The sequence below is a fragment of the Chiloscyllium plagiosum genome, unplaced genomic scaffold, assembly GCF_037043375.1.
Source record: "Chiloscyllium plagiosum isolate Xiang-an unplaced genomic scaffold, Cpla_swu_hap1 HiC_scaffold_11, whole genome shotgun sequence".
NCBI lineage: Eukaryota > Metazoa > Chordata > Chondrichthyes > Orectolobiformes > Hemiscylliidae > Chiloscyllium > Chiloscyllium plagiosum.
The window spans coordinates 3,220,223-3,292,311 of record NW_028270149.1 but is presented as its reverse complement, the minus strand read 5'-3'; the positions used below and the strand labels follow the sequence as shown (position 1 = coordinate 3,292,311).

The following is a 72,089-nucleotide window of genomic DNA, read 5'->3' as shown; positions in this document are numbered from 1 at the left end:
AGTGGAAGATGGAGTTTAATCTAGATAAATGTGACGTGCTGCATTTTGGGAAGGCAAATCTTAGCAGGACTTATACATTTAAGGTTACAGTCCTCAGGAGTGAACAAAGAGACCTTGGAGTGCAGGTTTATAGCTCCTTGAAAGTGGAGTCGCAGGTAGATAGGATAGTGAAGAAGGCGTTTGGTATGCTTTCCTTTATTGGTCAGAGTATTGAGTACAGGAGTTGGGAGATCATGTTGCGGCTGTACAGGACATTGGTTCGGCCCCTGTTGGAATATTGTGTGCAATTCTGGTCTCTTCCTATTGAAAGATGTTGTGAAACTTGAAAGGGTTCAGAAAAGATTCACAAGGATGTTGTCAGGAGTGGAGAAATAGAGCTACAGGGAGAGGTTGAATAAGCTCGGGCTGTTTTCCCTGGTGCATCAGAGGCTGAGGGGTGACCTTATAGAGGTTTATAAAATCATGAGGGGCATGGATAGGATAAATAGACAAAGTCTTTTCCCTGGGGAGTGGGAATCCACAACTAGAGGGCATAGGTTTAGGGTGAGAGGGGAAAGATAATAAAGACACCTAAGAGGCAACTTTTTCACTCGTAGTATGTGTATGGAATGAGATGCCTTCAGGTGGTCCATATACCTCCATTCCCTGCCTATTCATACATCTGTCAAGATGTCACTTAAACATTGTTATTGTATCTCCTGCTGCCACCTCCTCTGGCAGTGCATTCCAAGCACTTACCATCCTCTGTGTTAAGAACTTGCTTTTCATGCCACCTTTAAACATTCCCCTTTTTACCTTAAACCTATGTCATCACCTAGTATATGACGTCACTAGCTTGTGACCAAGACTCTGACTATCCATTCTATCCATGCCAAAAGCCATAGAGTCATACAGCATGGAAACAGATCTATCGGCCCAACCTGTCCACACTGACCATGTTTCCAAATTAACCTAGTCCTCCTTGCCTACATTTGGCCCATATCCATCTAAACCTAAGGCATCTGGATGGGTATATGAACAGGAAGGGTTTGGAGGGTTATGGGCCAGCTGCTAGCAGGTGGGACTAGATTGGGTTGGGATATTTGGTCGGCATGGACGGGTTTGACAGAAGGGTCTGTTTCTGTGCTGTATATCTTGATGACTCTATGACTCTATCCCAGATTATCCCAGTTATCCTTCTTAAACAAAGGAACAACATTGGCTATTCTCCAATCTTATGCAACCTCTCCTGTGACTAAAGAGGATATGAATATTTTGTAATAGGCCTCAACAATTTCTTCCTTTGCCTCCCTCAGCATTCTGGAATAGATCCCATTTAAAATTCTATTTGCATTAGCCAAAAGGTAATCAGAAAGTGCTAACGATCTGGAATGTACTGCCTGGGGGTACATTGGAGGCCATTCAATCTTGGTTATCACAAAGGTATTGGTGAAGCTCCAGACAAGAAAATATTTACAGAGCTTCAGAGAAAGGGTAGCAGAATAGAACTGGTTGAGTTTTTCTTGCAGAATGCCAGCACTGACACAATGGGCCAAATGGTCTCCTTTTCTGCTATGACCATTCTATGATTCATGATTAAATGTTTACAACTGTATGCAAATAAAGTACTTAACTTCGTGGTTATTTCATTGTAATGGTTTTCTGCTTCTGTGCTATAGTGAATCTTGTAAATAAATTAAAGTGTTAATTTTAACCTGAACATAAAATAGTGTTTTGCACCTTTCAGAAGTGACAGAAGGGCTCCATATACTTTCATTACACAATTTTGAAGGGTACGTTCCATAGTGTTTTAGTTTGTTCGCAATATGCTTATGGTCATCATTTCTGGATCATAGGAATTATGAGTCTGCTTAAGGAGATTTATCTTTGTTTAACAGCCTAAACCTATCTACCTCGACATCCTCTGCTGCCCTTTTAAAGACCATCCTTAAGGCTCACCACTCCACAAATGCTTTGGTTAATTCTCCTTCTTTGCTTGCTATGATTGCCATTGTAGAGGACCTCAGAGTTTTTTCTTTCCTCCCTGCTACAGGTGCTATGTAAATGCAGATATTTTTTATCATAAATAAATATATTGGATGAGACCAACTAAAATGTTTGTTGATTTTCACTAAATTGGTCATCTTGTCCAGATTATTGCTGGCAATCTGTGAGATAATAAGCAGCTTAACCCATTACAATCTCAAAACATTACCCACTGATCAAATTTGGAAGGAATGGAGTCTTGCAATTCAAAACCTTTAATTGAAATTGAAGTGGAATAATCAGAATTATATTGTGAGCTGAATGATATTATTGCTTCAATTCTCAGACTATATGAAAGAAGATTCCAATTGCATGCCTGACTGTATTTGTATTTTCACAATTTGCAATTCATTTTATTACATCCAATATATGTTCCTATATAATCAAGACACTGATTTTTCCAGTTATACTGCTCAACAAACACACAGAAACCGGCACCAGTCTGCTGTTTTGTCTTTCCTCCTCAGGATTTTGCTGTTTCATTTTCAGTAATGTCACAGTGTAATCAGATATTTTCTGCAAGGACTTCGGGGAAACAGTGAGCCAGAGTTCTTTCCCTTTCCTTTGCACTGTGGAGAATACTTAGCTTCTGAGGGCACAACAGAGAGAGATGAACAGAGGCCAATGGTGCTACATTTAAAAGTCTGTCATCGTTGTAAGTAGCTTTGGGGCATTCTAAGGTTGTGAAAGCTGCTGTGTTTTCTCTCTTGTTTTCACTCTGGTCGGTTGAGGGAGGTGAGGGGCTGCTGCTGGAGGAACCCTGAAAGGAACCCCATGAGACAATGGAGATGTAGCACCATCGGCCTCTGTTCATCTCTCTCTGTTGTGCCCTCAGAAGCTAAGCATTCTCCACAGTGCAAAGTTTAGTACCTATTGATTCCAGTTTGCAAGGGCTCCTTGATGCCACACTCAATCAAATATGCCCTTGATGTCAGGCGTTGTCATTATCACCTCACCTCTGGAATTCAGCTCTTTTGTCCATGTTTGAACCAAGGCTGTAATGGGGTTGGGAGTTGAGTGGCCCTGGCAGAACCCAAACTGGGCATCACTGAGCAGGTTATTGCTGAGCAGGTGCTGCTTGAAAGCACTGTTGATGACAGCTTCCATCACTTTACTGATGATCAAGAATAGACTGATGGGGCAATGGCTGGGTTAGATTTGTCCTGATTAGGCAATTTTCCAAATTGTCATACTGGAAAAGCTTGGCTAGAGGAGCAACAAATTCTGGAGCACAATTCTTCAGTACTATGACCAGAATGTTGTCAGGGCCCACAGCCTTTGTGGACCCAGAACCTCTGACCATTTCTTGATCTCATGTGGAGACCAGCTGAAGGTTGGTATCTGTAGTGCTGGGGACAACACGAGGAAGCCAGGGTGGATCATCCTCTTGGCACTTTTGGCTGAAGATTGCCATGAATTCTTCAGCCTTACAGTCATAGAGTCATAGAGATGTACAGCACAGAAATAGACCCTTCAGTGCAACCCATCTATACCAACCAGATATCCTAATCTAATCTAGTCCCATTTGCCAGCACTTGTCTCATAACCCTCTAAACCCTTTCTATTCATATACCCATCCAGATGCCTTTTAAATGCTGTAATTGTACCAGCCTCCTCCACTTCCCCTGGCAGCTCAATCCACACACGCTCCACACTTGGCATGAAAAAGTTGCCTCTTAGGACCCTTTTATATCTTTCCCCTCTCAACTATACCTGTGCCCTCTAGTTCGGGACTCCTCCACCCCAGGGAAAAGACCTTATCTATTTACCCTATCCATGCCCCTCATGATTTTATAAACCTCTAAAAGGTCACCCCTCAGCCTCCGACCATCCAGGGAAACAGCCCCAGCCTATTCAGCCTCTCCCTGTAGCTCAAACCCTCCAACCCTGGCAACATCCTTGTGAATCTTTCCAGAACCCTCTCAAGTTTCACAACATTCTTCCGATAACAGGAAGACCAGAATTGCATGCAATATTCTAAAGGTGGCCTAACCAATAACCTGTACAACTGCAACATGACCTCTCAACTCCTGTACTCAATGCTCTGACCAATAAACGAAAGCATACCAAATGCTTTCTTCACTGTCCTATCTACCTGCAACTCTATTTTCAAGAAGCTAAGAACCTGCACTCCAAGGTCTCTTTTACACTGATGTGTTGGACTCTTCCACCATTGAGGATGGGGATATTTGTGGAGCATCCTCCACCAGTGAGGTGTTTAATTGTTCACCACCACTCATGATTGGATGCAATAGGACTCTAGAGCTTCGATCTGCTCTGGTGTTGGTTGAATGATAATTATTATATGCATACAAATATTGGTTGAGGGATAAATATTAAGACCATGGAGCATAACCTATTTTATTTGGCCTCCCATGCCACAAATATGCTCAGAGGAGGCAAGTAAAGTCCTATCCCATGTTTTTAATCCCCCAATAACATTTCTCCCTGAGTTGCTAACAGCAATGTCCAGGAGATACATCTTTAATTCTGCTAGGTTCTAGGACAGTTCTGGAAGGTTAGCAACCCTAACTACCCTTTAAAATAGTGTAATGATTCATATATTTACCTGGTATCATGCTCCATAATTGCGATATTATACATATATGTCAACCCACAATGCCGCTGAAGAGGGAGTTCCAGTAGTTTGCTGGAAAAGCGCAGCAGGTCAGGCAGCATCCAAGGAGCAGGAGAATCCTAAAGAAGGGCTCATGCCTGAAACATCAATTCTCCTGCTCCTTGGATGCTGCCTGACCTGCTGTGCTTTTCCAGCAACACATTTTCAGCTCTGATCTCCAGCATCTGCAGTCCTCACTTTCTCCCAGTTCCAGTAGTTTGCCTCAACAACACTGAGGAATGCTGAGATATTTCCAAGTCAGAATGGTGGGTGGCTTTGGAAGGAACTTATAGATAGTGGTCTTCCTATGTATCCGTTGTCCTTGTCCTTCAAGATGCTAGTATTTGTCATTTTGGAAGTTACTGTTGATGGATCTTTGGTGCATTGCTGCCGTACATTTTGCTGGATATGTGTGGATGAGTCCTGTAGCAAATAACTCACCACTACACTCCCCAAAGCTTGTGACCATCTCAAAGGCACAATGTGCAAGGCACAAATATGATAGAATACTCCCTACTTGCCTGGATGGGTGCTACTCAAACAATACTCAAGGAGCTTGACAAAACACCTATCCACAAGCATCCACTCCCTCTACCATTGGTGCTCAGTAGCAACAGTGTGTACTAACTACAAGATGCACTGCAGAAATTCACCAAGGGTCTTAAGGCAGCTCCTTCCAAACCCACGAACCCTTCCAAATGGAAGGACAATTCTAACTGGGAAAACCACCACCTGCAAATTCCCCTCCAAGTCACCCATCATCCTGACTTAGAAATATATTGTTACTTTTATCAGGTTAATTTGATCTAAAGATGGGAACTCTCTTCCTAACAGCACTGTAGGTTTCCCTACAGCATAAGGATTGCAGCAGCTCAAAATGGCAGCTCACCACCACCTTCTACAGGGCATTTGAAAATGGGCAATAACAATTGGTCCAACCAGTGAAGCCCACATTCCTTCAATGAACAGAAGAAAAATAAACCGGACACTGTCTGAGTTTTAATGATCCCTCACTAATGGTTGGCAACTACTTACAACCTCTGTACCTCCTCCTATTGCAGGACTGCCTTGCTCTGAAACTGGGTCACAAACAGCAGAATCTGGCACTAGGCTGTGGATCAACCTGCAATAGATCCTTGTGGTATAAAGAAGACATTTTGTAATTGTTCTTGGTCCATCTGTAGCTGCATGAAACCCTAATTGAATAAACCAGGTGAAACCTCATGCTACAGGTTTGGGAGCCGGATAGCTTCAGCAGCAAGCAACCTTCCTCCCCTTAAACACAAACTGCTTTTTGATTTTTCTTGAAAACAGCTATTATTATCTCTGTAAGAACAGAAAATACAATGGGTTAAACATTTATCACCAATTGTGCAACTTAGCTAGATGAGTTGTTATTAATATAGAAAAGATAACTAGTTTAAAGAGAATTGGCTGGTGACTGCAAATTATATAACATACATTTGGGGAAAATTTTTGATAAAGGCAATTATACAATATGTGATGATGTATGCACAAGTATCACTTTAAATGTTAACAATTTCATCCGTTCAAAAACTATGTCTCTTTCAAAAAGAAGTCAATAAATTTGTTTCAATTTCATGTCATGAACATAAATTCAGCAAAGTGACATGAATGTGAAATACTTTGTTTTAATAAGGAATAACATATTTTGTCAGATACAGGTAATCTCAGAGTGCCATGTATAATCAGAATGACATAAATGAACACATTAACATGTATTGACTTCTTTGAGGTGGTGACCAAACAGGTGGATCAGGGTAAAGCTGTTATGTGGTGTAAAAACAATGACTGCAGATGCTGGAAACCAGATTCTGGATTAGTGGTGCTGGAAGAGCACAGCAGTTCAGGCAGCATCCATGGAACTTCGAAATTGACGTTTCGGGCAAAAGCCCTTCATCAGGAATAAAGGCAGTGAGCCTGAAGCGTGGAGAGATAAGCTAGAGGAAAGTGAGGGTGGGGAGAAAGTAGCATAGAGTACAATGGGTGAGTGGGGGAGGGGATGAAGGTGATAGGTCAGGGAGGAGAGGGTGGAATGGATAGGTGGAAAAGGAGATAGGCAGGTAGGACAAGTCCGGACAAGTCATGGGGACAGTGCTGAGCTGGAAGTTTAAAACTAGGGTGAGGTGGGGGAAGGGGAAATGAGGAAACTGTTGAAGTCCACATTGATGCCCTGGAGTTGAAGTGTTCCGAGGCGGAAGATAAGGCGTTCTTCCTCCAGGCGTCTAGTGGTAAGGGAGCGGCAGTGGAGGAGGCCCAGGACCTCCATATCCTCGGCAGAGCGGGAGGGGGAGTTGGAATGTTGGGCCACGGGGCTGTGTGGTTGATTGGTGCGGGTGTCCCGGAGATGTTCCCTAAAGCGCTCTGCTAGGAGGCGCCCAGTCTCCCCAATGTAGAGGAGACCGCATCGGGAGCAACAGATACAATAAATGATATTAGTGGATGTGCAAGTAAAATTTTGATGGATGTGGAAGGCTCCTTTAGGGCCTGGGATAGAGGTGAGGGAGGAAGTGTGGGCGCAGGTTTTACAGTTCCTGCGGTGGCAGGGGAAAGTGCCAGGATGGGAGGGTGGGTTGTATGGGGGCGTGGACCTGACCAGGTAGTCACGGAGGGAACGCTCTTTGCGGAAGGCAGAAAGGGGTGGGGAGGGAAATATATCCCTGGTGGTGGGGTCTGTTTGGAGGTGGCGGAAATGTCGGCGGATGATTTGGTTTATGCGAAGGTTGGTAGGGTGGAAGGTGAGCACCAGGTGCGTTCTGTCCTTGTTACGGTTGGAGGGGTGGGGTCTGAGGGCGGAGGTGCGGGATGTAGACGAGATGCGTTGGAGGGCATCTTTAACCACGTGGGAAGGGAATTTGCAGTCTCTAAAGAAGGAGGCCATCTGGTGTGTTCTGTGGTGGAACTGGTCCTCCTGGGAGCAGATCCGGCGGAGGCGGAGGAATTGGGAATACGGGATGGCATTTTTGCAAGAGGTAGGGTGGGAAGAGGTGTAATCCAGGTAGCTGTGGGAGTCGGTGGGTTTGTAAAAAATGTCAGTGTTAAGTCGGTTGTCATTAATGGAGATGGAGAGGTCCAGGAAGGGGAGGGAGGTGTCAGAGATGGTCCAGGTAAATTTAAGGTCAGGGTGGAATGTGTTGGTGAAGTTGATGAATTGCTCAACCTCCTCGTGGGAGCACGAGATGGCGCCAATGCAGTCATCAATGTAGCGGAGGAAGAGGTGTATGCAAATGTCAATAAGGCATTTGATAAGGGTCCCCATGGTAGGCTATTGCACAAAACACACAGGCTTGGAATTGAGATTGTTAAGAAGGCATACGGTGTGTTTGCTTTTTTTGGTAGAGGGATTGCGTTTCGGAGCCACAAGGTCATGCTGCAGCTGTACAAAACTCTGTGCAGCTGCACTTGGAGTTTGCATATAGTTCTTGTCACAGCATTATAGGAGGGATGTGGAAGCTTTGGAGAGGGTTCAGAGGAGATTTACTAGGATGTTGCCTGGTATGGAGGGAAGATTATGAGGAAAGATTTAGGGTCTTGAGGCCATTTTTGTTAGAGAGAAGAAGGTTGAGAGGTGACTTAGTTGAGACATACAAGATAATCAAAGGGTTAGATAGGGTAGACAGTGAGAGCCTTTTTCCTCGGATGGTGATGGCTCTAGATTGAGGGGGTGATAGATATAGGACAGATGTCAGAGGTAGTTTCTTTACTCAGAGTAGTAGGGGTGTGGAACGCACTGCCTGCAACAGTAGTAGACTTGCCAACTTTTAAGGGCATTTAAATGGTCATTGGATAGATATATGGACGAGAATGGAATAGTGTAAGTTAGATGGGCTTCAGACATGGTCAACATTGTTGGTGCAACATCGAGGGCCGAAAGGCCTGTACTGCGCTGTAATGTTCTATGTTCTAAATACCCAGTGATCTGTGCAAATAGGGTGACCCCTCTAGGCACAATGATATGTACAAACATAGTGAGATATAATCATAGAATGGTTATAGCATAGTAGGCTGCCATTCAGCCAGTCATGTCCCATCCGGCTTCCTGCAGGAGCAAATCAGATTGATCCATTTTATCCATCGCCCCTAGAAGCTGCCCTCAAGCCAAGAGGATGTTCCATTTAACACATAAATGAATAGTGTGTCAATGTTAGTGTCAACGCAATGCTAAGGTTGGAGACATATATCCCAACAACTGGTGGATGATATCAAACAGTGTAGTCCTTCACTTGTTCACATTAGGCAAAATACTGACTGTATCTAACTAGTCAGGCTTTGTAAACCTTACAGCACAATGTCTAACAGTTTAAAGTAAATGCTGAACAATTCTGCTGTGCTTAGAATTATGCAATCCAACTTAAGATCATCAATCATGTTTGCAGTGTGGCTCATTTACGTTTGTTCAAAGATACATATATTTTTGTACAGGGACCCGTTCACTGAGGACAACATAACATTGCACTTTCTTGCTGGATTTAAACAAAAGTGTGGATGCCATTAGTTTTCTGGTGCTATCTGCATAGCAACTGTTCAACCAATCAGAGTTGTTTTGCCGATTATTCAGTACCTTGTTTCTCATGCAGAATAAATTGCAGTTTCCTTTTAAATTTGGTATTCTTGCATCTGTCCTGAGGATTGCAAAATGAAAAGCTTCAACAATATGTCTCTTTTCTCAATAAGGCTTTTTTCTTTATTTTAATATAATTATCTAATAGCGTACATAAATCCATGACTGAACATATATATAATCACCACACTCTCAGACAGTGCAACTCCAATAACTCACTGCATTAAGGGATTTTTGTTTCTCTCTTGTCACCTCTGGTTCTTTTACTATCACCTTAAACCAATGTCTCAAGTTCTCAAGCATTCTGCCAACAGAAATAGTTCTCTTTAACTATTTTGAACACCTCCACCAATTTACCCACGAAATTGAAGTCCTTCATTCCTGGAACCATTTTTGAGAATCTTGCCTCTCTCAAGCTTCACATCCTCTCAGAAGCATGGTGCCCAGATTTGGACATAATTCCCCAAGTCAGGTCAAACCACATAATCATGACACCTTTATTCCTGTCTCTACACATATGTAAATATATATGTAAAAAGATCTTATATATGTAAAGATATACACATCGCAATATCTGCTTTTATAATGCATTCTGTCACCTTCAATGATTTGTATACAAAACTCCGAGGGTCCTCTCATCCTGCACCCTACTTAGAATTCTATGGTATATTTATTAGTGTCTATCATTTTAATTCTTCCAAAATGCATCACCACTCAATTCTCCGCATTGAACTTCATCTGCCGTCTTTCCATCAAATCCACCAACTTGTCAATATTCCTTTAGAGCTCTACACTGTCTTCTTCACAGTTTACAATGGTTCCAAGTTTTGTTTCATCTGCAAACTTCGAAATTATCCCCTTCATATCAAGATCTTTTTTTATTATAAATTAGAAAAATAAAGGGCCCAATATTGATGAGTGGAGAACATTATTAAACATTGCTTCTAGCTTGCAAAATATCCAGCAACTCCATTTCCTATTGCATAACCAATGTTGCTTTATCCCTATCCATGCTGCTTTATCTTTTCTTGCAAGTCTGCAGTTTCTATGCTGTATGACTCTCTTACTCTGACTTTTTATGACTCTTATATGTAGCTTTGTATCAAACACCACGTACACCATATCAACTGCATTACCCTTATCAATCCTTTGTGTTACCTATGCAAAGAACTCTTGCAAGTGAGTTAAACATGACTTTTCCTTCAGAATTCCATGTGGAGTCTCCCTAATTAACCTACATTAATTCATGTGACTTTTAATTATAATACAAAATATTGTTTCTAGGTATTTCCCCACTTTTATTTAACTTTATCCTAAATTATTGTTTATAAAAGCTTTCCCACCACCAAGGTTAGAATGACTGCCCTATAGTAGCTGGGCTTATCCTTATATTCATTAATGAACAAAAGTGTAGCATTTGTATTTCTCTAGTCGTTTGGCACCACCCTTGTGTCCAAGGAGAATTGGAAAGATTATGCTAATTCTTCTGCAATTATACACATTGTTGTATGCTCCCCTTTTTCTCCTTCTCTACCTCTTTGGACACCCAGAGAGGTCTGGAATCATTTGTTCCCTCACAGGAATGCACATCAACTATATATGAACCACCTCACATTAAAGTTCCTTTACAGTTTTCCTACTAACCTCTGAGTCCAACTTATCCAGTGCTGGTTCTATTCACACGTTTTGATGCTGTCCCTCACTTTCACATTGAAATGCTGATTGTCCTTTCCCATATTCAATCCCAATCTTATCGTACTATGCTGACCATCTCAGAAATGTTTTCTTGCTGGTATGATTGAATGTACAATCACGATGATATGAATAATTTTTGACATTTACGTATGATATGTACATAGTGAACTGTACAATCACAGTGACATGTACCGGTAACATGTATGGTCACAGTGACATGTGCATAGTCAGATGTATGATCACAGTGATGTGCCATCAGGATTACATGTACAATCACAGTGCTGTGTACAATTAGTGACATGCACAAACATCATGCTATGTATGTCATGATTTGGAGGTGCTGTGGTGTATAACATTAAAACTCGCACAACACCAGGTTATAGTTCAAAAGGTTGATTTGGAAGCACTAGCTTTCGGAGTGCCACTCCTTAACCATCTGATGAAGGAGCAGCACTCCGAAAGCTAGTGCTTCCAAAAAAAAACCTGTTGAAATATAACCCAGTGTTATGTGATTTTTAACTATGATATGTACGAATAGAGTAACATGTATGAATACAATGTTCTGTGCAACTATATCAAACCTGAAATTAAATTGTCAGATCCAATCACAGTGCCATCTATGTACAATAACATTTATGTACAGAGTGACAGCACAAAGTGGTAAATGTGAACATAATGACATTTGAAATTAATGATATGTATAATTGCAGTGACAATTGTAATCAAAGAGACATGAACTGTTGCTGTGGCACATACATTCACAGTGACATGTATGAATACAGTGTCATGTACAATAATGGTAAAATGTACAAAGACAGTGAAAGATCCAAACAATGTGGCATGTATAATTCTGATACACACATTGATATGTTCAAATACAGCAACATAGCAGAACATTGTGGCGTGTATAATCAGATTCATGTACAGTGACCTGCAAATTTTCTTTTTAATTCAGTTCTGTGATTTGGCCATCACAGGCAGCACCCTTTTGTGTTGTTCTAAGCAGCTTTCACTCCAATTTTCCTTCTGCCTGTGTGAGTGTCTGAGGTCAATGCATGCAACAACTTCCAGAACAGAGATTCTACATGGTGTTCCCATGCATCTGCTGCCCTCATCGTTGTAGACGGAAGTGGTTGTGGGTTTGGAAGTTGCTGTCTGAGGATCTTTGTGAGTTTCTGCAGTGCATCTTATAGATAGCACACACTGCTGCTACTGAGCATAGGTGGTGGAGGGAGTGGATGTGATGCCAATCAAGTGGATTGCTTGTTCTAGATGGTGTCAACTTCTTGAATGTTGTTGGAGCTGCCCCCATTCAGGCAAGTGGGGAGTATTCCATCACACTCCTGGCTTGTGCCTGTAGATGATGGACAGGCTTTGGGGTTGCCCGCCACAATATTCTTAGCTTCTGACCTGCTCTTATAGCCACTGTTGAAAAATGTGGTGCTGGAAAAACACAGCAGGCCAGGCAGCATCCGAGAAGCAGGAGAATCGACGTTTCGGACATTCCTGAAGAAGGGCTTATGCCCGGAACCTTGATTCTCCTGCTCCTCCTATGCTGCCTGACCTGCTGTGTTTTTCCAGCACCACATTTTTCAACTCTGGTACTCCAGCATCTGCAGTCCTCACTTTCTCCTTATAGCCACTGTGTTTGTATAGTTGGTCTACGGTAATCCCCAGGATGTGCACAGAAGAGATCCAGAGATGTTAATATCATTGAACACCAACGGGAGATGACTTGATTGTCTCTGCTTGGTAATAGCCATTGCACTGAATACAGCGGTCTGAGCAGATGGTGGTATGTGAGCTTACAGACTCTGTGACAGCTACAAGAGTGGCGACACATGGCGGTGCACTGAGAGTAGCGGTTACAGGATCCATGGCAAGCGGTGAGATGTACAACAAATCGGGTCGAGTGTACAAGCCCTTAGCGGGCAACATTCCGAGTACAGCTCGCCATTAAGCTGGCGTGTGCAATTCACTCTCCCTCAAACTGCTTCTTGAACGTTTTCATTGTATTGTAAATAAACAGGAGATACCTCCCTGTGCTGTTTGTTGTCCTGAAACTGCAGTAATAAGGCAATCCGTTCCTCAGCCATTTCCGATTGTAAAGAGTGTAACAAATTATATGACTTGGAGAAGCCGCTGTTGGACTGGGGTGGACAAAGTTAAAAATCACATAACCACAGGTTCTAGTCCAACCGGTTTATTTGAAAGCACCAAATGATAAAGGAGCGGCGCTCAGAAACAAATTATATCTTAGACCTTACAAAAAAAACCGCACTTAGACTTTACACAAACAACGCTTCCCCCATAAATGGTGAAGAGGATATTCATATTTTGAACCTCTCCGGCCACTGTTCCAGATCAAACCTGACATCCTCAGAAAGATTTGCTCCCAGATTGATGAGGGCAGTGCAATCGGCTGTGCTTTCCATTCCAAAGGGACAACAATGAATAAAAGAAACTGGAAGGAGTTTACAGGCCAAGCGCTCCCTGTCAGTTCAGGTGCTTTCTTTTATTAAAATCGGATTGGCTTTCCTGTGCTCTGAAAATGCTCCTCAGGGCTAAAGGGACTGGGGGAGAAAGCAGGAACAGAGGACTGAGCCCGATCATCAGATTGAACGGGGTAGCAGGCTCGATGGGCCGAACGGCCCACTCCTGCCCCAATCTTCCATGTTTCTCATTTACTGGAGTTTCACTGTAACTGACTGGAAAATCACCGCCGCTGGTTTTATTCTGGCCGTTTTTTTACTTTGCTCATTTATTGAAACTTCCCTCGTTAGAAACTTATCAAAATGGATAAGCAGCTCCCTGGGAATCTGTGCCGGGTGTCTCCGTGTTTATAGTGACTGTCAGTAAAGCGGAGCCCCATCCGAGCCGGGGATCCGGACTGGACACTGCAGGCAGGACACAATGATGACACTGCACTCTACCCGTCTGAGAACTCCACCGTTAAACACCCCAATCAAAGTCCCAACAATCATTAACCATTACCCAAGTCTAAATTATTTTAAAAAAAATTTAAAGTTGTTTTACATTGTGACGATTCGGAAATATCGCCAATTTGAGATGAAATAAAAAGCAGCTTGTTTTTAAATCCATTTTCAAATTGGCTTTGCTTTGTCTTTCCAAATCACGGTACAGGGAGCCGAATGAACGATTTTGTAACTTTTAATTAATTAATTAAGCTGCAAAAACAGATCTCTGTAACATTGCTACGAAATATGTTTCTTTAAAAAAACAAAGAAAGTGCAATTGTTTAATTGAATAAAGATAATAATTGACCGACCGTCGCTGTAGTTTTCTGCTTCCCGTTTTATTCCTGGTTGGAACTGTACTGCTGCTTCTTGAACATTGGCGGTTTGCAGGGTCGCCTCTCCGCTCGACATCATTGAAAGAAGCAGCGAACAGTGTGGAAAACGTAAACAGCGGGTGAACGCGGCGCTACTCAAGTTCAAAGCGATGCATGTATGGGCCTCGGCCTAAAACCGAGGCAACTCCAGCAGTTATTGCCTGACAAACACAGGCACAGATGCAGACACAGACACACACAGACACAGATACACACACACAGACACAGATACACACACAGATATACACACATAGATACACACACTCATACAAGTAAATGTTCACAATAAATAACTACGCAAATTCAAATAATCAGACTTAGTTAATGACGCGCACACTCAAATATTCACACTGGAATATTCACACTCAAATATTCTCACACTCAAATATTCACAGTCACCCACAATATTCGCGCACACTCAAATATTCGCACCTACACCGTTACTCACTCGGGCTGGAGGTCACATGCACGACCAGGACAGGGCACCCGCTCGGGAACTCGGACACAGCTGACGACACACGCTTTAATCGCCCTCAGCCTTGCTCAGAAACTCACACTCGAAGTAAACATTCCCACACCGCGACACTGACTGCCACTCGGACACAGTCACTCAGTATTTCTATCGCTGCTTGAAGCTGTCCGTCGCGTGTTAACCCGCCTGAAATTGCTCACAGCCGCTACTTGCAAAGTCTTAGTCTACTATTACAACTGCTTTTTCTAAAGAAAATATTTAAATCAATTAATTTTCGATCGATGAATCGCTACTTCACTCTGGAAAAATACAGTGATCCCGGCTCAATTTCTTTGTACAACAGTGAAATATTTGAATGAATTGGATCAACATGATAGCTCTTTATGTTGTACTTAAAGCAATTGTTTAACAAAGGCCCTGCTCGAAATGAGGCCTGCTCTTCTGTGAGTCATCGTGAATGGTGACTACATTCGTTATTATAAACAGGCTGATAGTTAAGTGTGTCGATAGTTAAGTGGATCAGCAGAGAATTCAATCCTTCTAAATTATGCAACGAATCTGTGTAATCTACTTCGTCAACATAATATTAAATGATTAAACAAGAAAAATTCAAAAGCAGGGTAATTACTGTGGATCCGTCCCGGATTCTGAGTACTTCTATTGAAATGTGAGGAAGGGGTTTGTAAAAGGTATGTTGCTGGTTGTTTCACAGGCCCGAGTGGGGAAGCTCAGGAACATAACATCCAGACACTCTTTACACAATTCATTTGTGGCAAACAGTTCACACCCCAAAATTACCCCGGTCGGGAACAGTGAGGTGAGGAGCTGTTTGGACCGCGATTGGGACCGGTTTTCAGTGACAGCAGTGCGGTATAAAACAGCAGGTTACTGGGAAGAGGTGCCCGGAACAGGCATGAGCCGAGGTCGCTGAGATATGGAAGGTAATCTCTCCTGCTGGTAAAACATGTCCCACGTGTGTTACTCTGGATTGTAATTAAACCTGGCGAGAGAGACGGAAAACCTGAAGAGAACATTTAGAAAATATTATATCCGGCTTGTCTGGCCAGATTGCCCTCGTTCTGAAAGAATATATTTTGCTGTTTTATTGGTTTATGATCAGGAAGTAAGTACTATCGAGTTAGATGTGCAGCAAGCTTTCGGAAAAGTGACAATTTAGAATTGGCGATGTGGTGTTTGTAAACAGACAGCTGTCAGTGGGATGGATGCGGCTGGAAAATCCTCAATTTCCAGTGGATCTGCAGCTGCAGGAATTCGATGCCGAAATCGCAGAAATTCCCCACAAATCCACAGATTATATTGGACACAAAAATAAAATTGCAACGAAAACAGCCCAGTCTCCGCCTGACTTTAACACAAACCACATTTCCTGCTCCCGGATCCGAAACTGTCAAATGTTTGCTCCAGTTAAACATTGGAAGCTCCCAGGTAAATCTGATTTCCACACCAGCGTGGACACTACAGGGACAACTCAAATGTCTGCAACTGATAACAAACCTGCAATCATTCTAAATATGAGTGCAGGCATGTAAACAGACGTGGCGTTAAAGGGCCCCACCGATTACTGATTTAGAAATCGGAATGCTGCGTGTTGACTATGCCTGTACTGGCTGACATCTCCCAGTGAACCCTGGATGAACAAAAAGTCTCCTCACCTCCGGCTCCAATCCCTTCCCCCACTCCTCACTCTCATCCTGCCCTGTATAAATGTGATTTTACAGCCCCAACAATTTCTTAAATATCCCTCCAAAGTAAGTTCCGTCTTCCGAACGCTTCACTTTGCAAGCGGCTTCATTTAACAAACGATTAAACATCAAAATCCGTCAGCCTCCCACACACAGAACGGGGGGGGGGGGGGGTGAGCCACTTTTCCTGGGCCCAATGGGATAAAACGGAACTCGGGTAAGCTCCGAAATAATGCAAACTTGGTCTTGTAAATCAGAGTTGTTTAATGTTAACATGGTTATAACCCTTTGCGCCTCCAAAAAAAACTGTACATAGGTTTTGTTAGAAAACGATTCTTCATAAATATTGTTTCAGCGCGGCACGTAAATACCGATAATTAAATTACAATGTGATAAATATGACATTATGAATATGTACATTTACAGGAAAATACTTAAAAAGGCAACGTTTATATTTAACCGTCAAAATCCCAGTGACAGGATCACCACATCCAGCACTAAAACGACAACAGATTTGACCCAATCGAACAGGAGATACATTCACAATTTTTTTTGTTTAAAAAGTTCAAGACATGACAGAACTTTGGCACTTTGTAAGACTGTGGGAATCTGACAAACACCTTCTCGGTGCCATGATCCAAACATATGATCTGAGCGAGGTTCTCTCTCTCTCTCTCTCTCTGTATCCCCCACTCCCATAAAAAACAAAACAAAAACTGCCGAAAACCCGAAACGGCAACGGCCCCAAAAACAAACAATAATCACCTCTCTAATGCGGCCACAGTCCGATCCGGATCCTGAGGGAACTGGGCAGTCAGTCTGGGTCAAGGCTCGAGTCAAATACCACAACTCGCCCCTTTTTTCGTAAAACCCCGTTGGCCATTATCTCCCGGAGCTTCGGTCAGCGCCAGCCGTCCGGTCAGAAATCACAAATTTTCGCTTCTTTATGAAAAAAAACTTCCCGGTAAAGTTTTCAACAGGTCCGAGCTGCCGGCTCCGAGCTGGGAACACGCTTCCCGTTAACTTCTCAAACATACCACTCGTTAAAATTGGGCGGCAGCGGCGGGTTTGGGTTGGTGCTGCTGTGTGCGGCCGGACCCGGGTTTTTACTCGGCTCCTCGCTGTTTGAAGACAGCAGGCTGGGAGGAGTGGAAGATTCATAACCGGAACTCGGAGCGGGAGAGCTGTCTGAACCCTGGGGTTCATGTACCTAGAATTAGAGAACACAACTTAGAGCTCTCTATGTCATCTGGAACAATACCACCCTGTACAGCTCAATGCGCAGCACCCCCCCCCCCCCCCCGCCCACCCCCACATACACACACACACATATACACATATACACACACATATACATACACACACACATATACACATACACCCACACATACACATACACACACATATACACACATATACACATACATATACACATACACCCACACATACACACACACATATACACATACACACACATATACACACACATATACATACACACACACATATACACATACACCCACACATACACATACACACACATATACACACATATACACATACATATACACATACACCCACACATACACACACACATACACATACACACACATATACACAAACACACACATATACACATATATACACATACACACACATATATACACACACATACACATACACACACACATATACACATACACACGCATGTACACACACACATATGTGATCACTGTGCAAACACTGAACAATTAATCATAACTTGGAGCAAAACGTGTTTAAAAGTCGTCAAATTACAAAGTGCAGGATGAGCGTGACAAGGAAATACTGTGAAAGTGATTACCTTGATATGTTTGCGGAGGGAGCTGGGGTGAGTGTAGGATTTGTCACACATCCTACAGGTGTACGGTTTGTCGGAGGTATGGACGTGCATGTGTTTCTTACGGTCGCTGCTGTTGGCGAACCTCCTGTCGCAACCGTCAAACTCACACTTAAACGGCTTCTCGCCTGAATCAAAGCAAAAGGACATGGTGAACATCCACAATTGCGTACATGAATTCACTGGCTCCCGGATGTTTCTCCCCCTTCAGATCTTCTGTCGTTTTAATTTTGATTCAGGACAAGACGTTCCCTGCTTTATGTCTCCTCAGTGAGACGCAAAAAGAAATCCTGAAGGAAATCCAGCTAGTGCTAAATCACTAAAACATTTTTTTAATTAGGCAGGAGTGTATTAAAACTCTTCATTTTACCACTTCATCTGAAATGACGAAAAACATCAGGGGAGGACGGGTTCCGTTAAACTCTTACGAATTTACTGTTTGAGACGGTTTCCTGGAAATCTCGGCGAAGTGAAAGCTGAAAACATTTTCAAAATGATATAACGAACTCCCGCAACAATTCCCAACCTTCCTCACCACATCAACAATGTCCTTTCTCATCTCCTCGCTCAGTAAAAAAAAACAAGGCGAATAAACAGTAAAGATTTACGCTGAGCTCCTTATAAAAGAATTGCTTTTTTAAACGAGGATTCAGTGGAGTGTCTCAGGTCAATCTTGTGATTTCTTTCCAATTCGGGGAGGGTGTATGTGGGGTGAATGAGGGATTTTCGTATGTGGGGGGGTAGATTCTAACTCCAAACGCACGCGTCTTTAAGAAATAGTTATTCCTTTTTCTAAAAGAAACAAAAACAATTCCCTCGGGCAGAGAGAGGCGGCTTCATCAAACCGTGAGATCGCATCTGGAGATAACGTCCCCCGAACCGAGTGAAAGTGAGCGTTTGCCGGCCAAGTGGCTCTTTGTGTGTGTGTCTCTGAGTGTGACTATGTCTGTAAGTGTGTATGTGTGCGTGCCTGTGTGACTGCGTCTGTGTGTCTGTATCTGTGAGACTGCATCTGTGTGTCTGTGAGTGTGCCTGTGTGTAACTGTGTGTGTCTGAGTGTGTGTGTGACTGTGTCTGTGTGTGTCTGAGTGTGTGTATGTGAGAGCGTGTGTATCTAGTTCCAACTCGCTCTAAATCGAAAGCAATCAGCTCGCGGGATTTTCAAACGAATTGGGACTAAAGTGAGGGAGGGAGGGTTGAGGGCTGTTACCTGTGTGGGTCCGTTTGTGAATCTTGAGGTTTTCCGAACGGGCGAAGATTTTCGCACATCCTGGGAAGGGGCAGGGGAAGGGTTTCTCGCCCGTGTGCACTCGGATGTGGTTAATGAGCTTGTATTTCGCTTTGAAGGATTTGCCCCCGCGAGGGCACTGCTCCCAGTAACAAATGTGGTTACTTTGCTCAGGTCCCCCAACGTGCTCGATGGTGATGTGAGTGACCAGTTCATGCATGCTGCCGAAAGTCCGCTCGCAAACCTTCTTGCTGCGATGAATCTGAACTTCCTCGATCCACTTGCAGGGCAGTTCCTGCTTAATGGGTTGCCTCATGTAGCGGAAGAAAGCGCCGGCTCCGGGATGGTGATGGTGATGGTGGTGGCCGCTTACATTCATGGGGCTGTAGTTGTGGAGGTGGCTCGGGGGGTACGGTTCGGTGCGGGGGCTGGCTACCGCTCGGTAAGGGTCCCCTCTGCCGAAGAGATCTCCGTGAAAGCCCAGCCGCATTTGTCCGTTCACCACATGCCCATTGGCAGAGGGCTGAGTGGCCGCCTGGTCGTGTAGTGCTGGAAACAGGAGGGCTCCCGGACTGTCACTGACCCCCGGGGGGCCGTGGAGACCACCTCCCGGAGACGGGAAGATGCCTTGCTGAGCACTTGTGGAAGGGCAATCGGCGACCCCCACGCTCCGGCTGCGGAACAGGAACTCCCGGCTGGGGTTGTAGGATGTCCCGGGGTAGGCTCCGACCGGAGCGGAGTGCGGAGCCAGAGCGGCCGCGTAGCCAGCTCCCTGCGGGCTGAAAGCGGACGCCTGGCTGGCGGACAGCTCCGGGGCCGCCGGGCTCAGCTTGAAAGCTCCGGGATGAGACGCGTCGCAGAACGGGCTGAGGCCCAGGGCCGGCTCCCGGCTGGGAAGCTCATGGTGCCGCGGGCCAGCGAAACCACCGACGCCCAGGCTCGGAAACTGGGCTCCACCGTCCAACAGCATCGCCATCTCGGGTTCCACCTGGTCCCGAACCCCTTGATGAAGCAGCAAGGAGCTGGGGAAGGAGGGAGGGACGGGGAGATGCAAAGATGCCTAACAAGTTTGCAAAACGCCTGGCTTTGGTCTGCTCACATTGGAGGCGCCTCTTGCTGGGCTCGTACTGTTCCCTAAAACACAGAGAGAGAGGGAGAGGGAGAGGGAGAGGGAGCACCCCTCCCTTGGCCAGTGTCCGGGAGGGACTGTGCACTCTCTCACTGAAAACCAGCCTGCTCTCTCTCCCTCACAATGATCGACTCCAGTCACTCAACAGCTTCGCCCCCACCCCCACCCCCCCCCCCCCCAAAAAAAACACTCAACTGGAGGCAACCCGCCCCAACCGGCCAATCAGAGGCACAGAGCCATGCCATCACGTGAGGGTCCCTGCTGGCTGCTGATTGGAGGAGCCGCTGTTGACTGGCGTCACTTGCCATTGAGAATGTGAGGGGCAGCCGGCTCCTCGCCGCTGATTGGCTCAATCCGAGGGCCCTTCGCAGGTAACGGCACCTCCATCTTCTCGCCCCTTGATTAATTGCGCCTGCCTCAGACCTCATTTACATGTTACTCTGCCAAAATAATTACCCAAACTGCGGCTGAAATCTGCCGGATCTTTGGACTTAATTTGGCGCAACCAGTGTCATGATGCGGGAGGTATACGGGAGTACCTGCGCCGCTATTGTGTTCAACAATTTGCGGCTGTTTTGTTCAAAAGAAAAAAGGAAAATAGAGATGTGCACCAGACAGGATCTGGAACAATACACAACTCTGGTGTCAATCAAACAGGATATTCGTTCCACTGAGGCAAAAAATAGGGTTTTTTTTCTTCGCTAGGACTCTAGACATTTATACAGCAACTGCATTATTATTTTTCCCAATTAATATGGTTCATTCGTTGGTATGAAATGATTCTGTGGCCCCATAATGTAGAAAAAGAAGCCCCCTTGTCCTTTGGGAGTGGTGGGGGAGTGCGGACTGGTGGTGGGGATTGAGGATTTTGACCCTTCATTGAACAGTCATCTAAACTAGCCCAGGTGACTGCTAGCCTGGCTACTGCTGGACTGTATGTTCCAGGGAACATCAGCTGCCGCCCTTAAAATTCAACATTTCTTCAATCCTGTTGCTTTTCTGTATTTTCCTGATTCTGGTATATCGGCGTAGCCGCCCCCAACAAAACAGAGAGAGAGAAAATCTGTCAATGACTGGGCAAAGTTGTTTTGCAGTGTGTTTGTTTGGGTTTGAAAGCCCCAGCGCCCATTCTGTTCGAGTCTAACAGCATTTCTGGCGCATTTTGTACTGTCTCATTGAAAAGCTGTGCCAGCCAAGAGAGCTTCGTAAAGATCTAGCCTTCCCATTTTCTGAGCTGTCCGCAAGGCTGAAAGTCTGGCCATTGAACAGTTTCTACAGGACTGTCGCCGCCTCTCTGCAGGATACACAGAATCTGATCAAGTTGAGAGATGCATAGAGACAGTGTTTCATGCAGCGCTTTATAACACAGCCTTTTGACGTCCCTTATCCCCAACCCGCACTTTGGAAATAACTTCCACCACGCAGTTAGTTTTGCAAAGGCAGTGTAGCCGCGCGGAGATTCTGCTCCGCCGCCCCCGTGTCATTAAAAGACAGAGTTTCCATAAAGTTTCCAGGCATCCGGGAGGTGAGTTCTTCTCGTTTATTCTGCTCAAATTAATCATTGCAGTGGCAATCAATGGCTTTCCTATTTTTCAATATTATTTTAAAGGGAAAAAAATTAACAACTGCTCACAAGGAAAAAGGGGGAACCGCTTCCTTTTAATGTGAGCTCGTTCATCACAAATATTTCAGTTCGTCCATGAAAACTGAGTTACTACAGAACTAACTGTTTTTGTTGTTGCGAGTCCAAGGTTACTGTAGTCATTAGTGGCCGAGAGCGTGTGAATAGGGCGAAGTAGCCAACGATTTGTATCAATAACTCAAACATGGGGCTTGCCTTTAAGATGTTAAAATAACCACTCAGCGATTTAAGTCGATTTCTCAACACAAACTCTGAAGTGCCTATACAGATGGATTTTACAGACGTGTCGCAAACGGCTGGGATTAACTTCAGGGAGAATGAAAACAAAAGCCCCAGTCAGAAGTTTTCTTGAGGAAGCTGAAGTCATTTTGAACGGAGCCGGGCGATGCTCGCTTCACCCGCCGGTTCCTAAAAGCCTGCAGTTTGGGCGCTGAGTGAGGGTGTGAATCGCTGGGACTTGGGGGTTTAGTGTTTCTGGAAGATAATTAATGACAAGACGCACGTGCTCCGTTTTCTCTGTAACAAAAAGGCGTAATTCAATTAGGTCATCAAATGGCTATGCGGTTGTATCAGCTCTCTGAAGTGACCGGCTGAGGGCAAGCCAGGCTATTTGACCCCTGACTCACAGCCGACCACATGGGCAGCCCCGGGATACAGTCCTTCCAATAATTTGAGCCAACTGTTTATCAGTACAACGGAGAGAGAGGGAGGGAAGGAGAGAGAGAGGGTCTAAAACCAGCCTGGTGATTTAAACCGCCAAACCATAACCCGATGGATGTTGCACACGGAGGGGCTAGTGGGAGAGCAATTCACAAAGAACAGGGTTTCTAACTCATTCTAAATAAATCCTTAACTCAAAATGACCATCAAATTCCAGATGAAATGCCGTTCATTGCCTCCAGTTTTTCACATTGACATTTCGGGCTGAGGACATTTGTGTACACAGGGGCTGGAAAGGTAATAGCTACTCCCATTGAATGGTGCTCGGAGAATTTTTCCCCTTTGATCTTTACAACAAAGTCTATTAACATGTATGAACAAGGAAATATAAAATATCACATCAAATCGCCTCTCCCGCTCAAAACACATACGTAATCCAACATCTACAATAAGCACCTGAGGTTCTCAGATTTTACAGATTTAAAAAACAATTACAATGCGCATTTTGTGAGAAACAAATCCGAGTCTGTCCACTCCGCTGTTTGTGCAGGTTTTGTTGTAAAACAAAACCCAAACCGGTAGACTTCAGTAAAGTTTATTTAAACTGCTCTGGAGAGAGCCAGTCGCTCAGGAGCATGAACCGAATTAAGTTTCTCTTTTGTATTTTCTTAGGTGCTATAGGGGGTTTGGAGTGGGGAGCACCATTGTCAGTGCAAGGTTCATCAATCTAAATTAGCCAAATGATATTGCATTTTTAATTCTCTCTATTTGTCACGTATGGCCTTTGTAAGACATGATTTGTGTGATGGTATTGTTAGCTGACAGATTTATATTTTTGCAGTGAGTTATGTGCTAAGTGATTCAACTGGCGGCATAATTCAATTAAGCATCTTTCGAAATGATTCTAAGTAATAAGGTTGTCTTGCTGGTCCATGTGTTTGACAGAGTAGCAGCCCCGTGTGTAATTCCATGTTAAATTCTTGTCAATCGAATGTTCAGCCGCATTCGTTGCAATAGAAGAGGTAAAGACCACGAGTCGCGCTCTTGTAAAATTATGATTTGATTTAGTTATACTGCCCGGGATTAACAACATTGCAATTATAAACAGGTTTAACTGCCGTTAATCAGAAATGTAACGATTTAATTTCAGTAAGATTCCCCGGGCAGTACATGATCCCGCTAAAAGCTGATCATCTCACTTGACAACAATCCAGACTCTACCGGGCACTCTAAAACCAGGCGGCATTTCTTGTTTATATATGTGTGTGTGTGTGTCTAATGTTCGCGTCTTAATTGTTTTCTGAGAATTTGTCGAGATTTTTTGCTGTTTGAAGACGCAGTCAGAATGCCCGGGATTTCTCACTTACTGCCCAGCTCCGAGAATGCAACTAGATCCATCCTTCCCTGAAAACCGGTGCATTGAGGCCTGGAACATTTCGAAAAATTGTGATCAGATTTCCTCCTCTGTGCTTGGCCCCGTTTCCCAAGATTTGGAGAGGCTAGGGTTGTAGCTGAAGTGTGCTGCGTGTTAAGAGATTCAAGTGGCGACCATAATCCGCCTTTTATTTATGACGAAAAAGGAACCTTAATTTTTAACGGGTTTTTTTGCACTAAAATCGGAGGGTTCTCAAAGCGATGCCGACTCCATCGTTAACCATTTGTGAATGACCCCAGAGTGATTTATTCAGGTGCTAGATTGTCTTGTTTGTATATAACAAGACTTGGATATAGATCCTTACACACGATGGTTCAGAATGAACAACCTGCTTCCTGCACGGGAAGTTTTTTAATGAATCCGATCATTGCTCCGAGAAGGTGGGTTCTTTTCTGCCCCCGGTTTACAAATCATCAGGGAGCTCAATGTCAGATGTGAGATGGACAACCCGTTACAGAGTTACGCTCTCCCTCCCCGCTCCAACACACGTTTATTTCACTGGAACATACTTGACTTTTTAAGGTTATCTCGTTCAGGCTCGGGGACTCGCCAGTTTGTAATTTCGGAGACTGACTGAACTATTTATTTACTTTTGAAATGGCACACCAGCAGAGTATCTAAATACCAGGAGCAGCGTGTGAATTTGGACTTTGATTTTGTGTGGGGATAAATCAGCAAAAGGAAGGAAGGGGAGTATGTTTTCACAGATGCTAAGACAATTGGAATGAACTGGTCATTTTAATTGACCATCATTTTAAAAGCCGTTTCTGATCTTTAACAGGAGCCTGGGAACGGTCTGTGTTAAACTGAAATGAAAATGTTAGAATGTCACTTTCAGAGTGAGCTACTGACTCCGAATGGCCGAGCGTTCCGAGTATGTAAACAGAACTTGGCCAGGAGATGGGATCACAGCAAAACAATTGTCTGTCGGGTTCAGAGCCCAATCAATCGATAACCGATGCACCGACCTACATTGTATGATTTATGCAAGTCACGTTATGGAAAATGCTAACAAAAATCGTGGCCTTTATTGGTGTTCAGGGGAACCCTAAGCAAATATGCTTTCAACAACTCTCAAAGCATCGTAAATCTCACCCTCTGCCGTTTCAATGAAACGGCATCGCCTTTAATTGCATTAGAGTGTCTGATAAAACGTAGCGAAATATAAAATAAAGTCCTTTTTTTATTATTAAGCGCGAGCTCAGCGGACGGTTACCTTTTGCAGTTGTGGAGAGTTGTAAATATCTCAATCAGTAATGATTCTGACCTGTGACCCCGGGGCTGCTTTTATTGTATTTTGCTCTTTTGTTGCCCGCATACTTTTTACTGACCCTCTGCGTCCTCTGCAGCAAAGACAGTGAGGAAACACTTGAAGATATTTATCTGAATCCTCAATCGTCAAGACCAGTTGTTGAGTGGAACCACAATAAGATTTTTTTCCACCTCTAGTCTCCCAACTTCGAACTAGCTGTTTGAGGTCTGATGTTCCAGACAAACCCTGAATCAGGAGAAATCACCAAATCTCATCATTTTATAGCATTTTCTCGTCAAACTGAAATGTGTGTTGATTTAGGCAAATATTTTTTTCACGTAGTATCGATAGATTTGTCTAACTACTCGAGTAGTCCTTCACTTCCTTCCCCTTGTCTATTTATTCAATCGAGTGTCCATCTATCTCGTTCTTTTTAAAATGATATTTAGGGGAGCGGATAAAATACAGTTTGGGGTGAATCTATTTCTGCTGGGATTAGGAAATATGGTTTAAACACGAAGCAGGATTTTGCTGGAGAGTCAGTTGGACACGGAGGGCGGTGAAAATTTGGAACTCTCTCCCGTTAATGGGAATTGTAACCTCGGTATTTTTTTATGGGACTCAGATTTTGTTTTTGTTAATCGAAACGGTGTAAAAGGGCACAGGCCAATGTATGGAATTAGGTCTCAGGTCTTCTATGACCAGGCAGGATTGATTGGAAGGGGCGAACGACCTGCTGTTGTTTCGTCTTTCGGCCCATCCCTGGGTCTATCCACTGCCACCGATCCGTGTGATATACAGCAGGCAGTTCACAATCACATGGTAGATGTATCTGACACACCTCCTTGTTAATCGTGATCATTTCGCTGACATTAGTCTGTTAATTGTGCCTTAGTGGCGAGAGTAGTTACATATGTCTCGGTTTCTACATGAGTCGGAATGAACTATGGCCCATGATTCAAATGGACACCAAGTTCCAAACTGACGTGGCTAAGTAAGACTGCGCTCTGGACATTAATTCTCCCATAATCTATTTCTCATCAGTGTCAGCTCACTCGGCGGTCGATGCCACCAGTTGCTCGCAATTAACTGGAGACTTCTGCTCAGAATATTTATCGCAATAAAATTAGAAATAGTGAATTGACAAAATCAAGGGAAACCGCGACAGATAATTGCGTACGAGCTCTCACAACTCAAGCCCCATATGGCTTTATACAAATTATCGAATACACTTTCCTGCAATAACGGGCATGAAAAATAAAATGCCCGATTTTAATGCGCGTTACAGAATTTTTCCTTTTGCGGTTTGCTCTAAAATAGAGTGTTCGCCGGACTCAAACTTCGCCGACTGTTTACGGTGTACATTCGGAGATAGACTGTTCCTGAAAGGGAGCGAGCTGTCTGATCGTTCAGGAAGACAAAAGTCCAAACGAAACAGACAGATGACAAGAGCGGATTTCTCTCCGACAATGCCTGGGTCACGGCGGTGTCCCAATAGCTCAGCAAATGTCATCGCCGCCGGCTTGGAACTGACCGATTTGTTCCAATTTCAGGAAAGATTCAGTTTGGTATCGAGCTGACGGGTGTGTTGGAAACGGAAATAATGATTACAATAAATACAGTGCTCAAACTGGCCACTGTCACTCCAGGTTAGACATTCAGATAGTATTTTCAGAATCAGAGCGTTGTGTTTTTAAAGCAGACCTTTCTCTAAAAGGAGAAAGTGAGGTCTGCAGATGCTGGAGATCAGAGCTGAAAATGTGTTGCTGGAAACGCGCAGCAGAAATTCTCTCTGATTAAATCCCCCGTCTCAGGTCCCAACCAATTCACCAAATACAATATTACCCCCCACGCCCACATACCCTCACATACCCCAAAAGGCCTCGATATCTCGACACAACAAACAAACATATTGCCGCTCTGAATTTCACAATTAATTCAACACATTCTCCAGCTGGTCCACTGTGACTTTCAGCTCCAGTTCCTAGGACGGTCAGTTTACATCTTTCACGCCATCCAGAGAGACCGGGAACGGATCGTAAACAGACGGACGGATCGTCCCGAGAGCGCAAAACCGTGCTCGACTTTGCCACCACGTGAAAACAGCGCAGGGGATTCGTGCAAGAGTTAAGGAACATTTGAACCGTGATTCTGGATGAAACGAAACAAAACCTAATCCTGTGGATCAAGAAAGTTTTTGGTGCATTGACACCGCCCGCGGGATGAACAAATGAATTGGAGCGAGCGATTGATTTCTTTGGCACTGTGTGGACTTGCCTTATCACTAATTATTTAATGGCTCATCCATCACGCGAGTGACCCGGGCAAATACCCAGACCGTATCTTCAATTCCTCGGTACTATTCCCAGTAAGCGACTTTCACCGAGACAGCTTTAGATTGTAAAAGGCGTTTGGTTATTGGCGCTGTTGGAAATGCTGTTTCTGAACACATTCTCGACCGTCCTCAGGCCTCCGCCTCAGAATCTGACTGAGACCATGTGTCTCTCGGTGGTTCTGTGCTTGACAGTTTGTATATGTTGGTGGTCAGTTTCTTTTTCACGGGAGGTGGGTGCCGCTGGCTGGGTCAACGTTTCTTGCCCATCCCTAATTATCCTAGAACTAAATGGGTTTGCTGGGCTTCTCAGAAGGCAGTTACTTTGCTGTCGGCCTGGAATTACACTGAAGCCTGATTTTCTCCCCTAATTGTCATTTCTGAACCAAGTGGGTTTTAAAAAAAATAGCAATCAGTGATAGTTTTATGGTCAGTTTTACTGAAATCAGATTTATATCTCAAATGTAGTAAATTGGTTAAAATCCCTGTGGAAGGACTTGGGCCCCTTTCCCAATGCACTAGTCTCAGCCTCTGGATTGCTAGCCCAGTGCCATGGTCACTACACCACCATCCTCCCTCGCTAGATCAGTTGCTTGTTTTAAACCTGAGATGGATATATTTTTGTTAAGCCAAGGTGGTAAGGGATATGGGCCAAAGGCAGGGATGTGGAGTTAAGTGACAGATCAACCTTGGCTTCCCTGGATGGTGGAGGAGAATTGGAACAGGAAAGAACCTCCTCCTGTTCCTGGATTTCCAAATTCTGCAAAAACTGTCAGTCGTTTTTTTGTGTTGAATATGAGTCAGTGGTGTTTGTTAGTAAATCAATCTTAATGTGTGGTTTAGAGTTGTTAATGTTAGGGAATGTGTGTGTCAGAGATGTGTGTTCCAGCAAATGTGTATTATTGATGTAAAAACGTTTGTCAAGCATTCATCTGGACAATTGCAACGTTCCATATTGTCAAAGCAACAGAAAGTAGAGTCAGGATAAATGGATCATTTCTGGTTGGTAGAAGTAACTAGTGGGGTAGACATATCTCATTCCTGATGAAGGGCTTTTGGCCAAAACGTTGATTTTCCTGCTCCTCAGATACTGCCTGACCGGCTGTGCTTTTCCAGCGCCACTCAAATCGTAACTCGTGGGGTGCCACAGCATAGAACATAGAACAATACAGCATAGAACAGGCCCTTCGGCCCACGATGTTGTGCCGAACATTTGGCCTAGCTTAAGCACCCATCCATGTACCTATCCAATTGCCGCTTAAAGGTCACCAAAGATTCTGACTCTACCACTCCCACAGGCAGCGCATTCCATGCCCCCACCACTCTCTGGGTAAAGAGCCCACCCCTGACATCTCCCCTATACCTTCCACCCTTCACCTTAAATTTATGTCCCCTTGTTGTACCCGGGGGAAAAGTTTCTGACTGTCAACTCTATCTACTCCTCTGATCATCTTATAAACCTCTATCAAGTCACCCCTCATCCTTCGCCGTTCCAACGAGAAAAGGCCTAGCACTCTCAACCTATCCTCGTACGACCTATTCTCCATTCCAGGCAACATCCTGGTAAATCTTCTCTGCACCCTCTCCAAAGCTTCCACATCTTTCCCACATCTTTCCTGCACACAGTACTCTAAATGTGGCCTAACCAAAGTCCTGTACAGTTGCAACATCACTTCACGACTCTTGAATTCAATCCTTCTGCTAATGAACGCTAAAAACAGCGTTCATTCCTTGGAGGTCCACTATTTACAATCTATATTAACGAGGGAATGAAGGGATAGAAAGTCATATACCATATTTGCAAGTGCTAAAGTACATTGCAATGAAGAAATATGAAATTTACAAACAGATGTGGAAAGGTTTGGTGAATAGGCCACCATTTGGTAGATAGCATTTAACATGGATATGTATGAAAGTCAACTTATTACTTAAATGGTGAGAAACTTGAAAATGCTTCAGGGCAGAGGGATCTGGATGTCCTTGTGCATTAATCACAGAAAGCCAGTATATAAGTATAACAGGTAATAAGGAAGACAATTAGTATGTTGACATCAATTGCTAATGGAATAGAATTTAGCATTAAGGAAGCACTGCTGTAACTGTAAAAGGCATTAGTAAGACCACACCTGAGTGGCATGGTGACTCAGTGGTTAGCACTGCCTCCTCACAGCACCAGGGTCTCAGCTTCAATTCTACCCTTGGGCAACTGTCTGTGTAGAGTTTGTGCATTCAAACATGCCTGTGTGGGTTTCCTCCCACAGTCCGAAGATGTGAGGTTAGTTGGATTGGCCATGTTAAATTGCCTATAGTGTCCAGGGAAGTGCAATCTGGGTGGATGAGTCATGGGAAATGAAGAGTTACAGGGTGGGATTCTCTTTGGAGGGTTGGTGCAGGCTGAATGGCCTGCTTCCACACTGTATGGATTCTACTGGGTGCAACTTTAGTCCCCTTACTTGAGGAGGGGTGGAGTTCTATTGGAGGCAGTTCATAGACAGTTCATTAGATTGATTCCAGAGATGAGGCATTTGTGTTATGAAGAGAGATTGAATGGTTAGACGCATACTATCTGGGGTTTAGAAGAACAAGAGGAGATGTAATTGAGGTACAGAAGGTGCTAAAGTTGATTGACATAGTAGTTGTAGAAAGGTTGTTTCCTCGTGTATTAAGTAATGACTGACAGTTAACAAACAAGCTTTGTTCAGATTTTCAGCCAGGTAGGTTGATTTTAGTCAAGACAACAATGAACCAGTGAATGGTTATCACCTATTTTATTGAATTTGAACAGATGCAGTGTGTGTGTACAGGTTCATTCCGTCTGCAAAGGACAGGGCCCCACGCATGAATTTATCCACTTCCCGTAGACACAAATGTGCCCACACTTGGTGCCTGACTGGAAATCCTAAATTGGTCACTAGCATAATTCTTTGTATACTCAAGATCATCCAGCAAACATTATCAAATTGTACAGCCACGTCTAATATTGTAAACTGTGCTTTGAATTGTTCAAGAGTCGAAAAGCATGGTGCTGGAAAAGCGCAGCCTTTAGGGCGTCAGCCTTTCATCAGGAATGCCTGAAATGTTGACTCTCCTGCTCCTCAGATGCTGCCTGACCAGCTGTGCTTTTCCAGCACCACACCTTTTGACTCTGAATCTTCAGCATCTGCAGTCCTCATTTTCTCCTTTGAGTTTTGCAAGCATAGGCTTGTTGAATACAGCCAGTCCCTTGCTTATTGCGAACAGCTGAAAGAATATGCTTTCTGATACTATCTCCCAGTCTATGGGATGTATGGCTTATACACCTAGCATCATACAGACGGTGATAGGCAGAACACCTTTTTGGTTTGACAGCAGCATCCTATTAGTGATGAATACTGCTCTGTTGCTACTTTGTTAGAAGGAGCATGAAATAGCTTGCTCTTCCTAATATTTAAACCTTCATGATACCTTACCCTTGCAAGGTAATCTGAGGCAAACTGGGCACTTTTAGGGAAAAAGCGTGATTACCTTCGACCCATGTAAAACATATATTAAGAAAATGTCTGATCAGTTCTAATCATTACCATATATTGTAGATTGACTTTAATATGGCCTTTCAGTACCATGTTTACAGGAAGAACATATGGCTCAGGCTTTATTCACACAGTGGCTGATAAGGTCAATCTTGTAGTGCGATGATGGGAATCCCAGTGCGAGAGTAGGCACATGGTGGACAGTAGAAGAGAACCCTTGTAGCGAGAGGAGGAGAACTTCTTCAAGGTTTCACTCCTGATGAAGGGCTTTTGCCCGAAACATCAATTTTCCACCTTCTCGAGTGCTGCCTAACCTGCTGTGCTTTTCCAGCACCACTCTAATCTTGACCCTGATTTCCAGCATCTGCAGTCCTCACTTCTGCCTAGTAGTAGAGAACTCCTCTGTCAATTTCTCAACTAGAACAACGAGCAAAGAGGACTAACTTGATTGCTCCATTTCACATTTGAGAGCAGGATGGAGCCCATTAGGATGTGCAATGAAATTATTATGTGCAGAAGCATATTCAAATATATCAACTACATATGCAAGGACTGGGAGGTTAGGTGCTATTCTTTTGAAAGCACCTTTCTAAGGAGACCAACGAAACTATGAGCTGAACTAAACAGAGGTCCATCGCAACACCATCCAGTTGGACGCATATGGCATCAATAAAACTGAATTCACTAATACAATGAATACTGATTGGTGGGTCAATAGTGGTGAGTCACCATGATGCAGATATCTATGGTTTCTTTGAGTGGTCCATTGGTGAGTAGGCTCGCACTGTATTGCTATCAATGTGCAAGTGCTGTTTGGTCTTCATAAATGTGAAAGAACCTTTGTCATGTGAGTGAAAAATTTGCTTACAGCTTGTTATAGCAATTCACCCGATCATTTGACTAGTTTATGTTGTGAAGAACAGATCAGTGATAAGATAGTATATAAAGGGATATCATTTTTGTGTGTCTTGAGCAGTCCTTATATATATGGATGCAGTGAGCTGTGAGGACAATCCTATCATGCATATCAACTGGCAACTTAATACTCTAATGCAAGTCCAGCAAATGCTTTTTTAAGATCACTTTCAAGGAAGGCTTTCTGGTCATGCTGAGCAGCAAGTCCATTGGATGTAAATTTGGACCTGTCATTAAGAATGGTGAGCTTCTTGTTGATATAGTCACACTTGTTAGGGATGACAATTCCAGTTCTTTTGTTGGGATGACTGATTTTGTATGTCTAGGTTAGTCTTGAGGCCTTTCTACACTGTCAGAATTCACAGTGCATGTGAAAATTGCTCAGATCATTTGGAATCTGCAAGTTCCATGTAATAAGTATGCTAAATGATACAATCCGTGTGTTTGTGAACATGTGCATTAAATGAATGTGTGTTGGTGAATGAGTGTGTTATGTTAATATGTATGATAGTGAATTTGTGTATTAGTGAATCTATGAGCTAATTAATGGGTTAGTTGAGCCTCCAGCAAGAAGCCATCCTCAAAGGCTTGACAGCAGTATCCTGTTAGTGGTGAACATCACAGTTAGTACTGCATGACCAGTTCACTCTACCTATTATACATACCTTTATTATACCTTTCTCCCAATCTTTACTCCCTGAATGGGAATGCCATCCCCATTCACTTCACTGAGGCACCTTACCCCTCTCGCACACCCGCATTGAGCCTCATCCTGCTTCCAGCCACTTGTACTGGGTTCTGGGGTTAGAATGAGATGGTTATGTGGAATCCCAGACCTGACTATTTCTGTCACTGGCACTGAACTACAGAGCTGGTGGTGAATCAGCTTGATTCTAGAGTAAGACTTCCTCCTTAGTGAGTGGTGAAGTTTCTGTTTTGTCTCTGATTCACAGGGTTACATTGCTTTGCGCTGCTGTGATCAGTGGGTTGGATTCCCCAACATCTCTACAGGTGGCAGAGCTGTCAGCAGCACCAGTCAGAATATCCTGCCCAAGGTGTGCGTCAGTGGCAGGGTCCTGAACACCAAACTCCCAGATTAACTGCTCTACTCGAAACTTAGTCACTGCAGGAGGTTCCTCCTGGTAGCAAATCAGACATATTCCAGGGAAATCCTCAAAACATCCCTGCATAAGTCAATCATCTCCCACATGGAATCCTGCACTTGTGAAAGACTAAAATTGAACAGGTTTAATTAGTAAGGCACTAAACGCAGTCAAGTCTTCATGAACGCACAAAGCAGAAGTTGAGGGGTCAAATTGGTACACAAAACTCCAAATACTTCATTGACCCGACCCTTTAAGCACCGGCTACCCGAGATGTGGTAGAGTCTGCTGACTGCACATTGGTCTTAGCTGCTATCTTAGAAACCAACCAACTAGAGCAAAAACAAATCATCCTCAACCCTGATGAGCTGCCTAATGAAGAATTTCAGTGGGTGTGTGAATTAATGCCTGCATGTTCGTGACACATGTGCTTCAGTGGATGTTAATGTTAACGACTGTGTGCTTTTAAATGAATGTGTGTGCATTAGTCAATGTGTACATTTGTCAAATGGAACATAGGAACACGAGTAGGCCATTCAGCCCATTGAGCCTGCTCTGCCATGTAGAACGTCATGCCTGATCCTATGTTATTCTCAAAACTATTTATGTCATTGATAAACAAAACTTTAACAACCTCAACTTTAAATCAACTCAAAGGCTGGATTTCCCTTTTGCATTGGGAATTCTAATTGTTCATCGCCCTTTAAGTAAAAATAAATTGTCATCTCCGTTCTAATTGGCATTCACTTGTTTTTAAATCATTCCCTCCTGGTTCTAGACTCCACAACCAGGGGAAACATTTTACCTACATCGACACTGTATAGCCCTTTAACATTTTTTGCAGGATTCAATGAGATCACCCTTTCTTCTTTAAAACGTAAGAGAATACAGACTCCGTTTTCCCAATCTCTCTTCACAGGACAGTCCTGCCATCTGAGGAACAAATCTGGTGAATCTTCACTGCAGTCTCTCTATGGCAATAATATCCTTCCTGAGATACAGAGACCAATATGGCACACAGTACTCCAGGTGCAGTCTAACTAAGCTCCTTCATATTTGAAACAAGACTTCACTTCTCATGTATTCAAATCCTCTTATAGTAAAGGTGAACTTTCCATTAGTCTTTTCAATAGCTAGCTGCATCTGAATGTTAACCTTGTTATAAAGTTGAAGGTGTATACTGTACTTTTAAGACAGAGTGAAATCTGTTTTGTTCTGAGAGCTTGTTACTGACTAGCAATCTCGGAGGATACTAGAAAATTGAAAATGTGTAACATTTGGCTGTGAAACAAGTACCTGAGTTTTGGATGCTATGTTTTCATAACAGTTCAAATTTAACCAATCAGTTTAAATTATGCCCCCAAGATACTAAAACCCAACCAAATTTGAAATGTACTGTTTTGCCAACATCAAACCAATAAGATGATCTGATGTTTGGGGTATAATGAAGCCAGCATTTTGAGAGTTACCCAGAGAGAGCAACCAACTGCCACCGCCAGAGTAACTGTGAGCAAAACATTGTCTATCAAAGGTACCTTTCTCATATGAAACATCTTTGCAGCGAACAATGGAAGACGACCCAGGGTGACCTACAGCCAGAGAGAGGAAGACACAGGAGACAATTATCACTGTCTGGTTTTGAAAATTAAGTTGATGTAATTTTAATATGGATGGTTATTGGAACAGTAGATTGTTATAGAGTTGGAGACAGATAACAAGCAGTCAGGAGAAGGAGGCCTAGACTTGTAAATTGTTGTTGCTTAATGTTCACTTTTAGAGTTAAAGAATATTTTTTATTTTTTTCTTTAAATTGTAGAATTTGGGAGTTCTCTGTCACTCGTATTTTTACACATTACAAGTTGAGGTGTTTGGTTTAATTAACAGAGGGGTTCACTCCTGTATCGTAACAACTTTCAGTGACATATCAACAAGGACACCCTGGTTCCTTTGCACATCTACTCTGGCTAATCTCTTACCATTTAAGAAATACTTTGCACATTTCCTTCCAAAATGATAACCACATTTTACCACTTCATATTCTACCTGCCATGTTCTTGCCCACTAACCAAGCCTGTTGAAAACATTTCATGTCTTCCTCACAACACACATTCCTGCTTCCCTTTGTAGAAAATTTGGAAATATTACATTTTAATCATTGACATGTATTATGATCCCTGCAGTTGCCCATTAGTCACAGTCTGCCAACATGAGAATGACTCAATTATTCCCACTCTCTGTTTTCTGCCTGCTCGTCAGTCCTTAATCGATGCCAGTACATTACCTCCTACACCACATGCTTTAATTCTGCTAACCAATCTTAAGCATTCTGAAAATTCAAATATATTACATCCATCAATTTCTCTTTATTAATTTCCTTAGTAATAGCCTGAAAAGCTCCAACAGGTTTGTCAAATATAATTTTCCATTTCTAATCCATGCTGACATTGCCCAATCGGATCAATTTTATCCAAGTGACCATTTATCACATTCTTTACAATAGCTTCGAGCATTTTCTCTACTACTGGTGTAAGGCTAAAGGATCTGTTGTTCCTTGTTTCTTTCCCTTGCTTCTTTCTGAAATAGTGGGGTGAGATTTGCAAGCTTCCAACCTTTGTAAGCAGGCAAGAATATGGCAGGTGGAATATAATAGAGTCAGAGAGTCATACAGCATGGAAACAGACCCTTCGGTCCATCTGGTCCATGCCAACTACGCTCCCAAACTAAACTAGTCCGTTATGCCTGCCTTTGGCCCATATCCCTCCAAACCTTTCTTATTCATGTACTTATCCAAATGTTTTTTTAAAATGTTATAACTTTGTGGGCGGCATGGTGGTACAGTGGTTAGCACTGCTGCCTCACAGCGCCAGAGACCCGGGTTCAATTCCCGCCTCAGGCGACTGACTGTGTGGAGTTTGCACATTCTCCCCGTGTCTGCGTGGGTTTCCTCCGGGTGCTCCGGTTTCCTCCCACAGTCCAAAGATGTGCAGGTTAGGTGAATTGGCCATACTAAATTGCCTGTAGTGTTAGGTAAGGGGTAAATGTAAATGTAGGCGTAGGGGTATGGGTGGGTTGCGCTTCGGCGTGGACTTGTTGGGCCGAAGGGCCTGTTTCCACACTGTCATGTAATCTAAAAAAAACTGTACCCACATCCACCACTTCCTCTGGCAGTTCATTCCACACATGAACCACTCTCTGTGCAAGGTATTTTAAATCTTTCTCTTCGCACCTGGAAAAAATGCAAGCTTATCCACTTTGGGAGGGGAAACTGGTGTGCAGAGTATTTCTTAAATTGTAAGAGATCATAAAGAGTAAATATACAAAAAGACTGAGGTGTCCTTATTGATAAGTCACTGAAGGCTAACATGCAAGTGTAACAAGCTGTTGAAAAGGTGAATGCAATGTTCATTTTTATCGCAAAAGGATTTGAGTACAAAAATCTTCCACAATAAATGGAATTTTGGAAGATGATTAAACAATGCAATGATTATCAATGTAGTCACATTCTTCAATGCTATGAGATGTAGAATAACAGGTCCCAAAGACTTATCACCTTCAGCTCCATTAACTGCTTTTTCAACCTTCTTGCTAATACTAATTTCCTACAAATCCTTATCTTTCCAGGTCACTTGGATTTCTTATATCTTCAGTCAAGATGGCACAAATTCATTATTATAAATTCTCCTGATTCTGCTTTTAATGGACCCAGATTCATATTTGCCAAATGTTCCTTTTTATATACCTATAGAAACTTTTACAGTCTGTTTTTATGTTGTTTGCTAGACTGTGTTAGTATTGTATTCCTATTTTCCTATCGGTTTCCTGGTCCGCCTTTCCTGTAGTCCAAAAACTGCCTGATCCTCAGATGTATTACAATTTCTGGCTGCTGTATAGGCTCTTTTTCTTTAATCTTATACAATTTTAGCTTTCTTTGTCAGTCATGGTTGACTGGTCTTATTTGGAATTTTTGCACCTTGAAAAAATGAGTAGCTGCTGTCATGTGATAGTTTATTTAAAACTGTTGATTGCCTATGAACAGTCATGCTTTTTAAAGCATTTTCTCAATCAAGCTCAGCCAATTTATGCCTCATGTCTTCATAATTTCCCTTAATCAAATTAGACACCCTTGCTTTGGATTAAATTGCCTCATTTTCAAGGGTAATGTAAAATTCTATTATACTGTGGTCACTTATCCCTCACATTCTTTGGTAACTACATTATTCATTAACCGTTTGTGTGTTAACGGGTGCAAGTGTGAATGGTAGTCATTGGATGTTTGATGGATGTTAGTACTGTATAGATGCACGTTGGTGCAGTTGTGTGTTGGTGCTGTTGTGTATTGGAGAATTTGTGTGACTGTATGTGTACGTGAGTGGTAAGCAAGCATCACAGGGAAACAGATAAGAGGTTGCTTGGTGAGCATTTTGCTTGTTTGTCTTCAAAGCTCATGCAATATATTCATAATTATACCACGTTATCAGTATAGATTGCGAGCATTTTGGGATTAATAGAAGTTAGCAATCATAAATGAATTCAGAAAAAATGTTTTTAGTTAACACATAATACATGTGATAGGAAAGGCGATGTGTTGCAACTGCAGAATGTAAGTGATACTAGGCAGCAAAAAGAGCCAAGTGTACAGTAAATGTTGACAGAATGAGGAGTTTTGGTTCATTGAGCTAGACTCTGAGCAAAGGTTTGTAATATATCAGGGAATGGAAAGGTTACCTGGATATGTTGCTCTGGAAGGCAGTCTCGCTGCTTAGGCACAGCAGAACATGATGGCTTAGAATTAAGCAGGTTAAAGAATTAAACATTATCTCAAAAAATTAATGTGGGAAGAAGGGGTTTTGATTTATGGTACATTAGCGTCAGTACCAAGGAGAAAATGAGCTCTTTTATTTGGACTGGATCCACTTAAACAAGGCTGGGACCTCACTGATCATATAACTAGGGCTCTGGCAGAGCTCTACGATAACAGGAGAGGTGGAAAGGAGGTTTCAGATGAAAGGAAATAGAAATCCAAACAGAAACATTGAAATTACAAAACAGAATAACAATGTGGGTAGTGAGGAGCAGAGCAGGATAGGAAGGGCAGAGAGTTTAATGTATATCAGCTATAAAGACCATTGCTGGAACAGTACCAAAAGAGTGAAATTAAAAGTCCTTTTCTTAATTCACTCATGAGATGTGGGCATTTTGATTGGCCATCCCAACTTGCCCTTGAAAAGATGGTTGTAAGTTGCCTTCTAACCGACTGCAAGTCATATGCTGAAAGTAGACCCATTAGAGAAAAAAAATCCTGGATTTTGACCTGACAACACTGAAAGAACTGTGATATATTTCCAACTCAGAATGGTGAGTGGCCTGGAGGGGAACTTGCAGGTAGTGGTTGTCTATGTTCCTGCAGCCCTGTAGATGGTGATGGCCATGAGTTTGGTAGATGCTGTTTAAAGATCTTTGGTGAGCTTCTGCAGTGTATCTTGTAAATAGTACACATTGTTGCTACTGAGTGTCTTTGGTGGAGGGAGTGGATGCTTGTGGATACCCTGCTAATCAAGTGGGCTGCTTTGTCCTGGATTGTGTTGAGCTTCTTGAGTGGTGGTGAAACTGCACCCATCTAAGGCAAGTTGGGATTATTATATCACACTCCTGACTTGTGCCTTGTAGATGGTAGATAGGCTTTGGGGATTCAGGAGATGTGCTATTTGCTTCAGGACACATCCACAAACATCCAGCAGTATGCACCATCCACAACATGCACTGTAGAAATTCTAGCCTCTGACCTGCTCTTGTAGCAAATGTATTTATATGGTGAATCCAGTTGATTTTCTGGTCAATAGTAACCCCCAGGATGTTGATAGTGGGGGATTGACACCATTAAATGCCAAGGGACAATGATTAGATTGACTCTTATTGGAGATGGCCATTCACTGCCATTTGTGCGGTACAAATGTTACATGCTACTTGTCAGTCAAAACCTGGATATTGTCCAAATCTTGTTGTACTTGAACACGGACTGCTTCAGTATCTGAGGAGTCACAAATGGAGTTGAATGTTGTGCAATCATCAGCGAACATCCCCATTTCTGACCTTATGATGGGGAAGTTTATTGATGGAGCAGCTGAAGTTGGTTGCATCTAGGACATTACCCTGAGAAGCCCCTTCAGAGATGTCCTCGAGCTGAGTTGACTGACCTCCAACAGCAACAACCATCTTCCTAAGAGCCAAGAGTCTTATGACAGAGGTTTTGGACAATTCTTTTTGTCTTTTTTCACATTGGAGTATATGAGTACCAGACAAGAAACAGAAGGTAATCCAGGGACTAAGGAAAGTCAGAAAATTAAGAAAATGAGTATCACTGAAGAAAAAGTATTGGAGAAATTAAAGTCCAACAAATTGGCAGGATCTGACAGCCTACTCTGAGGGTGTCAAATGCAATAATTACTAAGATTGCTAGCCACGATTCTCTAAAATTCCTTTGATTCAGGAACAATCCCAACAGACTAAAATTAGCAAATGTTACTCCACTTTTCAATAAATGAAGGAGAGGGTAACAAAATGAATGAAAAATCAATTAGCCTAACATAAATTGTTGGATAAATGCTGAGATCAATTAGAGTCATAAAGTCATAGAGATGTACAGCTTGGAAACAACTTCAGTCCAACTCATCTACGCTGACCAGATATCCTAATCTAATTAAGTCCCATTTACCAGCCCTTGGCCCATATCCCTCTAAACCATTCCTGTTCATATACCCATCCAGATGCCTTTTAAATGTTGGAATTGTACTAGCCTCCATTACTTCCTCTGGCAGCTCATTCCATACACGCACCACTCTCTGTGTGAAAAAGTTCCCTCTTGTGTCCCTTTTAAGTTTTTCCCCTCTCACCCTAAACCTATGCCCTCTAGCTCTGGACTCCCCTACCCCAGGGAAAAGACCTTGTCTATTTATCTCCATGCCCCTTATGATTTTATAAACCTCTATAAGGTCACCCCTCAGCCTCTGATGCTCCAGGGAAAATAGCCCAGACTATTCAGCCTCTCCCTTTCGCTCAAATCCTCCAACCCTGGCAACATCCTTGTAAATCTTTTCTGAACCCTGTCAAGTTTCACAACAGCCTACCAAAAGGAGGGAGACCAGAAATGAACACAATATTCCAAAAGTGACCTAACCAATGTCCTATACAGCTGCAACATGACCTTGCAACTCCAATACTCAATGTTCTGTCCAATAAAGGAAAGCATACCAAACGCCTTCTCCACTATCCTATCTACCTGTTACTCCACTTTCAAAGAACTATGAATCTGCGCTCCAAGGTCTCTTTGTTCAGCAACACTCCCTAGGACCTTACCATTAAATGTATAAGTCCTGCCCTGATTTGCCTTTCCAAAATGCAGCACCTCACATCCATCTAAATTAAACTCCATCTGCCACTCCTCAGCCCATTGGCCCAACTGAACAACATGACATTGTCTTCTGAGGTAACCTTCTTCATTATCTACTACACCTCCAATTCTGGTGTCATCTGCAAACTTGCTAACTATATGTCTTATGTTCACATCCAAATCATTTATATAAATGACAAAAAGCAGTGGACCCAGCACTGATCTTTATGGTACACCACTGGTCACAGGCCTCCAGTCTGAAAAGCAACCCTCCACCACTACCCTCTGTCTTCTACCTTTGAGCCAGTTGTACTCTGAGATAACCTTCTTCACAATCCACTACACCTCCAATTTTGGTGTCATCTATAGACTTACTAACTATACCTCCTATGTTCACATCCAAATCATTTATGTAAATGACAAAAAGTAGAGGACCAAGCACCGATCCTTGTGGTACTTCACTGGCGGTCACAGGCTGCCAGTCTGAAAAACAACCCTCCACCATCACCCTATGTCTTCAACCCTCAAGCCAGGTCTCCAGATGGCTAGTTCTCTCTGTATTCCATGTGATCTAACCTTGCTAACCATTAGTCTTCCATGGGGAACCTTGTCGAATGCCTTACTGAATTCCATAGAGATCACGACCACCACTCTGCCCTCATCATTACTTCTTCAAAAAACTCAACCAAGTTTGTGAGACATGATTTCCCACGCACAAAACCATGTTGACTATCCCGAATCAGTCCTTGCCTTTCCAAATACATGCACATCCTGTCCATTAGGATTCCCTCCAACAACTTGCCTACAACCAATCAGGCTCACCGATTTATAGTTCCCTGGCTTTTCCTTATCACCTTTCTTAAATAGTGGCACACATTAACCAACCTCCAGTTTTCTGGCACCTCAACTGTGACTATTGATGATACAAATATCTCAGCAAGAGGCCCAGCATTAGCATTCACTTCTCTAACTTACCATCGAGTTGTAAGGTATACCTGATCAGGTCCTGGGGATTTATCCACTTTTAGGACATCCAGCACTTCCTCCTCTGTAATCTGGATATTTTGCAAGATGTCACCATCTATTTCCCCACATTCTATATCTTCCATGTCCTTCTCCACAGTAAACACTAATGCAAAATACTCATTGAGAATCCCCCCATCTCCTGCAGCTCCACACAAAAGACGCCTTGCCGATCTTGGAGGGGCACGATTCTGTCCCTAGTTACCCTTTTATCCTTAATATATTTATAAAATCCCTTTGGATTCTCCTTAACCCTGTTTGCCAAAGCTATCTCATGCCGCGTTTTTGACCTCCTGATTTCCCTCTTAAGTATACTCCTCCTGCCTTCATACTCTTCTAAGGATTCAGTCGATCTCTACTGTGTATACCTGACATATGCTTCCTTCTTTTTCCTAGCCAAAAGCTCAATTTCTCTAGTCATCCAGCATTCTTTAGACCTAACAGCCTTGCCTTTCACCCTAATAGGAATATGCTGTCTCTGGACTCTCATTATCTTGTTTTTGAAGGCTTCCCATTTTCCAACTATCCAACTGCGAACATTATCCCCCCAATCAACTTCTGAAAGTTCTTGCCTTATACCTCCAATTTAGAACTTCAACTTTTAGATCCGGTCTATCCTTTTCCATCACTATTTTAAAATTAATAAAATTATGGCCCCTGGCCCCAAAGTGCTCCCCCATTGACACCTCAGTCACCTGCCCTGCCTTATTTACCAACAGTAGGTTAAGTTTTGGACCTTCTCTCGTAGGTACATCCACATATTGAATCAGAAAATTTTCTTAACAAATTCCTCTCCATCTGAACCCTTAATGCTATGGCAGTCCCAGTCTATGTTTGAAAGGTTAAAACCCCTCCCGTAACCACCCTATTAGTCTTAGATAACTGAGATCTCCTTTCTCAATTTCCCACTGACTATTGAGGGGGTCTATAATGCAATCCCAAAAAGGTGATCATCCCTTTCCTATTTCTCAGTCCCACCCAAATACCTTCCCTGGATGTATTCCCAGGAATATCCTCCCTAAGTACAGCTTAATGCTATCCCTTATCAAAATCACCAGTCCTCCTTTCTATCCTTGTTATAGCATTTGTATTCTGGAACATTAAGCTGCCAGTTCTATCCATCCCTGAACAACGTCTCTGTAATCGCTATGATATCCCAGTACTGTGTTCCTGACCATGCGCTGAGTTCATCTGCCTCCCCTGTTAGGCCTCTTGCATTGAAGTAAATGCAGTCTAACATATCAGTCCTACCTTGTTCTCTGCTTTTGTTGTCAAAGTCTTAACAGTGCAATTACTGAAGCGCATTGTGAGTAGCACAAACTGACATTGCTGTACTATAAGGAAGTCTTGTTTGACAATCTTGAGTTGACAAATGTCTTAGAGCTCTTTGAAGATGTAATTGGTAGGTTTGGTACAAGGGGACCCGTACTTATTTTTCCAAAAGGCATTTCATAAAATTTAATTTAATAAAATGTCACACAGAAGTTTATTACATAAGACAAAAGCTCGCAGACTTGGAGGTAACATATGTGGGCATATATAAAGGAATTGTCCAAGGACTGGAAGCAGTGGGTGTGGTCAGTGGGCATTTCAAATTGGCATGCTGTGACTGGTGGATGCCTGAAAGAATCAGTGCTGAACATTCAACTATTACCAACCTAAATTACTGACTCAGTTGAAGGTATAGGCCCTCTTGGGGCATAGTGGTAGTGTCCCTTCCCATGAACCGAGAGGGCTGGGTTCAAGCCCCACCTGCTCCAGAGGTGTATAATAATTATTATATTAGATTCCCTACAGCATGAAAACAGGCTCTTTGGCCCAACAAGTCCACGCCGACCCTCCAAACAGTAACCCACTGAGATCCATTTCCCTCTGACTAATGCACCTAGCACTATGGACAATTTAAAATGGCCAATTCTCCTGACCTGCACATCTTTGTGACTGTGGGAGGAAACTGGAGCACCCAGAGGAAATCCACGCAGACATGGGGAGAATGTGCAAATACCACACAGACATTCCCCTTAGGCTGAAATTGAACCTGGGACCCTGGTGCTGTGAGGCAGCAGCGCTAACCACTGAGCCACTGCGTTGCTCTAAATGTCTCTGAACAGGTTGATTAGGGAAAGAAAATTGATGAAAGTACAAAATAAGGCATTCATGATTGCTGATGATACAAAGGTAGGTGGAAAGGTAAGTTATGGCGGGGATTCAGAGTGACTGCAAGAGACACAGTGAATGTGGAGTGAATATTAACAAACTGGTAGTTGGAGGATTATGAGTAGAAATGTAAAGTTATTCACTTTGGTTGTAAGAGTAAAAAAGCAGAATTCTTTTAAATTGTGAAACTCATGTAAGGCGTAGGAAGATCGGAGAAGGGATATACTATGCAGCCTATCAAAATTGCTCCTCCATTTATTACAATTAAGGATAATCTTGGGCTTCAACTCTACTTTTCTGCATACTCATAAAAGGCACACAGAAAGTCAGCATGTTATTGCAATTGTGCTAAGGAAGGCAAATGCCATGTTGACCTTTATTGCAATGGGTTTGGAACACAGGAATACAGAAGTCTTGCTAAAATTATGCAGGATTTTGCCGAGACCACACCTGAAGTGTTGTGTGGAGTAGAGGTCCCCAAATGTTTGAAAGAATGTACTTGCCTTGGAGATGAATGTGGTGAAGCTTCAACAAGAGGGATGTGGGGCTGTGCTTTAATGAGAAGCTGAGTAAACTGAGTCCACATCCTCTGGAGTCTGGAAGAGTGAGAGGTGATCTGATTGAAACTCACTATGTTCTAAAGGTACTTGACACGGTATATGCTGAGAGATTGCTTCCACTGACTGGGTAACCTACAATGCCAGGGGTGGAGTCTTAGGATAAGTGGCTGAACATTTAGGACTGAGAGGAGAATACACTTCACTCCAATGACTCTGAATATTTGGAATTCTCTACTTTAGGGGATTGTAGATGCTCCATCCTTAAGGCCAGGACAGACAGATTTTTGATCCTTGGGAATTAAGGGATCTGGGAAGTGTGCAGAAAAGTTGAGTTGATGCCCAAGATCACCCTTAATTGCAATAACTAGAGGAGCAATTTTGACAGGTTGCATAGTCTATCCCTTCTCCTATCTTCCTAGCTCTCCACAAGCCAAACTAACGGCAGGGAAAGTTCAGTAAAAAGCCACTTATCTCGATTAAGACAATGAATGGACTGTACCCGAAACCTGGGCCACCCCTACATGTAATGTGTAACATGGAAGTATGATTCACCAGGTTTGAAATAAGCTTAGCTCTATATAAGACAGACAGTGAGCAGCCATTTTTTTGTTGTGTGGAGACAATGAAAGAAGCATCTGGAAACAGTCAGTGCTTCTCAACAGGGAACCAGGAGGATGGTAACCAATCCTGCGTGCGGAACCAGGCTACCAAGACCACAACCTGCAGGATTATAACAGAAAAACAAAAGCACCCTTTATTTAATCAAGGATCTGTTCTGTCCAGTTCCCCTATGGAAAGTATTCAAGTGCAGAAGCCACCACAGCTGCTGAATTCTGATTTCACATTTTAATCCCTTCACTTCAGAATGGAAGTCTTCAAACCAATAGCAAGCCTGCAACAATCATAGGGATTGATCTTGCTTTCATCTTTATAAGTATTTTTGACCATAAACTTACTTTATAAGTTTATAGCTAATTGTATGTTGGTTAAATCTCTGTAGCTAACTGCATGTTAATTCATAACTTTATCAGTTTTACACTCTAATAAATTCCTACAATACTTACATATTAAAATAATTATTTTACCTTGTTTGAAACCTAAAGCTGCTGATAATCTTTAAATTGAAAGATGGAAAAATTCAAAGAGGGCTACAAATGTGCTTTACAAATTTGTGAGGTGCTGGAAAAGCACAGCAAGTCAGACAGCATCCAAGAAGCAGGAGAATCAATGTTTCGGGCATAAGCCCTTCATCAGAATTCGTTCCTGATGAAGGGCTTATGCCTGAAATGTCGAATCACCTGCTCCCCGGATGCTGCCTGACCTGCTGTGCTTTTCCAGCACCACACTCTTGACTCTGATCTCCAGCATTGGCAGTCCTCACTTTCTCCTATACAAATTTGTGGACCACTCTGAGGACAGGTATGATGGAGTCAAGACAGTGTGTTACTGGATGTGTGTTCATGATATGTGTGTGTCAGTGGATATGTAGCATCACAGAACAGTTACATCTCTGTCATATCTGTGATAGTTCACTGAAGGAGCAATTCACTTTGTGCCAATCCCATGTTCCCTCTGTAACGTAGCACATTCCTCGTTTAAAGAAAATAATTCAAATTCCACCTGAATGCCCCAGCTAACTCCAACACATTCTCAGGCAGTGCACTTCAGACCTTAATCACATGTTCAAAAGATTTTCCTTGTGTCATCGTTGTATGTTTTACTAATATTTTCAATCTGCACCCTTACGTTCATAAAGCTTTCACTAAATGGGGACAGTTTCTCCATATCTACTCTGTAATATGTGATATCTAGAACTGGACTGAGCACTCCAATTGATGCTGAGCCATTGCTTTATGTTGGTTTATCATAATCTCCTTGAAAAGATAGATGCAAAGTACTAATTTAGCAGAGTCACAAAGTCAGAGAGATGTACAGAACAGAAATAGAGCCTTTGGTCCAACTTGTCCATGCTAACCAGATATCCTAAATTCATCTAGTTCCATTTGCCAGCATTTGGCCCATATCCCTCTAAACCCTTCCGATTCATATACTCACCAAGATGCCTTTTAAATGTTATAATTGCACCAGCCTCCACCACTTTCTCTGGCAGTTCATTCTATATGCACACGACTCTCTGCATCAAAACATTGCCCCTCAGATCCCTTTTAAATTTTTTCCTCTCACTTTAAACCTATGCCCTCATGTTTTGGACACCCCCGAAACACACACACACACACACACTGGGAAAAAGACCTTGTCTCTTTGCCCTATCCATGCCCCATATTATTGTGTATACTGCCTCAGCCTCTAATGCTCCAGGGAAAATAACACAGTTTATTCAGCTTCCCCCTATAGCTCAAACCATCCAACGCTGACAACATCATTTTAAATCTTTTCTGAACTCTTTCAAATTTCACAACAGTTTTCCCATAGCAGAGAGACTAAAACCTCAACCAATCTCCATGACACTAAGAATAAATCCAGTTTTTGGTCTCTAACCTGTTTCTTTCCTCCATTTACCACCAATTTATTACTTTTATGTTTACAGAAGACTTTGAAATTTGCTTTTATGTTCACTGCTAGTCTCTTCTCATACTCTCTCCTTTCCTTTCATTTTCTTTTTCAAGAAGTTTGATGAGAAAAAGGCAGTAGATGTTTCCATATGGACTTTACTAAAGCACTTAGCAAGACCCCTCATGGTAGACTGATGCAGAACATTAAGTCACATGGATCCACGGTGAGTTGGTAAATTGGATACAAAAATTGGCTTGGTGATAGAAGACAGAGGGTAGTTGTGGAGGGGTGTTTCTCTGACTGGAGTTCTGTGATGTGATACTCTGCAAGGATCAATACAGGGAACACTGTCCTTTATAATATGTATATACAAATAATATGGCTAAAAATGTAGATGGTCTGATTAGTAAGTTTGCAGCCTACATGAAAATTGGTGGAACTGTGGATAGTGGGGAAGGCTGTAAAAGGATACAGGTGACTATAGATCAGTTCCAAAGTTGGGCAGATAATTGGGCAGATGGTGAATAATCTGGACAAACGTGTGGTGAGGTATTTTCAGAGTTCAAATGCAAGAGGGAAAAAACAAAGTAAATGGCAGCACCCTTGGAGCATTGATATACAGAGGGTTCTTGGAGTGCAAATCCATAGCTCCCTTAAGGTGGCAATACAAATGGATAAGGTGGTAAAGAAACTTACAGCATACTGGCCTTCATTGGTCAGGGCACTGAGTATAAAAGTTAACAAATTATGTTGCAAATTTATAAAACTTTAATTGGAATATATTTGGAGCATTCATCAGGAAGGGCTTATGCTCGAAACATCTATTCTCCTGTTCCTCAGATGCTGCCTGACCTGCTGTGCTTTTCCAGCACCACGTTCTCAACCATATTCTGATATGTCTGTATAATCTTACACCCGAATATGGGGATGATGAGGGAGGGCATTGCTGGTGTAGTGAGTAATGGGCTAGTAATCCAAAAACCCAGACTAATGCTCCGGGGACATGGTATTGTAGGATCGAATCCCAACACATGAGATGATGGAATTTGAATCAATGAAAATCTGGAATTAAGCTGGTCTCGTCATGACCATGAAACCACTGTCAAATATTATTTTAAAAAAACACTGGCGTCACCAGTATCCTTTTGAAAAGGAAATCTGCTATCTTCATATGATCTGGCCTACATGTGACTCCAGACCCTCAGCAATGTAGTTAACTCTTAACTGTCCTCTGGAACTGTTCTAGCAAGTCAATCAATTCAAGCAGCAATTAGGGATGGATGTTGAAACAATCATCAATGCCCACATTCCATGAATGAATTCAAAAAGCAAAACTTCAGTGCAAATTTGTTCCTCTACAACAGTGTTTTGCAGACTGTTTCACACTGTGATTCTAGGGCTGTGGGGGAATGAGTTGGGGTGCAGGGATGGCTGAGGAGAGAACTGGAGGAATTGATTTCAGGCTACACGTTTTAAAAATTGAAAGTGCTTATGGTCTCTCTGGGATTTTAATGGCAGTAATGAGGCATCAAAGCTTACCCAGTTAGAACATACTCACCATTAAAAAGTTGCTATGAGCTACTTTCCCTCCAACCTCAAGGTATGCTGCAGCTATTCAGTGAACTCCTTCACCCTGGCACCAGGGAAGCAGCACTACCCTGGATTCATGTTCGCAACGACAGAACCATCTGTCTACTCCTCCATCAAATCTTCCATCACTATTCCCCGTTGAGGTGACCCAATCATATCCTATGAGCGTGAGATCCCCTTAACAAACCACCTTTTAGCTCAGCATTCAGCCCTGAATACTGCCTCAGGAGTCAGATGCATTCGGGCGAAGCCTGCACGATATGATACTCCTTGACTGCCTGTGGTCTTCCATTTCCTTGCTCCTTGCATAATCTTCAGCAGTGGGCTGGCCACATCCATAAATGAGCTTTACAACAAAGCTCTCAGAGCTGCAGCTCGAATCTGAAACCCAGAGCTCGAGCTACTGCAGATGATGACATTAAGAAGTAAATGCTCCACTCTGGGTCTCAGAGTTCATCCTCCCTGTCTGCCCAAACATTCACAAGCCGAGAACCAGCCTATTGTGTCATATAAAGACCCATGGAAGAAACTCACAACCCTGAGTAGATGCCACCCATAATTTGAGAGACCACTGAAGATAATATGTGACTGGATGTAAGTGCCATTGGATTTGCCTGACTGTGTGCTCTGGTGGTTTCTGGATCGGTGGGTTGTTATGTGAGTGGGTTGAAAGTTAGCAGGAACGTATAGTATGGAGATAGGGCTGCGTGTTCAGAATGGGATTGCCGAATAAAAGGGACGGTATTTTCTCTGTGATATTTGGAATGAGTTTGTTCCGATAGTGCCTGTTTACTGCCACACAGGTCGCGTCTTTATTTTGTGTGTGTATTAAACAATGACGTAAGCGCATTGACAGTATTGTGTGAATATGTTAAGTGACTGACTGATCACCACAGTAAGCAAATTGCAAAACATAACTTATGGTATATCAATCTAGGTTCCCCTCGAGCGTTCGGTTTGCCCAGTACTGCTATCAGCTGGGATTGTGGTAGGTAGTGAACCGGTCTAAGTTAGTATGTCCTAGTGACTGTATCTATTAGTGTCGTAGTGTGTGTACCTTAATGTGTTAGTGAGTGTATATATGAGTGTGTTAGTGAGTGTGCGGCAGTAGTTGTGTTAGTCAGTGTGTTAGTGAGTGTAGGTTTTAAAATGTTACTGAGTGTATGTTAACATATTTAAGTTCTGTGTAAATTCTTCTGGTGATATTTATTGACATTGTCTGGAGAGGCTTGAGGGTAAATAACTTTATTTTGTGCTTGATCTAAAAACAAAACAATATCAGAGAAACATAGAAAGGTGGTAATGAGCGGAAGGAAAATGTTTGGATGATTAAAAGGTTGATTATTGAACTGTCATATCATCTGCGGCTGGAGCCGCCAGTATATCCATTCCGCCCAAAGTTCCATTTTATCTTTCAGATTTGAAAACATTTCCAACCATTTAGAGTGGGATTGACACAGTGTGTCCAAATGGAATAGAGTCTGTTCTTGGGAGACTCTGGGAGGCTGCAGAAGTGGGGCGAATGATTCCCAAGGATTTTGATAGAATCCCTCGTGTTTTGGGGCACATTCCGTCTGTTGTGACGATATGCCGCAGACCGTGTAAGCTCCGGTTTCAAGGGAGCCAGGCCGGCCCCGGTTTGCTCAGAGCTCTCTGTCTCTCTCTCTCTGCTAGTACATGTCAGATTTGAGTCAGGAGTCACGCTGCGAGCGCATGCGTATCGCGGGAGCCAACTCTCTCCGCCTCGATCTTTTTTAAAAAAAACCCTCCAATCCCTCTCGCCGCTCACTTTAAAACAGCACAACTTCCCGCTGCGCTTTTATACCAGGAGCCTGGTCTGTTTTGATCCCTTTGTGCTACAAAGATTAAGGCAATGATTCAGGGCAGCAGGATAAGATATGGGGCAGACAGGTTGTTCCAAATCCAGCTTTTTCCAGTCCCAGGTTTTAGGGAACGGTTTTGATGGAGCGTGCCGCTGGTAGGAGCCTCCCAGCTCTGAGTCCCAGCAGAACATGATGGCAATGTCAAGGTTCACTGGCTATTCTCTCCCAGATGTTTACCCCAGGGAGGGGGGTGCCGAGCACAGCGTGACAGCGTCCCCTCTGCACTTGGGCCATTCAGTAAAGCTCAGTCCCTCTGCCAGTCTGTCCTCAGAGTACCCCGGGAGTGCAGTGCCGCCCTGTGTCACTTACCCAGCCCCCTATGGCCCCTATCCGGGGCTCGGGGCTCCAGCGTTAGGGGGTAGCAGGGAGTTGTTGGGAAGGCGGGATTTCCCAGCGGCTCCGCACTGCTCCGGCCCGCCTCGGCACAGCGTCTTCCTCCCGGCCACAAGAGGTTACCACTCCCGCAGCGGGCACCGGGACAGTGGCGGGGCCGAGCAGAGGTTCCGGGGCACCTTGGCCACACGGACTGGCAGTGAGCAGATGCCCCTGGGGATAGCAGGGGGACTCCTAAGCCCCTCACGGTACTGTCACCAGGTGACAGCGCCCGGGGCTGATCACTATCTCACCTCCCTCCTTCAAACTTACAGCCCGATTCACCTGAACCCCGCCTCCGGGTGCACCCACGGCAGCACCGGGCCGTTTTGTAAATACCTGAAAGAAGCCATCAAGCAGGAGCTGGTGTGTAAGTGGGTTAACCAGGGAGCAGCAGCCAGGAATAGCTGCCCCACAACCTTTAGCGAGCTGCAAGAGTTAGTCTCCCACTTGACAGTGGAACATCTTGGGGGCAGCGAGCAGTTACCTTATGTCTGTTTGTGGGAGAACTGCCCCAGGGAGGGCAAGGCTTTCAAAGCGAAGTACAAGCTGGTGAACCACCTGCGGGTCCACACCGGCGAGAAACCATTCCCTTGCCCCTTCGCCGGCTGCGGGAAGCTGTTTGCCCGATCGGAGAATCTGAAGATCCACAAGCGGACCCACACAGGTCAGTCTGCTCGGTGTCAGCTCTCGGGGTATCTGTTAACTTCCCTCCTTCTTTAACTTTCTCTCTGCGGTTCTAACCGAACCGTGTGTTGTGTCATTTTAAGTGGAATGGTTCCAGACTGGGGCCCATGTCACTGGCGGGGCATGTCGAGATTAATTCACGCTCTCAATCACCCCACAGAATAGAAAATCCCAATGTCAACAACTGCCTGCATCCCCTGACTTCTAAACTAGACTTTTTTTCTCTCTCCGGTTTGACACTTGGGCGTGTGGATTGCGGGTTTGTTTTGTGAAAATCTCGCTGGAACTGAGCCAATTCCCTGCCCCGGGTTTGCTGTGACCCGGTTTAAGCATGTGCCTCCTCTCCCCACTTTTAAAAAATTTTCTGACTCTCAAAGGTTGTCATAAAAATACATTTGATAAGGGAGACCGGAGAATCGGCGTTTCCATTGTGTCCCCCCCGTTTCTGTCAGTCCTACCCCGAAAACACCGTAAATCAGAACGGCCAGAGCGGCGGATCTGTGTCGGAAATATTGGTGGGCTGCACTGTAATTTGCTGCGATCCATTTAGCACGGAGACGCGGGCAAGGCAGCCACAATTTTGAAACTGAGATGTGAGTCCCCCGTTTCTCAGCTCGGGCTGAGGACTGGCGGAAAATTCCTGTTTGAATCTATTCGCGATCCCATTTATCACAGTGGCGTGTTTAGAGGGTGGATTCTGGTCCAATATTCCGATCTGGATTGACTCCTTCCTGTGTGTCGGTGTGCATACAGTCGGGGGTGGTGGGTGTCCTCTGTCCCAAACGAATCATTTCAGGCTGTTTCTGTTTCCCCCAGGGGAGAAGCCGTTCAGGTGTGAGTTCCAGGGATGTGACAGGAGTTTCGCCAACAGCAGCGATCGGAAGAAACATTCCCACGTGCACACAAGTGACAAGCCGTATCGCTGTAAAGTTACAGACTGTGACAAATCTTACACTCACCCAAGTTCGCTTCGCAAACACATGAAACTGCATTGCAAGGCAAGTCTGCCCACGGCGTGCGGAGGGTCATATTCGGACACAGAGAGGGAGTCCCGAACGCTGTCCCGAACAGGGGCACAGGCTAGCTCCCTGCACTGCTCCCGCCCCGGGGACATGGCTCGCCCGGCGTCTCCCGGCAAATTATCTCCATCAGCCGGGACTGGGTTTGAGGACAGCGCCGGTCAGCCCGCCACCGACACAAGGCCTGGCGTTTGTCTAGCGCCGGTACGCCCAGACAGAGCCCGGGAGAGGGTTGCTCAGGTACCAGCAGCACCAGCCCAATCTGCCAACCCCTGTGCCAACGGGACAGACACTACCTTCATCAAACCGCCCCCCGGTATAGCCCGATGTATCAGCAGCGGCCAGCTAACCCCAGCTCAGGCTGACCCGGCAGTGGAGCCCCTGGCTTTAGTCTCAAGCTGCCTGCACAGCGCTAACTGGCCGGAGACTGCACTGAATTCACCGCTTTCGCCTCGCTCTGATTTCACGGTGAACTCCATGCCAACCATCCGAGCCGCTGCATCTCCCTCACAGCGACCTGAAGGCAGGGCCAGTGCACCCCGGCTCGGGGCTAGTCGGCGGGCCGGCCTCGAGGGGCAGGCTCCAGCCGGGCCCCTCCTTAACGCCTGGTACACCTGTCAGCGGAGGAACAGCAGCAGCAACTTCACCGGGACACCGGGCCACGCGTGTGCTGCTGCTGCTGCTGCTGAGCAGACCGAGCTGGCTGTCACACTGCTCAAGTACACAGAGAGCTGACCAGATCCATCATGAGCTCCAACAACAGACTGCAGCGGCACTGCACTCGGACAGAACACTCGGGCAATACAATTACAGCGAAAGTTCCGAGCTTGCAAGATTTACCGAGTTTCTCCAGTGCACAGTTTCACGTCAGAAATTCCGAATTGCGGCGAAGTGACATTATGAGTTTACATTTGGAAACAAGGGCACTCTGACAATGTAGCGATGTAAATGTGTAACTACCTGAGAACAGCGTGGTGTATGTCCTCGGCTGGATTGGAGCAAAGATCAATTATTTCTTAATTTCCGTCAACTGTATAAACTCGTGTGGAATAATAAATGTGCTGGGAGAATTCATTCGAAGTGATTGTTTAAATATTGCTATAATGTGTGTTCAGCTCTGTTCCAGGCCAGCGATTGAAAGAATCACCTTAACAGGGTTTTTCGGTGTTTCCCCCCACCCCCACCCTGACCGCCTCACCCTTGATTACTGCCTCCCGCTACAGGAGGAACCACTGCAGTGATTTTTTTTAACCCCCTGTACCTGACCCGTTCATATTAACATGGTTTACCTGATCTCTCTCTCTCTCTCACACACACACAAACACAGATAGAGAGAGAGAGAGACACACACAGACACACACACACACACACACATTGTGCCATCTAACCCAAAGCTGCTCAAGGTATCAATCCTTTTACATTGAGACAGTGGATTCTATTTAGTAAGTTATATCATGCGCGCCTTTGTTGTTATTGTGGCCTTAGTTATGTGACAATGGAATGCACGTGTCCTCCAGATAGCGAAGAGATGCAACAATATTTTAAAATCCAAAGGAGGTTTCTGATGAAGCTACTAGAACGTTCTGAAATTTAAACAACGAATCCACTCTGAAAGGAAGGTTGGACAGTGACCGAGTCAACAGATGAGAATTGAAGTAGGTTTTTAATCATGTATTCAACCTGAAAAAAATGTAGATGTTACGAACGAGTAATATTAATCAAGTGAATGGATTTTTAAGAATTAAATGTCTTAGAAATTAAGCAAACAGCGTGAACTTGGGACTGTAATGGTGCCCTCCCCTTGGGATAGGAGTCCCTGTTTAATTCCTACCTGCTCCAGAGATATGTCAAACCAAGTCTAATCTGTAACAAAACAGAAATTGCTGGAAAAACTCAGCAGGTCTGGCAGCGTCTGTGGAAAGAAATCAGAGTTACTGTTTCGCTTGGAGTGACCCTTTCTCAGCGTTATCAGGTTGGTTACAATAACAATACAGTGCGTGCGCGGTACAGTCCAATTGACATAATCCAGGATTCCGCAATGACAAAGTGTCCCTTCTGTAGATAAAGTGCATTTTATCAGCTTTATCCCGGACTAACTAAAGGTGTTGCTGTATATTTGGAACGGTCATTATTGACCAGCCTCCCGGATATGTGATGGTGTTCAAGGGGACAGTGCGGTCCTGCAGTAATTGGAACGGGACAAGGCCCAGTTTGGCAGCCGCCTGTGTCTCTGGGCCAGAAAGTCCGAGCTGAGGTTTCAGCTGACCCGGAGGTAAGCCGTGACACCACTCAGCAAGTTCTTCAAAGTGACTCCAAGCGGCCTGTGATCGTGCGGTTATAATGAGCGCTCACACCCAGTGTAGAGCCACTCTCTTTCCTATTTAAATAGACTTCCTATTCACTTTGGGAGGATGCAGGCTATCATCCCCCTGAAACGCCCTGTGTTGTTTCTCTGGCCCCTTTCTATTTTACAGGGTCCTCTTTATGGGTTTAGGCACCACTATTAGCAGTTTAGAACAGTCCTTCTATTTATATTAATACAAGTGCATTCTGAATGGAGAAAATTAAACACAATCATCAAACCATACGATCCCTCTTAATGGCAAAAAAAACCAAATAAAAGAACCGCTTTCCCCACTGAATGTCAATTCCTTTGATGTGGAACTAATCATCTAAGGATATTTTTTCGTTGTCCTAACAACCTCACTGAATCCAATAGGCTTTCCTTTGTTCAAGACCTGTTTCCTTTCATTCACTGAAAACTGATGATGATATGACTTTCACGCCCTGTCCTCTGGCATCGCAAATCCACACCTTCTCTGTCCAAAATACTCCCGCTCAGTGTGTGGGTGGAAATTCACCAAGCTCCCCCCCCCCCCCCCAATAATCCCACCCCAGCCAAGCCGCCCAGACTCCCTTCTACCCTCCCCCCACTTTCATTCTAAATCTCTTTCCATCATTTTATATTTCAGAGGCTAAACCTTTCAAACTAACACCAAGTTAGACAGGTCTCACTGCACAGCCGCCCGCTTTTCCTGAGCCTAATGTTACATTTCACAGAGTTACTCGGTGGGTCATCATTTAAAGATTTCAGAACTAATGTCTCGAACAGAAGTGGCTTCGGATGTAAATAAAAGAAGAACACATCAGATTATTTTTTAAAAAACGGGAATACATTAGAGGAAGTGCCTGGAACAGAGGGAGAGAAATGTAACCGAATGGGTCCATACGACACATTTCCGCATTCTGCATTTAGACAGGGATTTACCTGCATCCGTTGAAGCAATTGTGTGAATTTCGTGAGGGAAATCGGCACTTCGAGTTAATTAAAACAACAAACCATTCTCTCCTGCCCACAATACAATCAGAATTCGCTTGCCTATAGACCGCGCACCCGCGGAGACATTACAAGCACTCAGTATTAAACCCTGAATGACATTTTTTAAAAGGGACTTTGTCGAGAAGCACTCGACCTGAAACCTCCCCTACACATTTCCTTCTGCATCCTGTATAACCATTTAATCGAGTTTAATTAAACACATTTGAAATTCTATGCACTTCCTGTGTGTCATTTCAACTCCATTTCCACGGTGTCAGAAATATCCTAAATTCTTTCAGCCCTGCTAGAGTCGAGCCGTTTCCCCACATAATCCCGACTCCCAATTCCTAATGTCTGCTGAGTTTGTGGTGTTATGTACAGGTACACCGGCTTTATAATAGCTCAATTATCCGATCGAAAAACAGTCAAACTCGTTCTGATTTCTCACAAATTCCGTTCATGTCAAACATCTTCTCTCCAATCAGGTCCAATGCGGAAAACCCAGCAACCGATTTGTGCAGAGCAGGATCCCATCAACGGAACTGTGGTAACACCCAGATGGATTGTTTTTAAACAGATTATTGTGAGGGTGGGGCGCCAGCCTGCATTTTATGCTCTAAAGACTCCCGAGTGAAATTTGAAGTCACGACCTCCAGACTGAGTTGGAAGCAGCAGAGCCATTACATTCGGTGCCAATTCACAGAAAATAAACTGCGCCCCATAATCACTGGCCTCTAAAACGGCTGCGTTTCAGAGAAAGTACATTTCACGGTGTATAAAGTAAGTCACATAGAATATTCCAAACGTAGACGTTCTATAACAAAGAATAACGAATGTCAAAACTGGTTAACTTTCAAAACGAAAGCATTGATTTTAAAGCTGACGGCGAATTCGGACTCTGTCATTGTCACTATATCATGTTGAGTTGTGCACTGCTGTTAATTTTGTTCACCCAGTCCTGCTGCGGTATCTATCGGACATTGACAGGTGAGGGAAGTTTGTAGATTTAATTATGATTTTAGCTTCTGTTGCAGAATCCGTTGCAGATTCTCCAGCATTATCGGAAAATATCTTTTTTAGTTAATAATCACACGACACCAGGCTATAGTCCAACAGGTTTATCAAGTGGTTCCAAATGAACCTGTTAGACAATAACCTGGTGTGTGACTTTTAAATTTGTACACCCCAGTTCAACACCGGCACCTCCAAATCATGCTTTTTTTTAGGATGTTCCAAGCTTAGTGTCTTTATAATTTCACACAAAAATATAAGAAACTGCTTGGATATAAAAACAAATCGCTCTCCTTCATTAGCGATCAAATACATTCCAAATGTGACTAATAATCTGATTTAGCAGGTACCTTTCCGTCTCTCAAATTATTTTTGTTTATATATAATTATTAACCAATCTGTTCAGAGATGTTATTACAGTGTGGGACTTGAATCCCGCGCCTCTTGGATCAGAGGTATGGACATTACCACAGTACCGCAAGAACCTGTGTCAGTTTAGTTTCGATTCTGATGCATGTTTGTGGGCGGCACGGTGGCACAGTGGTTAGTACTGCTGCCTCACAGCGCCAGAGACCCGGGTTCAGTTCCCGACTCAGGCGACTGTCTGTGTGGAGTTTGCACATTCTCCCCGTGTGCTCCGGGTGCTCCGGTTTCCTCCCACAGTCTCAAAGATGGATTAGCCATGCTAAATGTAAATGTAGGGGAATGGGTGGGTTGCGCTTCGGCGGGTCGGTGTGGACTTGTTGGGCCGAAGGGCCTGTTTCCACACTGTAATGTAATCTAATCGAATCTGACCTTAATAAAGATCGATGTTGTAAATCAGAAACCCCCCCAGATATTACTGGGAAAGCTCCGCAGGACAGGACCCGAAATGTTAACTGGTTTCTCTGCACAGATGCTGCCAGACCTGCTGAGCTTTTCCAGCAACTTCTGTTTTTGAGGTTGATCTTAATGTTTTCTTTGAAAGAAATCAGCACCAATTTGAGAAATAGAATCCAATGCTTTCCTGCAGCGAAGAAACTGTCGAAGATTAATTCTAACGCAAGTTTCCTCTCCAGGTGCGGTAATTGAATCTCGCCACCTTTAGGGAAGGACTCAGTCAGATCCCTCCAATCCAGCTTTAACACGGTGCCCGTCAGTTTACCCAGACCGGGACTGAAGGGTCATGTTAAATGAGACAAGGTTCCAGGCCACTTCCGGACCGGCCGAGCCTGGCCTTCTGCGGATTTCTGAGATTTTGACTCGAGGTCCCCAGTAGAACAGGTTCGGAGGGGGTAGGGGTTTTGGGCGGGAGGTGAGGGGGTGGGGGAGGGGGGATTGTAAAGAGTTGTTGAGGAAACGACCAAGGTCTTGTCATCCGAAAAGGGTATATATATCGTCACCTTGAAGATGTTACACACTCCGAGCTCTGTTCTCATTGTGCAACTTCTTGTTTTTGTAAATTGTCGTTTGACACAGATTTAAAAAGGAGACGGGTCTGTACAGTGGAGAAATCCAGGAACAGATTAATTACAACAAAGTGTGTTTGTGTTATATGTAAATTTAGGGCAACATATAAACAGTACCGTTCTGAGTATTAGACAGGAATGATTTGTTAGAATTTCATGTTAGGCACAAAGTTGAAAATCACTCAATCCCAGGGTATGTAAGGCACAGAGTGACAGGAGGGGTCTACTTACCGGAACTGGTTCAGGTTGTTTTTTTCACTATCTGAGTTCCGATGGGAACGAACTCCATAACCCCGAGGGCTTGCAAGAAAACCTAGCTAAGACCCTGCTCAGCCTGGACAAGGCACACTCAGGGATTCGCTGCTTGTGGTGCACACGCTGAAAGGTTTAATTGGAAGCACTAGCTTTCGGAGCGCCGCTCCTTCATCAGGTGGTTCCGGAGCAGCGCTCCGAAAGTTAGTGCTTCCAAATAAACCTGTTGGACCATAACCTGGCGTTGTGTGATTTTTAACTTTGTACACCCCAGTCCAACACTGGCATCTCCAAATCACGCTGACGGGGGATATTTGCTGAAAAGTGGTGCACTGGGCTCTGGGAATCATCTTGACAGGATCTCGGGCTCTGTGATGTCCGACTGCTCTGGAGGAGCTGTGCAACGGCTACTAGCGAAACCACCCCACTGCAGCTAAACCACCCCACTGCAGCGAAACCACCCCACTGCAGCTAAACCACCCCAACTGCAGCGAAACCACCCACTGCAGCTAAACCACCCCACTGCAGCTAAACCACCCCACTGCAGCGAAACCACCCCACTGCAGCTAAACCACCCCACTGCAGCTAAACCATCCCACTGCAGCTAAACCACCCCACTACAGCTAAACCACCCCACTGCAGCTAAACCACCCCTCTACAGCTAAACCACCCCACTGCAGCTAAACCACCCCACTGCAGCGAAACCACCCCACTGCAGCTAAACCACCCCACTGCAGCTAAACCACCCTAACGCGGCTAAACCACCCCACTGCAGCTAAACCACCCCTCTACAGCTAAACCACCCCACTGCAGCTAAACCACCCCAGTGCAGCTAAACCACCCCATTGCAGCTAAACCACCCCACTGCAGCTAAACCACCCCACTGCAGCTAAACTACCCCACTGCGGCTAAACTACCCCACTGCAGCTAAACCACCCCATTGCAGCTAAACCACCACACTGCGGCTAAACCACCCCACTGCAGCTAAACCACCCCGCTGCAGCTAAACCACCCCATTGCAGCTAAACCACCCCTCTACAGCTAAACCACCCCATTGCAGCTAAACCACCCCTCTACAGCTAAACCACCCCACTGCAGCTAAACCACCCCACTGCAGCTAAACCACCCCACTGCGGCTAAACCACCCCATTGCAGCTAAACTACCCCACTGCGGCTAAACCACCCCACTGCGGCTAAACCACCCCATTGCAGCTAAACTACCCCACTGCGGCTAAACTACCCCATTGCAGCTAAACCACCCCACTGCAGCTAAACCAGCCCACTGCAGCTAAACCACCCCACTGTGGCTAAACCACCCCACTGCAGCTAAACCACCCCACTGCAGCTAAACCACCCCACTGCAGCTAAACCACCCCACTGCGGCTAAACCACCCCATTGCAGCTAAACCACCCCTCTACAGCTAAACCACCCCACTGCAGCTAAACCACCCCACTGCAGCTAAACCACCCCACTGCAGCGAAACCACCCCATTGCAGCTAAACTACCCCACTGCGGCTAAACCACCCCACTGCGGCTAAACCACCCCATTGCAGCTAAACTACCCCACTGCGGCTAAACTACCCCATTGCAGCTAAACCACCCCACTGCAGCTAAACTACCCCATTGCAGCTAAACCACCCCACTGCAGCGAAACCACCCCACTGCAGCTAAACCACCCCACTGCAGCTAAACCACCCCTCTACAGCTAAACCACCCCACTGCAGCTAAACCACCCCACTGCAGCGAAACCACCCCACTGCAGCTAAACCACCCCACTGCAGCTAAACCACCCTAACGCAGCTAAACCACCCCATTGCAGCTAAACCACCCCTCTACAGCTAAACCACCCCATTGCAGCTAAACCACCCCTCTACAGCTAAACCACCCCACTGCAGCTAAACCACCCCACTGCAGCTAAACCACCCCTCTACAGCTAAACCACCCCACTGCAGCTAAACCACCCTAACGCAGCTAAACCACCCCACTGCAGCTAAACCACCCCACTGCAGCTAAACTACCCCACTGCAGCTAAACCACCCCATTGCAGCTAAACCACCCCATTGCAGCTAAACGACCCCACTGCAGCTAAACCACCCCATTGCAGCTAAACCACCCCACTGCGGCTAAACCACCCCACTGCAGCTAAACCACCCCATTGCAGCTAAACCACCCCACTGCGGCTAAACCACCCCACTGCAGCTAAACCACCCCACTGCAGCTAAACCACCCCATTGCAGTTAAACCACCCCTCTACAGCTAAACCACCCCACTGCAGCTAAACCACCCCACTGCAGCTAAACTACCCCATTGCAGCTAAACCACCCCATTGCAGCTAAACCACCCCATTGCAGCTAAACTACCCCATTGCAGCTAAACCACCCCATTGCAGCTAAACCACCCTAATGCAGCTAAACCACCCCATTGCAGCTAAACCACCCTATTGCAGCTAAACCACACATTGCAGCTAAACCACACCACTGCAGCTAAACCACTGTAATGCAGCTAAGCTGCCCCACTGCAGCTAAATCACCCAACTGCAGCTAAACCACACCACTGCAAACCATTCCATTGCAGCTAAACCACTCCGATGCAGCTAATCCACCCTAATGTAGCTAAACCACACCACTGCAGCTAAACTACCCCATTGCAGACAAATCACCCTAAATAAGCTAAACCACCCCATTGCAATTAAACCACCCTAATGCAGCTAAATCACACCACTGCAGCTAAACCACTCTAATGCAGCTAAACTACCCCAATGCAGCCAAACCACCTCATTTGTAAGCTAAACCACTCTAATACAGCCAAACCACCCAAAGCAGCTAAATCATCCCATTGCTCTGGACTCAGAGTGAAGTTCCTGAGAAGAGATGTTTCACGATCAAACTCTACTCCAGGAACACCAAATCTCTGCTGTCAGAGGTTTGACTTTTAAATGAGATATTAAATAAGCTGTTCCCAAGAAGAGTTGAGGGATTGTCTTGGTTAACATCTGCCCCTCAATAAAAATATTGCGAAGCTGCCGGGTGTAACATCACAGGATCTTGCTGAGTGTAAATTGGGCCAACCGTAAAGAGACGAGTTTTTGTTACCTGTTGTTAGACTGAGAACTAGTTCAAAGCGAGCAGGGATAAGTAGCAAGGGTGTAATATCAATGGCAAGACAGGGCCCTGTGTTGGGTCTACATTGTTCTTTGTGATGGGTCCATGTCAGATCTGTGAGATATACCACATGCTGCTGCAACTTCAGAGCCAACGAATTGGCCTAACAATGTGGATGAAGAAAAGTGAAGGCATTGTTGCTAAGAGTGCAGATGACACAAAGATAGCTGGAGGGACAGCTCGTCTTGAGAAAAAGGGAAGGCTGCAGAAGGACTTGGACAGGTTGGGAGAGTGGGTAAAGTGGTGGTAGATGGAACACAATGTGAGAAAATGTAAGGTTATGGCACTTTGGCACGAAAAAAGGAGGCATAGACGACTTTCTAAATGGGGAAAGTCTTCGGAAATCTGGAGCACAAAGGGACTCGGGAATTCCAGTTCAGGATTCTGTTAAAGTTAGCATGCAGGTCCAACTGTCAGTTAGGAAGGTAAATGCAGTGTTAGCATTCACTTCAAGAGGGCTAGAATACAAGAGCAGTGACGTACTGCTGAGGCTGCATAAGGCTCTGATCAGACTGCAATTTGAATATTCTGAGCAATTTTAATCTCCGTAACTAAGAAAGGATGTGTTGACATTGGAGGGAAGCCAGAGGAGGTTTACAGGAATGATCCTAGGGATGAAAGGCTTGTCATATGAGGAGAAGTTGAGGACTCTGAGTCTGTACCCAGTGGGGTATAGGAGGGTTGTGGGGAGAGGTGTTGGGATCTGATTGAAATTCACACAAAGGCCTAAGTTCAAGACCCACCTATGCCAGAAGAGTATAAGTAACATCTCTTATACATCTCTTATACAGATAAATCTGCAATACTTTCTTACTGACTGTGCAAATGAGGAGCAGTTGAGGATTGCGGATCTGTACTCAACCGAGTTTAAAAGGATCTGATTGAAACTTGAAGAATACTGAGAGCCCTGGGTAGAGTGGATGTGTAGAAGATTTTCCACTACTTTGAGAGACTAGGGCCCGTGGCCACAGCCTCAAAATAAAAGGCTGTGATGAGAGGGTAGTTCTTCAACCGGTGTGGGGTGGGGTGGGGGGTGAATCCATGGGACTAATTGTCACAGAGGACTTTGAAACCCAAATCATTGTATTTAAGACAGAGATGGATACATTCTTGATTGCTAAGGAGAATAATTATTTATGATAACCAAAATATTTTTAACTGCATGACCTTAAGATGCAGGAACAGAAGTAGGCCATTCAGCCCATCAAATCTGCTCCACCATTCAATGAAATCATGACTGAGCTGATAATCCTCAACTCCACTTTCTCGCCTTTGCCCCCAAAGCCCTTGATTTCCTTATTGTTTAAAAATCGGTCTGTCTCAGCCTTGAATATTCTTAATGATTCAATCTCAACCATCCTCTGCCATAAAGACTGCCAGAGATTCTCAATTCTTGGAGAGAAGAGATTCGTCATCACTCATGTATTAAATGTGTGATCCCTTATTCTGAGATTATACTTTCTGGTCCTACATTCTCCTACAATTGCAGAAAAGAAATATGAATTGCAAACTTAAACTCTATCCCTTTTTAAAATTCCCAGTTGGATACAAACAGACAATACATTACTCAAATATTCCAAGTTGGGACGGAACATAAAAGATACAGATAGTTCCAGCACCAGCCTGGATAACCAAAGATGAGTTATTTTCTTTCAGTTCTTTGCTGATAAGATGAAGTTGTTTGCACACCTGAGCAGTCTTTCATTCAGTGTTTGAGAGTTTTCCCCTTTCAGTGTCTCTGAAGTTGTCTTTTCCCCTCTTCTATATCGACAGGTAATTTGCAAAGAGAGCAGTAAGACATTCAGCCCATTGACTCTGCCCTTCCATTCAATGAGATCATGTCTGATCTGATAATCCTCAACTCCACTTTCCGGCTTTCTCCCCATGGCCCTTGATCTCCTTACTGTTTAGAAATCTGTCAATCTCAGCCTTGAATATATTTAATGACCCAGCCTTTAGAACATAGAACATAGAACAGTACAGCACAGAACAGGCCCTTCAGCCCACGATGTGTGCCGACCATTGATCCTCATGTACGCACCCTCAACTTTCTGTGACCATATGCATGTCCAGCAGTCTTTTAAATGTCTCCAATGACCTTGCTTCCACAACTGCTGCTGGTAATGCATTCCATGCTCTCACAACTCTCTGTGTAAAGATCCCACCTCTGACAGCCCCTCTATACTTTCCTCCAACCAGCTTAAAACTATGACCCCTCGTGTTAGCCATTTCTACCCTGGGAAATAGTCTCTGGCTATCGACTCTATCTATGCCTCTCATTATCTTGTATACCTCAATTAGGTACCCTCTCTTTCGCCTTTTCTCCAATGAAAATTTATTAATTCATTCACAGAATATGGGGATCACTGGGTAGGTCAGCATTTATTGCACAGGTTTAGAGTGAGAGGGGAAAGATATCAAAGGGACCTAAGGGGCAACTTTTTCAGACAGATGGGTGTGCATGTATGGAATGAGCTGCCAGAGGACGTGGTGGAGGCTGGTACAATTACAACATCTAAAAGGCATCTGGATGGGTATATGTTTATGAAGGGTATAGAGGGATATGGGCCAAGTACTGGCAAATGGGACTAGATTGGGTTGGGATATCTGGTTGGCATGGACGAGTTGGACTGAAGGTTCTGTTTCCATGCTGGACATCTCTATGACTCTATGACTTTATTTGACAGGGCAGTTCTCTCCTTCCTGAAGAAGGGCTTATGCCCAAAACGTCGATTCTCCTGTTCCCTGGATGCTGCCTGACCTGCTGTGCTTTTCCAGCAACACATTTTCAGCTCAGTTCTCCTCTGGTACTGCACTGGAGTCCCAGGATGCCCTAGGGTTTTCCTTGTCCAGGAGTCTGGAACCAAACTCCAACATTTATAAGTTTGATGAGGAGATGCGGTGTTTCACTGGGGTGGACCAATTTAAAACTCACACAACACCAGGCTATAAGACCATATGATCCTGCTTCACAACTACCTGACGAAGGAGCAGTGTTCGGAAAGCTTGTAATTGTGTGATTTTTAAATTTATAAATAAGCAGTCTGTCATATTGGACTGAGATTAGGAATTTTATTTTACTCAAAGGTTTTTAGAATTCTCTGCCCCGGAGGATGTGGAAGCTCAATATTTAAAGGTTGATCGATTGCTGATTTCCAGTGGGAACAGCGATATGGGAATGGGACTGATAAAATGCATTTGGTGTTCAATCAGCCATTATCGTGTTGAATATTGGAACATAATCGAAGGGCTGAATAGCCTACTCTTGTTGCTTGTGTTTTGTTGGTCCATTGGTGGTTTTCTCTCATTACCTTTTAGAAAAAGACAATTTGCATTGTTCACGTTTTCTCCCCTCCCACAAGCTCTTTCCTTTTCAAAACTAATTCGTATTCAATTTAAAAGTCTCCAAATCTACTGGGCTGGACACATCCACTCTTGTTTAGCCCTGCTCATGATCTTTCTTTAGGTGTTGAAGTGATTCTCTGAGGAGTGTTACTATTGAATCTGTCTCCAAAGCTTTCCCAGTTCATAACAACCGGCTGGTCCTCTAACGAAAACAGAAATTGCTGGAGAAACTCAGCAGGTCTGCCAGCATCTGTGCAGAGTCAGAACCAGAGTTCATGCTTCGAGTCCGGTGACCCTTCTCCAGAATTTCTGTTTTTGTTTCATATCTTCAGCACACGCAGTTCTGGGTATTATTTTAGGTTCTTTAACGTGGAGGATTGTTCTGGGAATATTGGCTGGGGCTCTGTACCTAGCAGGAGCGGTGACCCATGAATTACGGACTAATTCAAATGCTTGGTTTGGGATTAATGAGTGAGTTGGGCGCCTCTATGACTGAGCATTTTGATGACTTTCAGGGCTCCCGGTGGCACGTTCTCTCGGTTTTGAAAAAAATCATTACCTTCCCTGTAAAAAAAAACAGCTGAGCTTTTCCCCATTAACCGCGTGTCTGGATTAACCAGAACCCAGCGCTGGCCCTGCCTTTGACAATGGACTCTCCGGGATTCCAGCTCCTTGACTTTGTCAGTTTGCTACCAACTTCATTACCTTCAATTACTCGGTGAACACATCATTTATTTGCAATTAGTCTCATAGAGTTTGATTGTTTTTTTTATTTCTAAAAGGTAAGGGACTGCAGATGTGTCCACAGTTAGTGCTGGCTACTTTCTGTATAATGTGCGGGGTCTCACACAGTTACTGTACAGAGCAGACTCTCACACTTTGGGGTCTGACACGCACCTGATATTGGCAGTCATGATGTGGTGATGCCGGTGTTGGACTGGGATGGACAAAGTTAAAAATCACACAACACCAGGTTATAGTCCAACAGGTTTATTTGGAAGCACTAGCTTTCGGAGCGACGCTCCTTCATCAGGTGGTTGTGGAGATTAAGATTGTACGACACTGAATTTATAGCAAAAGTTTACAGTGTGATGTAACTGAAGTTATATATTGAAAAAGACCTGGATTGTTTGTTAAGTCTCTCAGCTTTTAGAATGACCATGTAGCATCCGAGGCTCGGATGCTGCCTGAATTGCTGTGCTCTTCCAGCACCACTAATCCAGAATCTGGTTTCCAGCATCTGCAGTCATTGTTTTTACCTTTTAGAATGACCATGTTGGTTTCTGTTCTTTCATATGCAAATCACAAAACGTTTTTTAAAAGGTTACTTTCTCAGGTGAACTTGAGCAATAGATGCCATGTCGGCCCAGATCGAGTATTAAAGATGTGAGGTGCCATGTGTGAGGCTGCCTGTGCCCCAGTGCTGAGACTGATTCTAATTTTAAAAATGGATTTACAGAATCTTACATGGATTCATGCAGTTTCTAAGCAAAATAAAACATAATTCTCCAAGTACAAATTCACCCCACAAACTTATATGTGTGTGGTGGGGGTGGGGTGGGGGGGGGAGTGGGGGGGGGGGGAGTGGGGGGAAGGGAATGACTGTCTGTGAGAGAGTGTGCGAGTGTGAGTGTAAAGGGGTATAAGTCTGTGAGAGGGCGTGTGTGTGGGTGTGAGTGTGAGAGTGTATGTGTGAGCGTATGAGAGAGAGCTTGTGTATGAGAGAGGGTCTGGGTGAGTGTATGGGTCTGTAAGAGTGTGTGTATCTAGGTATGTGTGTGTGTGTGTATGTGTTTGTCTCTCTGTGTGTCTGTGTATGTGTGTAGTGCCTGTCATGTGACATGAATCAAGGTCCGGGTTGAGGCTATCAGCCTCTGCTCAGCCACTTTGTGTTATTGCCTGTCCTGAAGTTCGCCTTGGAGGATGGTCACCCAGAGATCTGAGGTCAAATGTCCCAGACCGCTGAAGTGCTCTCCGACTGGGAGGGAACACCCCTGTCTGGAGATTGTTGTGTGGTGTCCATTCATCCGTTGCTGTAGCCTTTGCTTGGTCTCACCAATGTACTATGTCTCAGGCATCCTTGCCTGTGGTGTATGAGATAGACAATGTTGGCTGAGTCACATGTACCTGCAACGTACATGGTGGGAGATGTCCCCATGTGTAATGGTGGTATCCGTGTCGACACTCCGACACGTCTTGCAGTGTCTGCCATGACAGGGTTGGACGGTGTTGTCCTGAAGGCTGGGCAGTTTGCTACGAACAATGATCTGTTTGAGGTTTGGTGGTTGTTTAAAGGTGAGCAGTGGAGTTGTGGGGAAGGTCTTGGTGAGGTGCTCATCCTCATTGATAATGTGTTGCAAGTCACGAAGAACAAGGAGTAGTTTTTTGGCTCCTGGGAAGTACTGGACAATAAAGGGTCAGTGGCAGCTTGTGTCTGTCTCCTGAGGAAGTCAGAGTCAGTAATGAGGCAGTGTTCAGCCTGTTTAGGGTTTCATCACCCACCTTTGGCCAAGTCCAGAGTCACGCATTGACCTGGAGTCCCGAGATTGTTCAATTTGCCAAAGATTTAAACTTGGATCAATTGAAATGATCTGGAGTTGCCCTTTCTGTCACGCATCTAATGTCTGATAGAGGTGTCCGCTTGGAATTAATTGGATCCATCTCTTACACTCCCTTCCCAACGAAAAGGGACATTAGCTGGTGAGAGGGTGTGGGTCACAGGTAAAGAAAGGAGCTGTATCTCCGAGAGTTATGGAAGAATAAACACAGATCTGGTTTAAACAAAGTTTCAACAAAGGGACCCGGGAGATATTGATGATAATCCTGATTAATCAATCACAGCTCACAAACGCACTGCAACTCTGAAACAGCTTTTTGTTCAGCTGGCATCAATTGGTTTATGAAGCGCAGTTTGTTCGTAATTTTCATTGACCTCAGCAGTGTTTGTGTGAAAACAGGGGAAGGGTCTGTGTCTTTATTACTGAACCCACTAACCTCCACCTTCCCCTAACTCCACCCTCCACTCCCCCGGCCTCTGTGCTTCCCACTCCCTCACCCCGGACCACTCCCCACCTGCACCGACAGTACCACCTCCCCATTCCGCGAGGGTAACAGCCCCCAATGGGGCAGGAAGTGTCAAAGCTGGACCCGCAACTGCCTGCCATTCAGCCCCTCAGCCCTGGTGAGGAAAGGATGCTGACTCTGATGTCCCCAAGTCACTAGGTAAAAACAAGGACTGCAGATGCTGGAAACCAGAGTCTAGATTAGAGTGGTGCTGGAAAAGCACAGCAGTTCAGGCAGCATCCAGTGATTTTCCATTACAACTCTAATCTAGGATCTGTCCCCGAGTCACTGACTGAGCGTGCCCAAGACCCTGCGCTGGTATCAGAGGCTGCCCATGTCTGATTGGGCCAGGGTCCCCTGACCGAGGGAGATCTCCCTTGTCCTGACTGAGGACAGCTGACAACCCGCACAGGCTCCCTGGCTTTGTGTCTGGGTGCACAGGAATACAGCAGGAATCTTAGCCTGGAGTCTCCAGCTAAGAACAAGGTAGATAAAGGCAAGCTGGGCAGGGATGCTGGGAACATCCAGATCAGCGCTGTGTGAGTGGGCACTCTGACAGTGAGCAATGATCCTGGATGGAGATACAGCCTGTTACAGTCCCTGAACTGTGGTTGTGTCCCTGAGCACACAGTGTCCTTGCTGCCATGTTACACTGAGAGTTACTGGGGCGGCCCAAGGGGCAGCATTGATCAGAGATATACCGTGGGGGGCTTTAGAAGCTGGCACATGTTGGACTGACAAGTGCCATTGTCCATGGATGGTGGGTGCATGGAGAGTACCTGAGATGTTGGTGTCAGATAAGCAACCTGAAGGTCCTTTGGACTGAACAGAGAGCTAAATAATTGTTAATTTTCATTCTGGGATTAATAGATTTGTGTTATTTTGAATGGCTGAGCAAATTTAAGGGATTTGGATGGTCTCCACTAGTTAGAACAAATTGTTTTTGATATCTTGAAATGATGCAATCTTGACTAAATTGTCATCCCAGCCCACTCCATTTTCATGATTTGTTCCTCAAATTGAACAAGTTTTGAACCCAGGAATCTTCACACTTTGCCTGCCCTCATAGATTCAACCCGTTATATCCTTGCTGGTCAAAAACTAACAGCAAACTACTCCAATCCTATTAATCCTGCCTTTCCAGAGAATTTTAGTTTTCCCTTTGGGATGGGGGCACGGGCAGGAAGGGAACTGATGTGTTCTGTGCTGTGGTTGGCCAGATGTGGTTCTGTGTGGAAAGAACGGCTTACACAAAAAGATCATTTTCAAACAGACCAAATATAATGGCAAATGGCATTTTAGATCTGCATTGTTAGGACTTACTATATGTCAGAACAACTTTTTAGTATTTTGGGGATAAGACCATAAGAAATGGAAACATGAGTAGGCCCTTCGGCCCCTCAAGCCTGCTCCATCATTCAATATGATCATGGCTAATCTGACATTCCTCACATTCACTTTTCTGCCCTTTCACCATAACTCTTGATTCCCCAACTGATCAAGGCTGTATATCTCAGCCTTACACAAATATACACAAGGACTCTGCTTCCACAGCTTCCTGTAGCAAAGAGTTCCATCTCTTTCTTAAATTGGTGCTCCCTAATTCTGAGTCTATGCCCTCCGGTCCAATATTGTCCCGAGAGGGGAACATCCTCTGAATATTTATCCTGTGAAGCCCCTTAAGAATCCTTCAAGAATGGGGAAAAATTGGAGGCTTATTGGGAATTGAATGAATTGGATTGTCCCACCAAGGAATGGCCTCCTTCTGTCCTCTAGAATGTGTTATTCTAATATATTCAGCATGTATTGGTGTGTGAGGTGCTCAGTATGTTTTTCTTTGAGTAGGGTCATTGCTTGTTTTAACTAGTCCTTTGCATTCCTCATACATTCTCCCCCTGCAGTGGGATAGTACTGGCAATCAACCCTTCTCCATTATTTCTCTGAAGAGGAGCATGGGGAATAATATTGCCCAATGATGTTCTTACTGCCCCACCCAGGCTAATCAATGAGGTGATATTGCACTGAGAGTGGGTGGGGGTGTTGGGGTGAATTTTTAAATTTCATTCATGGGATGAGAGCATCACTGACTGGACCAATATTTATTGCCTAGCCCTAATTGTCCAGAGGACAGTTAAGAGTCAACCATATTGCTGTGGATCCGAAGTCACATATAGGGGCAAGAGTGTGGTGCTGGAAAAGCACAGCAGGTCAGGCAGCATCGGAAGAGGAGGAGAATCGACATTTCAGGCATAAGCCCTTCATCAGCCCTGACCAGCTGTGCTTTTCCAGCACCATAGTCTTGACTCTGATCTCCAGCATCTGCAGTCCTCACTTCCTCCGAGTTGAAGTCACATGTAGGCCACACTAGGTAATGTCCCATGGGACATGAAGGAACCAGATGGGTTTCCAACATCCCACAACCACTCCCCAATCGACTCATGATCATCATCAAACTCTTTAGAGTCATAGAGATGCACAGCATGGAAACAGACCCTTCAATCCAACTTGTCCGTGCCAACCAGATATCCCAATCCAATCTAGTCCCACCTGCCAGCACCTGGCCCATATCCCTCCAAACCCTTCCTATTCATACATCCATCCAGATGCCTTTTAAACGTTGCAAATGTACCAGCCACCTCCACTTCCTCTGGCAGTTCATTCCATACGTGCACCACCCTCTGCGTGACAAAGTTGCCATGTAGGTCTCTCTCACCCTAAACCTATACTCTCTAGTTCTGGTCTCCCCCACACTAGGGAAAAGACCATGTCTATTTACCCTATCCATGCCCCTCATAATTTTGTAAATCTCTATAAGGTCACCCCTTAACCTCCGACACTCCAGGGAAAACAGCCCCAGCCTGTTCAACCTCTCCTTATAGCTTAAATCCTCCAACCCTGGCAACATCCTTGTAAATTTTTCCTGAACCCTTTCAAGTTTCACAACATCCTTCTGATAGGAGGGAGACCAGAATTGCAAACAATGTTCCAAAAGTGGCCTAACCAATGTCCTGTACAGCCGCAACATGATCTCCCAATGCCTGTACTCAATACTCTGAATTCCAGATTTTTTAAATGAATTTAAATTCTACCATTTGTCAGGATGTGATTTGAACCCAGGTCCCACAACATTTCCTGGATCTCTGGATTAACAGTCCAATGTAAATAGCACGAGGCCATCTCCTGACTGACTCCAGAAAACAAGGAGCTCAGACAGTGATGTGGGAATGAGGAGCGTAAGACACTGCCCAGTCAAGGCACTGCCAAAATGGGATTCAACCAAACTGGACATCCCTATCAAATTAACCCTTTAATTTTCTTCAGGGGAAGAAGATGCAGGAGCAGGAAATGAGCTGGAATTTTGTAGAAAAAAGGATGCGATATAGGTTTAATATTTTTTGTGTCAATTGTGTTCTTTTTTTTAATCAGACAATCCTGTAATATTACTACGACAATTCTAACCTTGCCGGCAAATAATTTGTCTTCAGCTGTTGTCACATGCCTCCAGAGCAAGTGGACCATATAGGAAAGATGGGGCAGTAAGAGAGAGAGGGGGCCATAACAGAGAGAGAGGGCAATAACGGACAGAGGGAGCAGTAACAGAGAGAGGGGGCAGCACAGAGAGAGGGGACAGTAACAGAGAAAGTGGACAGTAACACAGATTGGGTGCAGTAACAGAGAGAGGGGGCAGTAACAGAGAGAGGGGGCAGCACAGAGAGAGGGGACAGTAACAGAGAGAGGGGCAGTAACAGAGAGAGGGGGCAGTAACA

At 44.3% G+C, this 72,089-nt stretch overlaps 2 protein-coding genes and 1 long non-coding RNA gene across 3 annotated transcripts; 1 reads left to right on the top strand and 2 right to left on the bottom strand.

Annotated features, from left to right (window-relative positions):
* Positions 1–16,690: 16,690 nt before the first annotated feature.
* Positions 16,691–20,759, bottom strand: zic3 (zic family member 3 heterotaxy 1 (odd-paired homolog, Drosophila)). The gene is made up of 3 exons (XM_043705275.2): positions 19,536–20,759; positions 18,290–18,453; positions 16,691–17,656 (listed from the first exon to the last, which is right to left on the bottom strand). Exons 1-3 carry the CDS (start codon positions 20,527–20,529, stop codon positions 17,474–17,476), a joined length of 1,341 nt encoding a protein of 446 aa, XP_043561210.2. The 5' UTR covers positions 20,530–20,759; the 3' UTR covers positions 16,691–17,473.
* A 1,458-nt stretch (positions 20,760–22,217) lies between these two features.
* On the bottom strand, positions 22,218–28,086 carry LOC122557444 (uncharacterized). The gene is made up of 3 exons (XR_015758608.1): positions 27,544–28,086; positions 25,636–25,917; positions 22,218–22,840 (listed from the first exon to the last, which is right to left on the bottom strand). It is a non-coding gene; the product is annotated as an uncharacterized LOC122557444 (long non-coding RNA).
* Positions 28,087–49,209: 21,123 nt separating this feature from the next.
* On the top strand, positions 49,210–53,790 carry LOC122557443 (uncharacterized). Its single transcript, XM_043705202.2, has 2 exons — positions 49,210–51,683; positions 52,520–53,790. Exons 1-2 carry the CDS (start codon positions 50,774–50,776, stop codon positions 53,455–53,457), a joined length of 1,848 nt encoding a protein of 615 aa, XP_043561137.2. The 5' UTR covers positions 49,210–50,773; the 3' UTR covers positions 53,458–53,790.
* The last annotated feature ends 18,299 nt before the right edge of the window (positions 53,791–72,089 follow it).

Excerpts from the sequence above, each read along its gene's own strand:
- zic3 (XM_043705275.2), bottom strand. The coding sequence starts at position 20,529 with ATGGCGATGCTGTTGGACGGTGGAGCCCAGTTTCCGAGCCTGGGCGTC. Across the intron at positions 18,454-19,535 it reads TCACAAACGGACCCACACAG|GCGAGAAGCCGTTTAAGTGT; the intron begins GTAACAGCCCTC and ends GCTTTGATTCAG. Across the intron at positions 17,657-18,289 it reads CCCTCCGCAAACATATCAAG|GTACATGAACCCCAGGGTTC; the intron begins GTAATCACTTTC and ends CTCTAATTCTAG.
- LOC122557443 (XM_043705202.2), top strand. The coding sequence starts at position 50,774 with ATGATGGCAATGTCAAGGTTCACTGGCTATTCTCTCCCAGATGTTTAC. Across the intron at positions 51,684-52,519 it reads CCACAAGCGGACCCACACAG|GGGAGAAGCCGTTCAGGTGT; the intron begins GTCAGTCTGCTC and ends TGTTTCCCCCAG.